The sequence below is a fragment of the Clupea harengus genome, chromosome 16 (assembly GCF_900700415.2).
Source record: "Clupea harengus chromosome 16, Ch_v2.0.2, whole genome shotgun sequence".
Classification (NCBI taxonomy): Eukaryota; Metazoa; Chordata; class Actinopteri; order Clupeiformes; family Clupeidae; genus Clupea; species Clupea harengus.
In genome coordinates, this window is record NC_045167.1 from 17,959,929 (window position 1) to 18,021,434 (window position 61,506).

The window sequence follows — 61,506 nt, forward strand, 5'->3', positions numbered from 1 at the left end:
CATTAATGGGGTGGGGGATACTGTTAGTATTTCCAAGGCTGCAAAATGACTGTAGACTTTGTGGAGAGATTATAACAGTAAATGACTGAAAAGATGAATTGGGAATGAATAATAAAGCCTGAATAAGGGGTAGGCACATGCACTCTGTACAGCTGTTGTATAGTTGAGTGTACACTACAAGATCGTTTGAATGCATTCGCTAAATGGATGCCATGCAACAGTGTGCAAGAGAAAACAAGAAACTCATCTACATCCTTCAGTAAGGAGAGAGACTGCAAACTGTTCCAGTCTCCATTCAGTAACACTTCCAGAGTGAGAGAGAGAGAGAGCGAGAGCGAGAGAGAGAGAGAGAGAGAGAGAGAGAGACATAATAGACTTCCAGAGCTTCATGCTGGTAATGATTGTGTTCTTTCTCTAGCACGCTTTGATAATACAAATGTGTATTTGTCATGTTAGTAATTACTGTTGAGCTGAGCTGAATAAAGGGCATGAGAGAGAGAGAGAGAGAGAGAGAAGAAAGAGACAGAGAGAGAGAGAAGAAAGAGACAGAGAGAGACATGTAAGACTTTCAGTTTTCTGTTGGTAATGAATGATTGTGTTCTGTCTCAAGCAGCCTTTGACAATGCAAATGTGTTGGCCATGTTAGTGATTAATATTGAATTAAACTAAATAGGGAGGAGGGAGAGAGAGGGTGGGAGTTAAAGAGAATGAGAAAGATTGAGAGATGGAGTTAAAGAGAGAGAGAGAGGAAGAGAGAGAGAGAGAGAGAGAGATGGAGTTAGAGAGAGAGAGAAATCCCTATGGAGGTCCTCCACTGGCACCCAGCGGGAGGTGCTAACACGAGGGAACTGTTAATTACCGCCCCGTGCCACCCCACCCCAGCGACTGTACCCGCTAATCAGCATTCAGCCACCGCTGCTCACGGGCGTATCAAGTCAGTCGCAGCTAGCGGTCAAATGACCAGAGGTGTAAAAGATCAGTTCACACAAATACAAGTTTGGCAAGGGTATGTCAGAGTCCTTGTAGGCAAGTCTCGCCATTTGGCAGCCATGTTGGCAACACCTCCTGGCAGCTATTTTTGGGAAAACAAGATCAGACTCGTATCTAAATGAATGGGGTGAGATCCAGAAGCTCACATAAGATGGTCAAACAGACATTAAAAGAACATCATGTGAATTCACATTTAAGTCTGACATGAATGGTGGAAACATTGTTTCCCCAAACACTCAAATAAGGGTAAAAAACACTTTACTTGCTCACTGCATTGCACCAAATTTAGCGGCACAGCTATTACTATGGTAACAGTGGAAATAAACTAAATGTGCAGGGATGGTAAACATCAGTTTTAAACAATGCGATTGGCTCTTTATAATACAGGGCAAGACTTCCAGTTACAAATCTGCCATGTTACAGATTCCGACCTATTTCCCCCATTCATTTTCCCATCAGTGATTTGTCTCCTCCGTCTCTGGGTATCTTCTCTCTCCGGGTTCAAGAACTGTGCTGTTTAGCAAACGCAGATGCTAGGCACAGAATAACAGGAGGAACATTTGCTTCCTGAAGAAAGGCTACATTCTGTATCTCTGTGTATTATGGGATGTCAACAGACTTAAAGCCTGTAGAGCTAACTTTTGATTGACCACAGAACATTGTTTATATGCTCGGTATTTAGGAACTCATCTCATGTTTTCATTACCAAGTTTTTATCAAGTAAATTAAGCAGCTAATCTAAAACAGTGTGTTATTACCAAGTTATTACACAAAGCTTAAGTTATCTGTTGTGTTATGTTCAAATAGATATGATGTATCACTGTTTAGTTTAGTGGCGTACTAGATCTTGGTTGAGAAAAACACTTAAATGACTTTTGAAATGAAAATTGCGCCGCTTAGACTATTTATAATACTGAAAGCACACTATTATGCTCACACATCTAATTTCTCTTTAGAGGAGTGTAAGTAATTGGGCTGTTGTCTTAATTGAATGGCCCTCTTGTCTCGTGTGTTCCCTCGTGAGCCTTTGAGGAGCAGGAGACAAACTGTGCCCTCAGCTGAAGAGAGAACAAGAACAGAAAAGCGATGGGAACCCTAGAAAAAAAAAAAAAAAAATTCAAATCCAGCCGAGGATATGCAAAGCCGTCGCCTCAAATCCTACGCTGGCCATCACGGAGCGAAGCGGCTTTGTGGTCGAGGGCACAATGGCTGCCCTGTTTTGTATTTTTCTTTTTTTTTGCCAGGCTTTCGGGCGACAAGCTTTGACCCATCAAGGGCAAACCTCTTATTAAAATGGCAAGTGTGTGTAGAGCAGAAGGTCCCAAACAACCACATATGTAGTGGAACATTTATAGTGCATCTACAGCACAGGGGTACTCAAGCTTTGGACAGTACTGCATGCAGATCCCACAGACTCTAGGCAGCTAACACCACTCTGTCCAAATGTCTTTGTTTTCCAATTCCAGCTTCAGCCAGTGGTAAAAGATTTAACTGTATGATGATGTACAATATGCAGTCTAAATCTTATGTTTTCAGTCAAATAGCATTTGTACAGTAAGACACTAACTAAGAGATGCAGACAGTTCATATGTGATCTGAATCTGAGGGCTCTAGCTTGGCAGAGAGAAACTCAGTGAGGATGGCCTATTCTGCCCGGACGGGTGGTCTTCGACTCCAGCGATAAATAAAAAATGACGCCCTAGGCGTGGATTTTGGATGGAGGCGTGCCGGCATTCTTCTCTGACAGCACAAATTAGCATGCGCCAATCACAAACCATCACTGCCCAACTCTGATTTATCTATCTGGCAAATCAATTTCATGCTCCCTTTATTAGAGGAGTGGTGAGTTATTCCTAAACTAACATATTTTTGTATTAGCAGGGATTAATGCATTATTTATCGTGTTGTGGATTAATGCAGTTAATCTACATTGTATATCCCTGAAGTTAACTGTCAGGGTTAGGGAAAGGGAGGACCCAAACACACGACACAAGAGGCAGTAGGAACAGCAAAGTGAGATGTACTTTAAAAACAGGTACAGGGGAGCAAAAGCCAGACAGGCACGTTAAACACAGCGAGTCCAATATATGTAAATAAACAATAATGACTTTACTTGTTATGTCTATATTTACTGCACCCCCACAAACGGTCAGTTTTCTTGGCATGGCTCCAATGGGATGCAGAAAGGACATTTACTCGAGAAATAAAGGTTGTTCCAGGTAGTCAAATTCATCATCATCAACGTAGCTCACAATCTACCATATGTTATGCACTCCCCATTCATTTAGGATAATGGTCAATGCTGCTCTTGCATTTTGCAGGTCTTTTACAACCCTGGGCAACAATTCTCGCCAAGAATTCCTGACAAGAATGGGTCAACGGATTTAACTGTTTTGAACAACAGAAGAAGCACTGCGGTTTATTCCTTGTAAAAGTGCTCCTGGCGACCACTGTCCAGAACCCACATCAATCTTGCCATTTTCTTACATTGTAATTTTGTCTCACACATTCAGTTTAAAGGAATTGCCGGGCAATGTTGTTGGTCAGCTTCAACCAAACCTTTCACTGATGAACTTCGGCCTGGTTTCGAATGCGCTGCCATTTCTGCTAGCGTGTTCGCTCTCAAACTAGCACCCTGAGTGAACAACATGCAGACAGATTCAAATTTAGATGAGTTAATCAATAACTAACAGTGTCATTTACATGATTTATTAGTCATGAACCATTTAACTTGACACTCTGTATCACTTGACACTATAACTGTTTCCCAAAAGCATACGTTAGCAACTGACATAGTTTTAACCATGCAGTTGTGACTCAAGTGTTTCCAAAGTTCGAACTATTGAGGTAACTACATTAGTATCTTACATAGTACAAACCATCGTTAAGTAACACAGGTTTTTCCCAATATCATAGTTCGATCCATAGTCGTTAAATTGTGTAGTTCGTACTACAGCTCTCAACCTGTGGTTCCAGATACTTTCTGTCTAAGACGTCACTGATGTCAGTTATTGGTGTCCAAATGAGGCTTTATAAATGTATTCCCATACCTGGTGGACATTTGACATTGTTAACCACCATACAACCCTACTTATAATTGCCTTAAGCAAAACATACATGATTAAAAGGCCCAGCAGCAGAAACAAGCATGCATAATGTGAGATGATGCCCCTCTGCTCAGTCTGTTGATAATATGTAGCCTGTTGTATTCATGGGTTGTAGATAGATAGGTAGATAGATTGATAGATAGATAGATAGATAGATAGATAGATAGATAGATAGATAGACAGATAGATAGATAACAAGATAGATAGATAGATAGATAGATAGATAGATAGATAGATAGATAGATAGATAGATAGATATATGCCTTCACCCTGAGACCTAAATCAGTTTGTTAGATTGTCCTACAGTACAGCCTCTGTAACCTCATCTTATTTTAGGCTACTGTTTAAAATTCTGACTGATACAAAGGAGTTCTTAAACAAATTTGCACAGCTGAACTCTATATTGTCTGCCTGACGCTAACGGCTCATATTGAGAGTACAGACTATGGGATGGATCACAGAGGATTCTCTCTACGGGTTTCAATACGCACGTCAAAAATAGACTGAATACTATAATGGTCGTTCTGACTGGTGATTTTCATCAGTCTGGACCAAATGCGTTCACTTTGATTTTGATGACACAGGAAGGTTCCCAAACCAAGTCGTCATCCCGTACCTGATTACATTCTCTAAAACATCCTTATAAAACAGACAACAACATATTTGTTCAACTCTATACAGACACAATCTACGTACAAATACATTCTCTGGAGGAGTCGAGAATATATCCCTTCAACATGACTATTCAAGGTTAAAGTGTTATTAGTGTGGACACCAAAATACTTACAGGACTGAACTTGTGTAATTGGCAGATTATGTATAAATATTTCAAACTAGATGATTTCTGTCACACCAATCCACAAACTGTCTTCAGATGTTAGTTTAACGATGCATCGTATCATGTTATTACAATGCTAACCTTGTTGAACGCGAAACACACCCCAGGTAAGTAAAAAGCTTTTTACACTAAGTGTGTGCTGTCCATAGCCAATATCTACTCAAAACAATCTGGAAATAAATTACTTTTTGCTTGATCAAATGTTTAAAGTGTTTTGGACCTGTGCCAGCATGTGTTGCCTATTACATTCCTCTAGATCGTTCCAGTCACGCATGGCATACGCCTGTCAATCACGCTGCTGAAATGCTGCAATGTCCCTTTGGCTCGCCATTTTCAGACAGTAGAAAAACTATGTCAAGCCTTTGGAGTGGGGTTTGCTCATACTGGAGAGAGTCCAATTAGGATTTAACAAGAACTCTTTCATGTCTATCAGTGACTGTTTGGCTGGCTGATGCGTGGAAAATTACTGTATACCCACACTCCATAATTGAGTTCCTAGTTAACCATCCCTCTGCATTCCGCGAAGCAGAAGTTGCGCCGTCAAACTCATCGTCGTGGTGATGTTTTATTCCTCTCGGCCTTACTCACGGGAAATAGAGGGGTTACGATCAAGCTCGTAAATGATCAGGAGGCCATGATGCATTCGATGGCTAATGTCCGCTCACGGATGTCTTTTTTTGTTTTGTTCGGGTGGTGGAGCCCACAGCAGCCTTTGATGTGCGTGCATGTGTGTGTGTGCTTGTGTATGTGTTTGTGTGTGTGTGTGTGTCTGTGTGTGTGTTTTTAGCCCAGACGTATGGTGGCCAGATGTTTTACGGTAGTGGCTGACAAATACTGTCAACGCGTGGCGTTCCCGGCCGGTGAGAGACCCCATGCCGGGCAAAACACAGCGATATGGAAAGCAGCGCTCACACACACACACACACACACACTCACACACACTCACACTCATCCTACGCGTTCAATGTCACCGCTGTTATTCCTGAGAAAGGAGAGAGATGTCACGCAAACAAAAGAAACAGTTTCACATTGACAAGCTGTGATTATCTCTCATTGTCCTCATTTGTGTGTGTGTGTGTGTGTGTGTCACTCAATTCCCCCAATCAGCGATTGTGACCACAGCTGCCCGTCTATTTCTGCCTCAGGGTGCAAGACAGAGGGCCTTAATTTCATTGACGAGCAATGAGCAAAGTCCATCGTGCATGAGCTAAAGCTATCATGTGGCATGTGGGAGCATTGCACTGACCCACCCATGTTTGCACTTACGATCTTGATCTTGGTCTTAAATTAGGAAAATGATTTTGCTCAAGCTATTACATTAGCTTTAATTCATGCGCGGCGGACTTTCTCATTGCTCGTTGCTCATTGCTTTGCCTGTTGCCAGTTGCCCGTCAATGAAATTAGGGCGCAGCAGGATAGGAAACAGCAAGGCTGGAGCGTTTGTTTAATGTCTACCCAAGAGACGTGCAGGGATCTTTAGAGGAGAGGGACTGAAGCGCTGAAATATGGCGCTGAGTTTTCTTTGAAGGGTAGCTCTCTTTGGATGGACATCTGAGAGATTCTGCTCAGTGCAGAATCCAGAGCATCCAGACTCATTCTCAGCAGGCATCTGGATGCCAGGACAGGTACTGCGGTTTGGTTTACGACCCTGTCGAGAGAGGCCGGATTTACAGCAGTGGTGGCTGGTTAGAGGTGCTGAATATTTTCACCTTGAAAAACAGAAATCAGGTTATTGACCTGGCTCGTGGTAGTCAGAGCTCATGTATGAAGTCCTCCAACAATGGCATCGTAATTCAGAGCAGGTGCCACTAGCCCAGGGCTTCCTATAGAGAGAGGTCAAAGGTCAGCCCTACTGTGGTGCAGGACCAATGAGAGTAGATCAGGAACATTCTTTCATTCAGTGTGTTCTCTCATTGAGAAAGAGAGGGAGAAAGAGAGCAATCCCATTTGCAGTTTACTCTATCTCCTTTCTCCCTCTCTACCTCTTCCTCTTCCTCTTCCTCTCTCTCTCTCTCTCTCTCTCTCCATCTCTCCACCTCTCATCCCTCAGATATTAAAGACTCTCTCTTTCCTTCTCTGTCTCTTTCTTCATGTTTGCTTTCCATCTCTCTGGTCTGATAGCTGTCTGGCCTCTCTCTGACCTTGCTGCAAACCCTCTCACTTTTCCCCCAGAGAAAGCAAACCCTTTTCCAGGCTGCAACCCCCACCAGTGAAGCCTGATCACTCCACAACATCACCATCACCACACCACCCATGACTGCTACACATGAGAGGGAACATGGAGAAAAACAAGAACCCTTGAAAGAGTGGTGGGGATTGCTTTTTCACACCAGATAAATACTGTACAGTGTCACATCAAATTATGATCTGGTTTGCTTGTTCACACCAGATAAATATTGTACAGTGTCGTATCAAAAGAGAATTTGATATGGATATTACAAAAAGACAAAGAGACAATAATACTGACAATCACAAAAAGCTAATCCAAAAACTAACAATTCACTGTCAAAATGGGGGCATTGAAAAACAACTCTTTTCACTGATATTCTCACCTATGTTTAAAGAGCTAATCTGTGTGCGTAAATATTGATCAGCGGTTATAAATCTTTTTGGGTGCAATTGGAAAGGTCATGTGGCATCACTTCAAACAGACCCTGCAGACAGAAAGACGAGCTGCTCCCCTCAAAAGCAAACACATGACCAGCCAACATGAGAACTGCAAGCAGCTGCAGCAGAAATGTAATTTGCACATACACATACACCCACACACACACACACACACACACACACACACACACACACACACACACACACACACACACACACACACACACACACACACACAATTACACACACAGAGTTTGCCTGCCAGGATATGGATCCTTTATTTGTGCAGACTTGACCAAGACGGAGAGCAAATGGAAGATTAAAGTCTTTAGTTTCCAATTAGCAGGGGAGGAAGAGGGTCCCTAGGAGCCATGGCCATATTTTTTCCTCTTTAATGTAATTCTGCCGCCTTGATGCCCCTACTTTGTGACAGCTGGCAACTTATAAGGCACTGTCACATGTCCCCTTAATGTCCTCTTTGTTTGGAGCCTTTCATGCATTTCCACATATCCCTCAGGCTGTTAGGGCTCTGGCTTAGTTCATTTCAAAGCTTTAATTGGGTGCATTATCATACTGCACACACCCCAGAAGCGAGCTGCCTCTGACTGCGGCAGGTAAGCATTGGTGTTGTTTCCTGACTATGAATTAATCTCTCCAGCGCCGTGACAAACTGACGGATGACTGAACAGCTAAAGCGTAATATTTTGTAGGTTAGTTCGCCAGGAATTTTAAATCCAGCCAATTGACTGTGCACGAGAAGCATTCTGTTTATTTATTCAGGATTTCACTGGACCACACATGTTCTCAAAGACACTTTAAAGGACCCATCGTATGCCCATTTTACCACAAGTTGATATGGTTCCTTGGGGTCTTAATGAAATGTCTGTAACATATTTTGGTCAAAATACCACAAGGATCATTATTAATGGCATCCTTTTTACCCTGCCAAACACAGCCATTCTGTCAGCGAGCTGTTTTGAGCGCTTATGCTAATGAGCCAGCTAACCCCTCCCCCCGCCCTCCTCCCCCCTCCTCTACGGTTTTGGGCTAATCATTCTAACCTTTTAGTTTTTAGCTACTCATTCTTACCAAGTTTAGTTTTGTAAAATATGGCGACTGGATACGAGATTGTTCAGACCCTGAACAAGAAGAGGCTCCCAAACAAGTTCGAGAATTTAGGGTACAACAGGACGTTTCTGAATGGTAAGTACACTTTGTCACTTCACTTGTTTTTACTTTGGCTAAGGTCATACGGTCTAGTCGGTGACGAGAACATCGCAATGCTAGATAATAGTGTGTGCATGTACGAGTATGTCACAAATACAGTGTGTTTATGTAAGTTACTGTTTGTGAAAAGTGTTTATGTAAATGCAAGTAACGGGAACGCCATTATGCCTGCTACACGAGTAAAGCTCCAGCTGGAAAGTAAAATGTTATCTGACAACAGTAATGGACCAAGCAGGTTGTAGTGGCTAAAGTTCCCTTCTTGTTATCAGGAATTCATTTTCAACATATTCATTCACTTAACCACTCTAGACGGAAAGAACGAGTCTCTACGCGTGTTTAGTGCGTTTAACAACGGTAGAAAACAGTGTTTCGCTCCGTCCTTACTGAATACTGAACAATGAAATAAATGGCAGTTCTTATACATTCCATCAATGTCGAGCAGACTACGTCGTAGCTCACTACCACGCGCACTCCAAAGCAACTCTTATGTCCCATGCATATCTGGTTATTCTAAGCATTGCATGTACACTAAACATATATTAAACTGAAATGCAAAACTATAAAATACAATTATGCAATCATTATAATGAGCAATCACTAAATATGAATCTAAACAAAATAATATCTTAATCTGAGTCTAAATTACAATGTGGAAAATGGCACTAACACAGATGTAGAACATAACGTAACGTGTTTACCTCCGTTTATTAGCGTTCAAACATTGTTTTCTCATTATATCGTTGTATTTGTCAACTTGTGTCTGTAATTGTAACACAACATTCAAATACACTTCACCTGCAATGTTGTCACTTTTTAAAACCCTTTATCTATACAGGCGTAATTGTGCCAAGTGTGAGCAAATGCCTACAGAGCCTGAGAATGGATGCTGCAGGGAGATGCCACAGGTAAAATTATTTGTGAATGACATGGTAATTATGCAGTCATCTTGTTTTATATTCCATGATACTTACACTTTCAATATTCAAGGTAACAAGAAGACTACTGCAGCTTCCAAACCAACCAACGTGCATCATCCGGGACTTTTAGCTGTGTGATTGAATGTGTTCTCACTACAGAATGCATTCAACATCTATAGAGCAGACTATGGGCCTTATGTCTAAGGGGAATATAGCAGTAAGTTGTTTTGTTTTTTATGCATATGAGTCATCAGTGATTTCTGCAATACAAATATAACTGGGGAAGAAAATACAATAAATTCATCTTCCCTCTGTCTTACTTTGCTTACTGCTCATCTTGCATGTGTCAACTGTTGACATGTTACATACCAAAACTGTTTCTATAGACTTGCTTCAAAGAATGCCACAGAGCTTTTTAAACATAGTTATTAAATGTACTGGCTAGTACATGGGTAATAAATACAAAAAAGACCAATTATAATAAAAACATTGATTACAAAATCACAATTTGTGCCATCAGTAGCCATACTGTTAACAAAGGAAGACTCAATAGATGTGTGTCACCATTTATTCTCTAAATACAATGTAAACTTTGCTCAGACGTTACAGGTATTTGGTGTACAGAAGCTTTGTTAGCAGGTCTTGGGGCTTTCTGGGACGGAGAATCTGGGTGGTCCTGCTCTTCTGCTCCAGATGGTGCTTTGGAGGATCTGTCTGACAGGCCACATGATGTAGCCTAGGACACTGTTCAGATGTTCTTCCTTAACCACAAGAGCAGCAATGTTATTCATGTTTTTTCCTGAATGTAATAAAAGGAAAATACTCCATACTGTAAATAAAATGTCATCTCACTGACCATTATCCTTGCACTGCAATGCATGAAACATGAACTAAAAGCCAATACATCTCTAGCATTTGAAGAAATGTTGTATTCCATTACACCTAATATCAGTTTCACAACACAGAAAAGTAGGTACAATAACATTGGCATACTACCAACCCGGCATTTTTCTCATAAATCATTATGAAATAATCATACAGTGAACAGTATTTTTAACTTGTGCTGTACTATACACAAAACCCTCAAATGCCCCACATTGACAAACTGTTTTGGTAACTGCAGGTGAGTCTAAGCTGCTTATCAAGTCGTTTATGAATGATGCCTTTTTGGTGCGAGAATTCTCTAACCTTAACAACGGGAATCATACATTTTAGCGATACATTATTATCCGTTGGTTATCAACTAGTATTATTAGCTATGATACTGCCTTGAGCAATCTAATAGCTATCTAATAGCTAGCGAGCTGTTTACGGCCACAACCCACACAAAGTTCTAAATGCCCGTGATATGTTGTGCTGTTGGACGTGACAACAGACGCCAAAGAAACCTAGATGTACAATTGATACAATCGTGAATAATTGCTGTGTCTTCTCTCTGCAGCTAAACTCTCCTGAGCAAGCTAGAGTGCTAATAGCTAGCGAGCTGTATAGCTCTTTTCTATGGGCTTTAGCTACAACTCGTTAGCCCATATTGACACTCTTGCTTGCTCAGGAGATAAGACACAGCACTTATTCACGATTGTATCAATTAACCACCACTAAAAAAAAACGGTTCATAAATCGCTGTTTGAATTAGTCCCCCTACAACATGCTAACGTCGTTAACCACCACACTGAATGGGCAAGTAACAGAATTATTTTTAAAAATACTTACATTTCCCTCGCCTGAAGTTCATTCAGGGACATTGCCTTCAAATATGAATTCAATCCATTTCGCTTGTGTCTTCTGAGGCTGGAACGTGATGTAGAGATCTGGCCAGCCCACCACAGCGCATCTTGAGTACTTAGTTTGCTTTATGCTGCTAGCTAGCTAACTATTCAAAGAATATCCGAGCTTTGCAATAATGGCTTGCGCTCTGGCAAATATGTAATGAGTGTGGGGGGTGGGCCAAGGCCATGTAGGGAACCTCCCAATGTCTTGTGACAGACCAATAAAACGGGAATCTCATTCGCAGACTCAATCATGACGTTTCTGACCATAACAAAGATCCAGGAACCATAACAAAGATCGCCCATGGTTTTTTTCCAGCGTTTTTGGGTTGGTAGACACGCCAGATACCCAAATGAACGTGTAGAAGCACTAAAAAAGTGGAATTTTCATAATATGGCCCCTTTAAAGCTACGGGGAAATACAAAAAAAACAACTATGAATTCTGAGACGATACCAGATCGCACTACAGTACAGTAGAGTATTATACCATAAGGCTGTGCTTTGAATACTGCACCAGAAATGCCCTGATATACCAACAAGAGATAAGTGGATTCAGAGAGGGACCACAGAATTAGACCGTGAAGGATAGACATCTATATTCACAATGATGCTATGTTTCGAGTGACATCCAAGAAATCCAAGACATCCAGAGTAATAAGTCATAAGTCATCAGGGTCCCAGTAAAGCAGAAAGTTCTGTAAATGGAAGAACGTCTCTTTCTACACCTTTGCATTCTATGACCAGGCCACTTCAAACACTACGTTTCCCATCGGCACTCACTGCTGTTGCTGGAAGGTGTGGCAGCCTTTGCCTCTGTGACCTCTTCGCCTCCACCCTAGTTCTGCCCCTCCTGCATGGTGTCTCTCCTCCCAGCCCCCACAGGCCCTCTCTGCAGTCAGGCCGAGCCGAAACCACATCACACCACCCCCGGCACTCTCTGACAGTACTCCATAAAAAAAAAAGACCCAGTCGTCTTCCCATTCTCTTTGTTTCCATAGAAACACCAGCCTGTGGAAAAGTACAAGAGACTGGGTGGAGGGTGTGTGTGTGTGTGTGTGTGTGTGTGTGTGTGGAGATGGGGGGATGAAAAAAAGGAGTGAAGACAAACAGACACAACAATAGTTTGTGGCAAGCTCACTCATAGGGACACAGCGTCGGAGCAAGCTGCCAAGAAAGAAAGGTGGAAAGGGGGGAAAAAAACAGCAGATTCACTTTACCGGTCGATTTCTGCAGTCTGACAAGCTAAAACGAATACAGTTTAAAGACAGGTCCACCCCTCCACCACCACCACCACCACCACCACCATCATCACCACCACCACAACCTTCTCCATCCGGGCTGGCTCTGTCTGCCTACCCCTGGGTGAACCCAGAACTGATGCTGCTGAACACTGCCATTTCAGTGGTAGCACTGTATGAATGAATAATTATTAAAAGCAACTGTATCTGTGAAATTAACAACATCTCTCATGACGTCTTAAATGCTTTTTAATGATTTCTTAATTGCTCATTCTGAGCGTCAAAGCAAGCCAGAGTGGATAGCCGATTAGTTGCTAATTGCGAGTAGCCCTACAGCATGTTACCTGTGCTCTCTGCTAGTCTAGTTTGAGTGGGAGGTAGAGGAGCCGAGTCGATGGCATCACGTGTCTGATTACTTGAGGAGGGCCCATTATTTCACAGTGGGCAGGCTGACGAGTCGAGCGCAGAGTGAGAGCGGGAAAAAGATGGATGGAGAGATCTCCCTGTGATTAACTGGCTTGGCCTGGCTCCCGGGTTGGTGCTGAGTGGTGCTCACAAATCTGGGCTTGCCTCAGCGGGCACGGTGGCAGGTGCTGAAAAGCATGTGTGAAGTATGTGTGTGTCTCTGTGTGTGTCTCTGTGTGCCTGTGTGTGTGTGTGTGTGTGTGTGTGTGTGCCTGTGTGTGTGTGTGTCTCTGTGTGCGTGTGTGTGTGCGTGTGTGTGTCTCTGTGTGCGTGTGTGTGTGTGTGCGCGTGTGTGCATGAGTGTGTGTGTGTGTGTGGATAGCAGCCAGAACGTACGTGCTCTCCACTCTGTTGGGCCAGAGAGAGGCTCTTAGAGAGACACGACTCTCCTATCCCAGATACAGGGTCACATTGAAAAAGAGCCACAATCTCTCCCTTCTCCCTCTCTCTCTCTCCCTCTCTCTCTCTCTCTCTATCTCTCTACCCCCCTCTCCTTATCTCTCCCTTTATCTCTCTCTCTCTGTCTCTCTCTCTCTCTCTACCCCCCTCTCCTTCTCTCTCTCTCTCTCTGTCTCTCTCTCTCTCTCTACCCACCTCTCCTTCTCTCTCTCTCTCTCTCTCTCTCTACCCACCTCTCCTTCTCTCTCTCTGCCCCCTCTCCTCTCTCTCTCTCTCTGTCTCTACTGCCTTCTCCTTCTCTCTCTCTCTCTCTCTCTCTGCCCCCTCTCCTCTCTCTCTCTCTCTCGCTCTCTCTCTCTCTACCCCCCCCCCTCCTTCTCTCTCCCTGCCATCCTTCCGCTCTCTGTCCCAGGGGCCCCAGCCTTGAATGTCACATGGGGGCCGTCAGCACTCTGAGGTGCCGCAAACATTTTCCCAAAGCAATGTGAATGAGATCATTGTCCTCAGCCCTGTATTGGAAACAAGAGGAGGATAGCTGGAGGGTGTGATTCTATGTGTGTGTGTCCCAGTGTTAAAGTGTGTGTGTGTGTGTGTGCGTACATGCGTGCGTGTGTGTGCGCATGTGTGTTTCTGTGTACAAATCTGTATGTGTGCATATGCATGTGTTTGTGTGTGTCCCTACATGAAAGTGTATACATGTGTGTGCGTCCCTACATGAAAGTGTGTTTGTCTGTCTGTCTGTCTGTTTTGGTGTGTGTGTGTGTGTGTGTGTGTGTGTGTGTGTGTGTGTGTGTGTGAATGCGCTACAAAGAAACACAACCCGGCAAGCTCCAGAGCCCTGCCAAGAGCCCGTGTTAATGACCGGCAGGAAGTGCGGCTATCAGAGGAGGCGGCCGGGAGGTGGCTCCAGCTGGCCCTCACGATAAGGGTTTAAAAGGCACCAGTCTAATCCGGGCCGCGGCCCCCGCATTAACAGAGCCCCGTGACTTAATCTCACAGCATTCAGCGCAAGCACAGCCCCTCAACGAGGGCACAAATCTGCCTATGACTCCTTTTATCTTCAATAAGGGAGCCTAGGCTGCCCCCTCCCCCCTTCCCACACACACACACACACACACACACCCACAAGGCTTCATTAGGCCTAAACACATGCGTAGCATCTTCATATAACCCCATGGAGACATCACATCTAGAGACAGAAAATAACACTGATTGCAGCGGGGTTAGGTTTCACGACGAAATAAAGCTTGGCAGTCAATGCTTCAACACGCCACTGTTAACAATCATGTCATCGGATTATTTCACACGCTGACTAGATGACTGGAGGTGGGGGGGTTGGAGGGGGGGTGTGGGGGGTTGGTAATGAGTATCTGCAATTTCCTGTTTGGAATCATTGAAGAATCCCTGTTGACATCAGATGATGAGGTAAAGGGGGATTGATTGGCTTTTCACAAAAGCTGTGGAGAAAAGCTGAGGGAGCGTGAGGTGTGTCGTGTCTTGTATATCATGCCCAGAGACGTGGTTGTCTCTTGTATATCATATGTCTCCTGCCCTGAGACTCTGCCAAGCCTGGCGCACTGACGCAACACTTTCAAATCAGTCTCAGCTGACATTCAAGTGCTACTTAGAACACCTGAAGGTGGTTGCCATCACTTTAGGCTATAATTTTCTGCACTGGGTACTCACCAGCGTGAATCATTTGTCAGACGAGCACAATCTAAGAGACACAAGCCTAATGTCATTGTAAGAAAACGTTTGAGGGGGTCAGGAGATAACTGGTTTCTTTGTTTCGTGATGTTTTTTTTTAATTGCTGAGTTGTCGCCGACAATAGAGATAAGATTCGAAACATTGCGCTGTTAGTGTTCTGTGGAGGCAACATTGTTTTGTTCTCTATTGAAATTCAACGTGGCCACTGGAAAAACACCAGAAGAAGGAGAGGAAATGGAGGGAATGGCCTCAAGCTGTGTTTTGTTGATGGAGAGTCAGAAATGTAGGATGCCGGGGCCAAGAGGGTATGTCTCTCATTTCCCTGCAGCCACAACATACCTGCATCTGAGACACACAGACACACACAAACATGCACACACACACACTCACACACACACACACTCACACACACACACACACACACACACACACAATGACTGCTCTGTTGCAACAATAACTGACTCATTCCCGGTGTATCAAAGCAACACTGATATGCTAACACACTCCCCCACACACACACACTTCCAGATAATACACACACACAGTTTGAGAAGAAAATCCCCTGTGAAAATAAAGCAGAAGACACATGCACTGCAGATCTTTAGTCCACTGAAAGCCTGGTGTGGACTGAAGGGATCCGGGAGGAGTATCCCTGTCTACCAGCAGACGCGATGAGGGCCCTCAGACAATCAGTCACACAGCACTGTTGACACACTGGGACTCTGGGCCTGGATGCCACCCTTCAGGAGACATCCGAGAAGCGCTTTCGGAGAGGGATGTTCTCGCTGCAGAGCTCCCGTCAGCCTAGGCTACGTGAGTCATCACCCCATCATGCCTCCAGGGGCTTTAGCCGTCGGTCGCCGCACACACCCTAGCATGAGGCCATTTATCTGTTAACAGGCCGTGATGCCTGGAGCACATGTTTATGCAGGTGAAGAGGTGTAGGCTTTGGAGAGGTGAGGAGAGGAGAGGACAGGAAGAGGAGAGGAAGAGGAGGATACTTACCCCCACGCAGTGCAGGAAAAGCGGTGACTAATCCATGGTCATGTCAGAAGAGTGCACCGTAAGAGAGGCTGAAGTCTGCATCTGTGGTGTATGCTGTGGCTGAGGTGCTGTCAGTTGGACTGTTTCCTTTGTGTGACACTCTTTAAAAGTAGACAGAGTTGACATACAGGGCATAAATAGTATATAAGGACATGCTCTGGGTTGGGCAAGCACTTACACCCAATGCAATTCTCAGCATATTTAAGGTTCATATTTTAGGGAGTATGTATGCACCCTGTGAATCATTACGAAGGCCTCAGTGTAGTTTACAGTACAGTTGATACTGTATACATACACACATACATATATATATACATACATACATACAGACAGACAGACAGACAGACAGACAGACAGACAGACAGACAGACAGACCAACTGACAGAGAGACACACAGACAGACAGACAGACACACAGATTACCTGCACGGTGCTCTGAAAACACCTGTGCCTCATCCATTTCCTGGTATGGAAACACCACCTGTCTGAGTTTTATGATGGCTTTATTGCATTGTATTAAATGTATACTATTTTCTACAAAAGTGGCAGTTGCAGATTAGACTATCTTTCTTTCTTTCTCTCTCTCTCTCTCTCTCTCTCTCTCTCTCTCTCTCTCTCTCACAAGAGGGTTTAGACTGACACAGTTTTTCACAGCGTGCACCATTTTTCACGCATGGCACGACAACCCAGTTATTACTTTCAGATGGCATACTTAAAAGAGGTAGCATTTGACCACATGAATACCCAGCACGCTCTTTCGGACGACTGATGTGTGTGGTTTGTCCTCTGACACAAACTCAAAGGACGGCGGATGTAACCAGGCATATCCTGCTGCACATGTCAACACATTATTATCATTTGAAAAGGACCTTCCCAGCTAGGGTACACTTGGTTGGTAAACATATCATTTCTACAAATAATTCAACTACTCCAGGAATACCATGAGCTGATGTTCCGGATTAAACACAATGATGGGCTTTTTGGACTTAAATGGGAACTTTCTACACTACTGACTTTTCAGAAGTATTGTTCAGTTCACCTGATTTCCAATGCTAAACCATTTTTCTAAAGACAATAATTTGCCTTTCAGTTAAGGCAGAACAGCCCCTACCACTTTACTTCAGCTCAGGCAAATAAGGCTCAACCCCAGGGCTTTGAATTTGCCTGTTCTCCAAACCCCCATTCAGAAGTTTAGTTTTTTTACAGTTTAGTTTAGTTTAATTGTCCATAAAACTCTGACATCTCATTTCACAGAAAAGAAAATGGAGCAGGAGACAACTGAAGCAGATGTTCTAAATGGGAAGTCTATGAGGTTCCCTCCGTCACAATGTTCTAAATGGGAAGTCTATGAGGTTCCCTCCCTCCAGATGTTCTAAATAGGAAATCTATGAGGTTCCCCTCCCTCAAGATGTTCTAAATGGGAAGTCTATTAGGTTCCCTCCCTCCAGGTGTACTAAATGGGAAGTCTATTAGGTTCCCTCCCTCCAGGTGTACTAAATGGGAAGTCTATGAGGTTCCCTCCCTCCAGGTGTACTAAATGGGAAGTCTATGAGGTTCCCTCCCTCCAGATGTTCTAAATGGGAAGTCTATGATGTTCCCTCCCTCCAGGTGTACTAAATGGGAAGTCTATGATGTTCCCTCCCTCCAGATGTACTAAATAGGAAGTCTATGAGGTTCCCATCAAAGTGGTTGTTTCCTCCTATAAGATGTTCTGAACACGTCCTGACTTTGACTATCTAACTCCACAACGAAACCCTCCGTTTGTCCTCTGTCTCGGTCAAAGCTCTACAAATAAAGTATCCATATCCTGGCTGGCAAACTGTGTGTTTGTCTCTCTGTGTGTGTATGTGTGTGTGTGTGTGTGTGTGTGTCAGAAAAGAAGAAGAAAGGGGAATGTCCCCTCTTCCACCACACCCTGTTTGTCCCCGTGTCACCTTACTGACTCTGCATTTATCCCGAATGCTGACAGCAACGGAAATTCAGCGACCACAGACGACAACGGAAATTTAGAGACAACAGATCAAACAGCGTGGGTTAATATTTCATTTTTACCCACATAGGGGTGGTGAACTCAAATGGCTACCCCCTCCCCCCCCCCCAAGACATTAACAGATACGTTAGGAGTTTTACATAGAAATGGGTATCTGTATTATCTTACTTATGAATGGAGGAATTTCATTAACTCACTAATGCAGTGATTCACCTACAATTATTTTGCGCGTAAAAGTCATTAAACTCAAGCATGTAAGTTCCTCTAAATGTATTCCTACCTAGCCTGCCATGCAGCAAGCAAGCTTTCCAAGCACAAAAAAAGAAATTCACATTTCCTCTTGTCTGTACCGCCTCTTGCTGTCTCCTCTAATATCTTCAGGCAGTTACTTGAGCTCTCGCTTATGACTTCATACCCAGGCCTGTTTGCTCTGTTTGTGGGGGCAAAGGGAATGTGGACATGGAGACGGCACTTCCTATGTTCATGCATCCAGGGGTGCAGTGGTTGAAAAGGGACAACAGCTGAGCTAATTCAAGCCCGCTGTTGCTGCCGCCACTACTGCTGCTAAGAGAGAGAGAGATAGGGAGAGAAAGAGAGAGATAGGGAGAGAGAGAGAGAGCTAGAGAGAGAAAGAGACCGGGGGTGGGGGTGGGGAGAGCGCTGGGGTGGTCGTGGAACAGGTGCGGAGAGAGCAGATATATGCCCTTCAGAGACGGCTGATTTAAGAGCAGAGCGACGCCTATGTTCCTGTTCCCTCTCGCAGTCAGATATCTTACCACCGCTGCGCTCACAGCAGTTAAACCATAAGGGGGAGGACCTTTATTTTCAAGCCTGCTCCCCACCCTCATGTGCGGCTGAACACTGTGTTGACTTAAAAAAATATTTGACTATGTTTTTCCTTTGTATACTACAGCCATTCGTGTCCTGCAGGGGCTCAGCCAGGCTATATGCTGTGCAGAAGTCACAAAAAAGGTTATGGTGAAGTTTTCATTAAGACTAACTTTTGGAATGATTTATTTTGCTGTCTAATCATTAAGAGCCTATACATAAAAATGTGAGGACCTGTATGTAAATATCCTCAGTCTCTGTCTCTGTCTCTGTCTCTCTCTCTCTCTCTGTCTCTCTCTCTCTGTCTCTCTGTTCAATTCAATATGCTTTATTGACATGCCCATTTAAAGGAAAATGGCGTTGCCAAGGCATAGAACACAGAAACACATCAAAACATTGAAAATACAGAAACAGAATATAAAAGGTGGTAAAATACACACACACACACAGTCTCCTCTTTTTCTTGTAGTGAGTTCCATAATGCCAAGCCATTTCCAGTGAACAGAGTAGCTCTGCACAGAAATCAATGGCTCACTGGACTAATTACGTTCTACGGGTTCAATCTGACATGAAAGCTGACCTGGCACTTGGACCGGGCCTTGTGGATTTTATGTACCAGAACGGGTGGGGGAAACCTGTCTCCATAGCAGACCTGCGTCAGCTCTTTTGCTCAGCTCTTTAGTCGCTACAAGGGGAAATCTAGCTGCTCCTGGTTCTTCATGTTCATCACGTTTCTTTGTTTCGTATTTCGCACTTTCTTCCAACTCATTCTCTTATTTTTTCCACAAGAGCGTGGCATCGCTGCTTGAAATTCACGGAGCGCTGCTCTTTCCCGGATCCTGTTACACGCTATCAAAGCCACACAAAGGGAGTGATAAGAGACTGGAAATAAATAAAAAAGCTCAAGGTTATCTTCCCCTCGACTCCGTTGTGTGTCTCAGGCATTAGTAGAGGGACTGTGGGAGTGAGAGAGTGGGAAATAGAGATAGAGAGAGGGAAGGAGAGAGAGAGAGAGAGAGGCCTGTTATCCTGCACTCACCAGTGTAGGCTTGTTCACTTTCATACACCCACTTAGTCCTTTGAGAGGGAAAGACTGGGAGAGAGAGCGAGAGAGAGAAGAGAAGAGAGAAAGTAGCGAGAGCATGATGAGGATAGATAGATAGTGCGAGAATGAGAGAATCAGGAAGAAAAAGAAGGAGTGAGTGCCGTGCCGTGAATTGACAAGGCATGGGAAAAAAAGAGAGGGACAGTGAGAAAGTGAGGGAAAAAAGTGTGGTGACAGAGAAGGAGTGGGAGGAAGATGGACAGAAGGTGCGAGAAAAAAGAGACGAGGACGGGAGGGAGAGAAACCGAAGAGGGAGAAAAGAAGAGCCAGTAGAAAAGTGGTGTCCAGAGCCAGATGCCGCGCTGAAAATTGAGCTTCTGAGCAGCATGAACCAGCACTGAAAAAAACACAGTCCCACAAAAAAAGTGTACCAGACATGAAATAGCATATGTGCATGTTCAAAGATTGTGTGGACTTCATATCATACTGTCGGTGACCTCTGCACTTAGCTCATTGTGTCTGTCTGACTAAGGGCTTCACACAATGGAGGCACAGTGAGACAATAATTGCAGGAAGTGTGGTTTAAGTGACTCAGGCTGTGCCACTTAGGAGAGCTTCATGTTACGTTGCCGCTTGGGGGGCATAAGGTGCAGATCACAATGGGTCAACGTCCTCTGGCGATCATGTGAATGACATTCCACGCCAGCAGAAGTCAATTCAGCCGGAGATGGATGGTAGATGTGTGCGTGTGTGTGTGTGTGTGTGTGTGTGTGTGTGTGTGTGTGTGTACTGTGTTGTACATGTACTTGTATAGATTTGTGGTTTTTTTTGTATCTGTATATTTATCTGGTAAAGGGTTGTGTGTACTTCTGATGTACCTTCTTGGCTGTTAGCATTTCTGGATCTGTGCGATTCCATAATACATGTCAGACGCATATTTATCTAGAAGCATTTTTCCCATGATGCAGTGGTGGAGGGCTTGAAGGAATCCCATTCATCTGCGCCATGATGAGACCAGATCGGCCAGTGGCTGCGCTCTCCAGTCTGTCAGCATGACTTAATCATCTGTTAGCTGTAGGCGGCAGGCCACACGCCCCGCGCACAAACTGGCATGTGGGGCCACACGACAGAGGGCGACTCACACACACGCACGCACGCACGCACGCACACACACACACACACACTCTCATACAAACACACACACACACACACACACACACACACACACAGGCACACGATTCAGGCTGTATCTAAGTCACATATCTAAGCATCTCTTCCAAAATGAACCCAGACAGGTACACATGCCTACAGACATCCTATGCTGCAGAAGCAGACTTGCTATTCTCCAAACAAGACTGTGTGCTTTTCTACTGTGTGTGTGTGTGTGTGTGTGGTCCACTATATTTCCCTTACCCCACCCCAACCTCCAAAGGACTCAAATATACCCGAACAGCCAGTGTGAGCCACACACTCGGACTGTCCTGTGTGTGCAATAATTGAGTTCGCCTGACTGAGCTTGGGGGTGGTGGGGTTAGGCACAAGCGCCTGGTGGACAGTTTATCTCAATGACAGCCCTAGACAGCGAAATGTCATTCTCAGAACTGGGGCTACTTATAGCTGGAGCCGTGGGGTGTACAGTTCACACAGCAAATGGCTGGAGAGAGAGAGACAGACAGCACTCTTGAGAGTTGCGGTGTAAATGAATAAAGCAATGAGTGCAGCCACTTCATTTTGGTTCACCTTGCCTGACAACTACCAAAGCACGCAGTCAAACACACACACACACACACACACACACAGACAATGCATCACCTAACTGATGGTCTGTGACAACTAAAAAGAGAGAAAAAAAAAACACAAATATAATCACAAAAAGGGAAGACAAAACATATCACAAGAGCCACTGTTCATTGGAAATGGAATGTATATTTTAAGTAGTATGAAAATAATTCTCAGATCAAAGGACAAAACAAACAAACAAACAAACACATTAAGTGAGTCCAAAGGGAGGTCACAAATCATCAGCAGTGAGGCGGATGTCGACTGCAGGTCTTAAAAACACTGGGTTAAAGTGGATGTGCGTATGCGTCACAGACAGTCCAAGATCACCCCAAAGATTCTGGGGGTAAAAGGAACCTTTGTAGGACATCAGTAAAGATGAACTCTAGATGTCTGATTTTCCTTATCCAGCTTCTTAAACAGTTTACTGACAGCAGAACCAATTACTCAAACAACATGTTGTTGATTGCAATAACAGCATATTTCAAAAAGGATAACTGACTGATTGGATTATTTCCTTTCACTTTATCCCTTGTTTTTAAAGATAAGTTCTCTAAACTGCTGTAAAATCACAGAATGTGAATCTTTGGTTTAATTAAAAGATGAGAAAATCAGCTGACACTATAATGAGCCATTGCATGCTATGTCTGATCAATTGTATCGCTTTCGAGGGAAATGGCATGGAATCAGTCACACCTATTCTGGAATTTTCTTGAGTGTTTTTTCAGGACTCTCATAACACATCGCCAGTCACAAAAACAGGTTAAATTTATATGGTCAGATATAAAAATATATACACACATAATAAATAACAAAACCATACTGCAGGCAACATCGTTTGTCAGTCGATGTCCGTTCATGACAAACACTTCACCATCTGTTCTCCATTTTTTTTGTTCTCTCTCTTCTCAGTTTTTCTTCTTCCACTGAACAGTCCTTAAAGAAAAAGTCGAGTCAGAGTCAGAGGTTGAGGTGAGTGGGAGCTGCGAACTGAGGAGGCAGTTTTTCCTTCCTCAGTACGAAGCTTATTGGCTGGTGCCCGGATGCCTCGAACCCAATGGCCGGACCACTCCATTCGCCCCGCGCACCGTCCGAATAACCTGCGGACAAAGAAATTACACCGACTCAGGTCAGGGGTCACAGAGCCAGCCGCGCGCCAACTGGAAACACTTCCGTATGTCAACCAAAATAGCAGGAGCCATCCAAGGGGAAGTATCCAGATTACACACGGATGAATAGAATACCGCAAACGACACGATCAGTAGGCCTATCCTATTTCATAACCTGTCAAGTTTAGCTTTTACAGCGGTTCAATGGGTAAGATTTTGGCAGAATAGGCTACACAGGGTATAGCCTGCAGTATTGTAAATTAAGCTTTATAAGTGTACTTTTATTCGTCCTGAAAAGGTCTCTTGTATTTCTGTTTTCAGAATTGAAACATTTGAATTTGCTCGGTAGGCTACCTTCAAATAGGCAAACTAAAATATGATGCTGTATCATATCATCAGAGGTCTACAAAGCTCTGGATAGTGTGATTAATTCTCAGGTGTAAAAAATCGAAATGGTTTAGGAGCCTACAGTAGGGTAGCTACTGAACCTATTCATTCAGTGCAAAGACTGATACACCAGGCAGTGTTTGCGCATTAGAGCAAAGCAATGAAAGTAATGTGAGACAAAAATCCTGAACCTTATCAAATATCAAAGGTTGCTAAAGGGCTGTAGCAATTTGCACACTGAGGATATCCCATATAAGGGTAGCTTATGTGCACTGAACGTGTGCTCTGACTACAAACAGCCCTCTCTCGCTCACGCAACGGCTTACCACAAATGTCAATGTCGATTACGTGGTTCAGGCAACGTTAGGCGAGTTTCTGATCATCTTCTGTCCTCCTGGTATCTGAGCCACGAGTAGCTGCTGTTTCTGCCGCGTAGACTTGACCGCCAAGATCGCCTGCCGGTTTTTGTACTGCACCATCTGCAAAGTGATTTCTGCGTTCCAGCCCTCGTCCTGTGGACACCTGAAATCTATCTCCTTGCCCTCCGTCATGACCACCGTGAAGTAGACGTATTTCCCTTTTCTCTCCACACAGTCCACCGTCTTTATGTTGGCAAAGTGCAGCTCTTTGACTTTGCCGAAATGGTGGTGGTGCGGATGGTCGTGAGTATGGTGGTAGTGCGGGTGGTCGTGCTGTTTTGGCGGGTGTAGCACGAGTCCGTCCTCTGTCAGCACGCAGCGTTTCTTCTTCCACAGCTGCAGCAAGCCGTCACTCCTCTTCTCCAGGAGTCCCTCTTTCAGCACCTTGCCGCCGTTCTCCAGCATGATCAGCGGACGCCAACTCTTTCTTGTATTCGAAGGGGGTGAAAGACCCAGGCGTTTAGCTTACAGATCAGTGTACGTGAACATCAGCCAGGCAGGACAGTTCCGTATCTCCCGAGCCGGCTCTGCTCTGATCCCAACCAGAGAGCAGCGGTAACTGAGATGTGTAGTTGTTCTCGACGAAGGTTTTCTTCGGCTATGGCTGTGCGGACCGCCCCCCAATGACATCCAGAGGGAACATTCTCATGTTGCAGAAAACCTGACACACATGGCTACTGTAGCGAATGTCAGTCATCACTCCCAAGACAGATGCAAGACAACGCGTAATAGCCCCATAACCTACCACCCCAGAACACATTTCGGACGTTTAAATATTTTTTTATTAAGCCACTAAAAGGACCTCAACTGCAAGAGCCCTTATGCATTTAGTCCAAAAATCACTTGACTGAGGGGAAAATAGTCTCCGGTTTAAAAACATGACATGGACCCTTACTTACTGGTTGTCCAACTAATTGCTTGACAACTAAGGTAGGCTTGTTCCACCTTTCCATTTTTACAGGAGGTAGTATCACATAAAAAAGGGAAAGTTGATATAAATACGACCAGTTTGCTTAAAATATACGGTGTTCCAATCGCTAACTGCACGTTTTCCATGGTATGCCGAATGAGCCTTAGGTCTATTCAATTACCCTAGTAAAATTGAAAGTTATAAATCGTTAGAATAACTTTATGCAGGCATGTCATTGGTTTAAACGGTACTTCGGATGGGTTGCTCTCACTCCACAAATCTGTTCTCGTAATGGATTCTTACTCACAGTCGCTACAATACTGCCATCTGTGGCAAGTAAAAAGAAAAGGCCTTTTTTTCTGTTCAACCATCTACCTACCTTAAAGCAGCATTAAGGAGTTCTGTTCTAAAACTAACAAGCCAACTACTTAAAAGCTATGCAAAAACCTTGCAAACACTACCAACAGCCCAGTTGACACTGATAGAAGCTTGCCAACACACTTACTGGTGTCTTTTGGTAGTATAGCTGACTGTCATGCTATGAAAGCTTTTCTTCCATTTTTGCAGGGTGTTCCAGCCGGATACACAAAACTACATAGCATCCAGCATATGCCCTATCAAAATGAATTCGAGGATGGTACCAAAACTATCTGCCTATAAAACCATACCTCTAAGTGTCAAATTGTTGAATAGTGTTACTTTAAAATTTGGGCTACCAAGGACAGAAGAGAAAATAAAAACGTTTTTCATATAATCAATGCCTTAGGCACATTAGTATATAGTACACTTAGTATTCGGTCTGCATTATGTTACAGAATTCCAGAACTAGCCTCTTCCAAGTCTGCATCCACTTCCGGGACACCATGTAGGCCCAAACCCAATTCAGAAGCCCATAGATAGACCACACTCACACACAAATCACGTTTAACCAATTTATTTCATGAATATACATACACGTACAGTTTTATTGAGTACATTAGTATTTTGTAGCATGGCGTTTTGCTTTGACAACAGCTGCTTTAGGGGATCCAAACACAATCCCAATTTAGACCCCCAACAGGTACTCATTCTTCGACATTATTCATCCCTCGGCTTATCTGTACTGTACCAGGGAGCAATGCAGAGGCTGGACACCTGTGCCTCACACACGCACACACACAACTCTTTTGCTCACACATACAATGCTTAACTGACAGGACCCAAACAACCTGTGTCATTTTTTACATTTTGTTCCCCTTTAACAGTATTGCTCGTCTGGTTGAGGGAAATCCTGCTTGGTAGAGCTACAAGAAAACGTCAATCCCCAAGCAGTCACCAATGACGTGGAGACCATCCTCTCACTCTACACATCCCCCACTCAAACACACACACACACACACTTCCCCTTCACAGTGATGGGCCTTGTTCTCAGTGGCAAGGGACAGACAGGAATCTGTACCCCAACTACTGACTGGGTCTCACTCAGGGCCAAACACACATCATGCTCACACGCAGGTGTGCACACACACACACACACACACACACCCCCCTGGCTGTTATCAACAACCCACGAGAACAAGATTCAAACCGATTCCTCCCGAAAACAAAAAGGGCAAGGATTATCAAATATGAGTGGAGAAGCTTCCATACGCAATGAATGAGATTCCAAAAAGGATTCTAGATTCCGAAAAAGAAGCTGGGCTGCCACTACAGTGCTTTGTTGGTAAACTACTCTAAGCACTCAATTCTCCGATTGGTGAAGGGGGGAGGGGTTTAGGAATACTTTCACTGGACAAAAGTGCTTTTTAGGGGAAGGACACCACTGCCTACATGTTCAATGCTAGAACAAACCATTATAGAAAAGAATGGATATGTAACAGTGGGTCAAAGAGCTTTGATCAGGGAAGGCACAGCGCAGGCACTGGCTCACTAACTCTACTCCAACAACCCTTTCCTTGCTTGTATCAGACAGATGAAACCTAATCAGCTGGAATGTTAGGATGATGCTAATCCACAAGCCATGTGTTTGATCCCCGACCCTCGCCGCTGTTAAAATTCCAGCATAACCCAGGTAAATCAGGTAGAGAAAAAGATTTCATAATTAGGTATCCAAGAACTGTAAAACTGCTCAGGCTGTTCTTAAAACTATATTAGCAGAGATACGTCTGCAAATCCGAATGTTCTGAACTGCTGCTAGATATCGGAATGTTGAGATTGCTTGGCTTAACTTCAACTGGCTGCAAGTTATTTGGGCCCCTCTCTTTTTCCTGATCTACACGGAACGCAAAGGCCTAGTTCCAGAATGTAGGATACACTTCACATCCATTTTCATTGGGTGTTTAAAAACATCAAAAACAGAGGACACACACATACACACACGCACGCACCGTTCATTTCATGCAGCCAGGGCATCCACAGCTTTGGTTATGTATCAGTGGGGCGCGGAATTGGTTAAGAGTTGGAACGCATAAACAAGGGTTTTTGTGCACCTGTTTTTTCCTCACCCCGCCCCCCACCCACCCACCCCATTTCCCAACACAGGCATTTGTTCCACAGCTGTTGTCCAAGAGCGATACGACAAAAGACTTCACAAGAACCCAAACTAGTTTTTTTTTTTTTCCCTCTCTTTTAAGCAGTGAAGTTCATGCTTTTTTTCCTCTCAGGGATTTTCTGCATCCTAACTATTTGTACAGAGGAAAAGAAATATATATAATAAAGAGAACAAAAAAAAAACAAACAAAAAAAAAACTAATAAAATACTATGCATGTAGAGCCACGGCTCACATTATCGAGTTTTTTCGGTCTTCTTCATTGTAACAAAAATTCTGAATCCCCAGTTTTTTTTTTGTTGTTGGTTTAGTGAAATCATTTCTACCAAGAAAAATACAAAACATTATAAGGCGGTAATTAACTATGTTTTGTTTCAGAAGCTGTTACAGTGCAGTTGATCCTCAAGGCCGTCGGATGGGGAAAGGGCACAGGCATCACTGTTGCTTGCACTCCGCGGGTGGATTGGCGTCCTTCTGCAAGAGACACACACACACACACACACACACGATGAGATTTAGAGGCTACAATGATTCAAAACAGAAAACCGACAAGCAGTGATAAAATAAAAACCACACAAATTGGCGGGGGGGGGGGGGGTTAAAACAAAAAAATAAATATCACAACAATCAGTTGCCCAACAGTCTCACAACACTGTTTCGGCAACTTGCCAAAGGTGACCGATTACTGAGAAATAAAGTTCTCTTCAACAGTTGCAAAACTATTGTGTTAATTTCAGCCCGTGGGCCATAATGCATTTGAGAAGGTCTGCCGATTTTGCATCCAGTTTTAAATCAAATAACTCATGTCTCATCAGCGGCCCCAGAAACCAGTCACCTGACAGGAAAGGTCTAAGTGTGAGATGCATGACATGAACACGCAAGCTTTCTTTACCCTTCTTTGCGCATCTTTGACAGTTAATAGGCACTAGATCACTTAATGAATGGAAAATCTGCTGCTCACTTGGGTTCAACGCCAAAGGACGCCAGCCTGAAGCAGCTTTACACAAGCTACGCTAAACAAGAAACCTGCTTCAAAAGTTAACAATAGCAAGTAGTCAGCAGTTACCTAATTTGTGTGGCCTTGTCAAAAGTCCTGTTACTAATAACCTAACCGGGGGGGGGGGGGGCGGGCGGTGTGTTTCCTCTCACCTGCCTTACCCATTCATTTGTCCCCCATCCTAATCTTTGTCTAACAAAGTTTACCTACACATGCCCCATCACAACTGAACTGACTGGCAATTTACTATGGCTTGGATTTCACCAGAATAAAAACAAGGAACTAACATACGTCTGGCTAAGGGTTCAAAAGGTAACAGGCTTGCTTAAGTCCTGACTTGATTACCAATGGAACTCAGAACCGAGCCCTTTCTAACCTAAAGGGAAGACTTGAGAGGGGAGGGAGGGGAGGAGCCAGGCATGGAGGAAACAGGAAGTGAAGCATCGATACTGTGGGGAGGGGGGCTCAAAATGGCACCCTAGCATCATAAGACAAAACGGCACAAATGAGATTTGGGGGACACAAAAATGACAGACTGTCTGTTCACTGAGTGTATTAAAAACACACGCACACAAAAAAACACACGCACACAAAAAAGCATAAACCACCACAATCAGGTTCTTTTCCCCGACCAACCAAGAGTACATATTCATAACTTAAAAATGCAGGTTGGCATAGAAACAAATGTCCAAGAACAGGTAACTAGGGTCAAATAGAGAGGCTTTGGGCAATCTTCAACATACAGAATAAAGGCACTGATGCAAACTAACTTCAATTAAGAGGAGGGAGGGGAAAAAAACTAAAATCTTAAAAATAAAAGAAAACTCAAAACCAAATAAGTCAACCCACTATGTTAGTTTATGTTAGTTGTAAGTGCAAAAGAGGGGGATGGAATGAGTAACAACGAGGGAGGAGAGGAACAGGGAAGGAACGAGGGTGCATGTAGAGGACGGAAAAGGAGACGGAGGGTGAGGGAGGGGATGATGTTGGGGGGTGCATTAAGCCAACAAGTCACAAACTGTACCTACCAGGATAGATAGGGTTATTTCTATAGACATCATTTACACCTAGTAAGGAAACATTTAGAAAGGAGCTGACAAAAGTGCCCAAGTGATTGGATATGGAAAAACATTAATGAATTAAAAAAATGAATATATTATGATTTAAAAAAAAAAAAAAAAAAAGCATTTGGCAGAGTAAAAAGCTCATCAGACAGGCTTAAGTTGGTTGAGAATGCATGCCACACATTTAAAAAGAATCTGCTTCAGTTCTGGTGTGGAACTGAAATTAATTTCTCCAAAGTTCACTAGACTGCATCAAATGATTACTTTTCTTCCTCATATGTACTGGCTGCATGACATGCCGTTTTAGGAGGAGAGCAAAGATGCTAAAAGCAAACACTCATGGTGGCATGCAATCAAAAGCATTCCTTTTAACTAAATTAAAAATAATAATAAAAGAAAACAGGAAACAAAAAGAAAATCCTCCCCACATATATTCCTCCATAATGTAAATACCCTCATTGATTACAAAATTAACATGGTTGAATACGTTTACTATCGACTCCAAATAATGCTCTTCATCTATGATACCATAATAAAAAAAAAAAGCATAGAAACTGTATTTCACACTGAAAAGCCAAATGGTTACAGTACGCACAAGAGTGCACGGACTATTTAGAGTTTGATAATGGACACGAGTCCAGAGGTGTGTTCTGTATGTTGAAATCTGTCCAAGGCCCTGACCTGCTGACCAGCCCAGTCATGCTACAGCACCCACCTTGGGATCATATTCTGGATCGTTCTCTTCATCTGCCTCTTCCTCGCCCTCCTAAGAACATTCAAAATGGATACACAGATAAGACGCAGAAGACCAACCTACAGGCATGCCACTTGCATTTAATCCCATTTCACAAATAATGCCAATTCCTATGATAGTAATAAAATAACGGTAGTTTTTCAGGCTGGCAGCTGTAAACAGTGGTTTCCAACACGTGACCCAAGTGTGAGTAGAAATAAATGACTGGTAAACAAAGCAAGAAACTGCTGACAAGTGGTTTTACCATTACAGTAAGTCAGAAAGAATGAACAAGTTTAAGGTCAAGATTGTGAGCACATCAGGTGTAATGGTGGCACGGATCACGAAACAAAAATCAAAGACATACCTCATCATCAGCTTCCTCCCCTTCCTCATCATACTGCGAAGAAAGAGAAACACAGAAACCAAATTACAAAAGGCACATCCATGGTGGACAAACAAGAGGCCGCAAGCTCGCAGAGGAGTGCTTACATCATCGTCGTCATCCTCGATGGCCTCTCCTGTGAAGTAGAGCACGGCCCGGGGAACGATGCGCTCGCGGATGAAGTGACCAATCTCGAAGTCCGCAGCCAGCACTGCCTCAGAGTCCTCGTCCTGACACAAACAATCAGAGGCCTGTCAGCTTTCAACGTTCACAACATCCAGTGTAGCCACTTAAAGGTACAGCCCACGATTATGCCGAAAAATTGTTAATATTTGGGCTGAACAGCCAATCAAATTACACCCCTCCCTCCTTCCGTGCTCCTGAAGCAAGGTGTTGACCGGAATAGTGTATGGCTTGGCCCGAGCCACTATGTTTCCTGTTTACAGAGCCAGGACTGTACCAACACTGGAGGTTTCTATATAGCGCCCGCACAGAACAGACAGCTATGGGGATACGAAGAGCAATTGTAATGGATTGCGTACTGTACCATGAACATCACAACTAATTAAGAAAAACTGGTAAGGTACGGCAATAACTTTAATAGGTGTTTAGAACACCATTTTTAATACAAAGTTAGGCTTATATCACTATTCTTGCAATCATCTGTTTTTAACGACTACTTGGCTACTCATTTAGCCGTTTTACAATAGAATTAAATAGTAAATAAATTTGATGAAAATCTGGTTTCAGTCAGTCACTTACCATTTCACCACTTTCTGGGACTAGAGGGAGATAAAATGGGAAAGAAAAGGAAGAGGAGAAGGTTAGATCAAATTGCCAAGCCACAAAAAAAAAGTCAGACACGCACACCTCAGTAGGTCTGTTACCTTCTGGGGGAGAGAAGAAGTTGAAGAAGGAGTCGTTGGGGACAGTCTTGGTGACGGTCCGGACTGTTCCGCGTCCCTTGTGCTTCTGCTTCTTCTTGATGGTCTTCAGCGTGACGTTCTTGCCCTTCGTCCAGTCAATCGGACACCTGACAAAAAAAAAAAAAAACCCACAGGACACATGAGGCAGGGTAAAGCAGAGCAGAGCGCAGGGGTAGGTGTGTGTGTAGGGCTCAAGAGGCTAATCATGCTTTACTACACATCTTCCATAGGATCTCTGCTATGCCAAGTAAAAGATGCTAAGCTCTTGATATGGAAACAGCCACTAAAGTTGAATCTCATCATTTCGGTTGAAATTCACATCTCAAAGAATGTCATGTAAGCAGTCGCGGCTAATTGTGTCGCTAATCATACTTAATTTGGTTTAGAACTAAAGATAGCCAAGTCTCCTTCTGCAGAACCGAGACGCTTCCTTTTTTAAAATACCAATCACGCTCACGCTAGTCAACTCTGCATCATTGCAGTGGACAGTCCTCTTAGCATAGGTCAGGATTGGGTGAAACGCTCTTAGATTTAGATGTTGTTGATCATGATTATGCTACCCCCCCACATCATTTTTTGATTTGTAGGTTGTCACTTGTTGCCAAGTCTAGCTACTCCAGCCTGTACCTGGAAAGAACCTTGTTCTATGTCTAATGAGCAATGTGTGTAATGATGTAACCAACAAATCGAGTATTAAATTACTTGGCAACCAATTTTATAGTTGATTAGTTGTTTGGAGCCCTAATTCAATGTGCATCTTTCATATGATCTTGGTAATGACAAGTAAACGACCGTAATTTGTGCATCTAGCTAGCCGTTGATATTTTTCTGTCTGTTTTTAAGTCAGCAAAATGCAACTGGATGAGGATCATATAACATGTGTAATACTGCGATACAGCTGAAGCCTTAGGCTACCAGTTCAGCTTCTCCCCCCGTGGCCACATGAGGAGTAGTGTCTTACCCTGTGCAGCGCATGATCTCTGGGCCGTCAAAGGAGAAGGGGTCAGTCTCATCGGGTTCAGAGCGCATTACGTAGGTTTTTGTCAGCAGTGTGTTGGTGAAAAAGTCGTTGGGCTCGAAGAAGAATTCTAATGTGAAGCTCTGCATGGGAACCACACAAAAGGGAAGAGAAACAGACGGATAGCTTAGCACTGCAGTGTCAACTTGGAAATGTTTTTAAGAAGTGCTTTTTATTCCCATTTTAACTTGTGTTCTTTTAAAGAGCGCTTACCATTGGCTGACCAGCATCTGAAAATTTCACTTTAATGTCCTGTAAGTGCTTAAGAATAGGCTCGTCATGTTCCTGAGGGAGAGGGAAAAAAAAAAAAAAAAAAGGAGTTTAACATTTACTCGATTTCAATGACTGGCAGAACTTCTATTAATATGAATATATATAAATTCGTAGCAAACAGCAGCTTTGATTGCATAGCAAAACAACTCCTGAGAAACCTCAGTTGGAGATGACGACTCCCTACTCCACCAGTAGGTGGCAGCAGTGTAGCATGTGTATCCCTTACAAGAAAACAAGGAAGTCTCTCTGCTGTGAATGACCTACTTAAATCAGTTTGCCATTGTCTGATGCTGCGCTAATGTTCAAGCATGGTTTGCGCATCGAACACCGTGTGTGTGTGTGTGTGTGTGTGTGTGTATGCGAGAGAATGACCTGCACCTGCAGCATGTCGCTAAGCAGGTCCACGTTCTTGAAAACGGTCAACCAGAACTCAGGGATGCCTTTGGGGTCCTCCTTCTCTTCATCCTTCTTCTCCTCCTCCACTTTAGCCTTGTCCTTCATCTCATCCTGACAGACAGAGAGAGAGAGAGAGAGAGAGAGAGAGAGAGAGAGAGAGAGAGAGAGAGAGAGAGAGAGAGAGAGAGAGAGAGAGATTAATTAGCCACTAGTGAGAAATTATTGTTTGTTTTTATTTATTAATGTTAATTGCGATTGTACATTTTGTGTAAACATGCTTTGACAACATTGCGTTGTATGCAGTCATGCCAATAAAGCCATTTGAATTGAAAATTGAATTGAGATCAAATTCAGCCTTGTAACAGAAGACAGAATAGAAATGGGCCAGGCAATTTGTTCCCCCCCCCATAAAGTGGTAGAGTCAGGGAATAGTACACAAAGATGATGCTCAAAACAGAGAAAGGGCTAGAGGTAAATGTATTGTGAGAAGAGAGCATGCAGGTATGGAGTCACCTGTACCTGCTTACTTACGCTCAGCTCTTCCTCGTCATCCGCCTTCCACTCACACTCCTCATCTGTGGGCTCATACGCTGCCTTGATGATCTCACTACGCTGTAGACACAGACACAGACACACAGCGTTTCTCATTAACATGACCATGCAAAAGACCCAAGGTAAATATTCTGCAGAGGACTGCAAAATCAACAGGATATTGTGCGAGACATCATAGGAAACAAGCATCCGGTCCATGTTCTTCATTTACCGTAGAGTGTGTTCAATAATATAACGCAAGAACACACCACCCTGAAACAAATAGCATGCAATACATAAAATATCACCGATTTTTGGTAAACAAATATATCCGCCTGGCAAACCTGTGAAGAGTTGACATGTAGGTACAGAAATCCAAAATGTTTTCGAAATGGTTGTCTAATGTTTTCAAAAGGTTATCTAAAGAGGATTTGCACAATAATAACACAGGGATGTTTACTTGTCACTATCAGTTGTGCTCACTGCAAACATTTATAGCCAAACATACAAGCCAGCAAACTGGTCTGTTGTGCCACGAGCACCCGTGAAGGTCTCGTGTGCCTACTGTTCCTTTCCTTCCATCGTTGGCAGGTGCCTGGCCTGAGTATAAGCTCAGGTTTCTCCAGCAGCAAAAGGAGACACCAAAAAAACTCAACCAAACAAAAAAAAGGCACCGTCCCGGCAGCACCGGAGCCAGAGAGGGGCATTGTTTCCCTACGACAGCAGTTTGGCCACATCCCTTCTGCCTTTCCTCCCACTGTCCTGGCCTTGCCAACTCTCCAAGTGACTCAGTAACTCAGAGGGATCCAGCCTGGCCAGTTCAAATATAAACAGCTCCAGCTATTAACTGAGAGAACAGACTACAACAGGCTCTAGACGTTCCTGTATACGAGTCGGCCAAAAGTTGACTTGAGTTTTCAAAGAATTATCCGGTCCAAATCAGGTGAGGGCCACAAAGACCCAAGGCTTAAAACTCCTAGTCTGGGTGAATATTTCCTCTTTCCCCTGCTAAGGGCAAGGACAGCTCCTTTGGCCATCAAACTTGGAGAAAAGCTCTAGACTAGACAAACAGAACTGAAGAAATCCCCCAAAATAGAAGCATATGCACCATGTTATCAGCTTCTGACTAAAAAAGGAATCTGGAGGCTTTTTTGACATTTTGCACCAGTTTCAACTTAGCCGGCAACAGGGTTTGTATATTGTTTTACAACACCCTGCTCTACATCTCCTTGCTATATGCCATCTAAAAAAACGGTATGAACACATGCCAGCGAAGCGACGGAAGTAAAATTCTAAATCCCATTCATTGCTGTTGGGAGGCAAGCCATTGTGACGTAAACAAGAGACTTGGGCGAAGCAAGCGAAAGAAGTTGGGGAAAGTTTAATCCTATGCAAATGAGGAGCAAATTTCGCCATCAGCGGCCTATCAGATTGTTTGATGTTGAAATTTGCAGGACTATGGCATCGTTCGGTCGTTTAAGTTTGCTAAAAAGAAAGGTTTGGATGGTTTTGTAAGGGGTTGTTGTTCCTGGTATGTTAGATATTAAATCCCGGGCTTACTTTAAAAACAAAATGACAGTTTTTATATAAAAGACAAGTGACTAGATAGCCTACTAGCTGGCTAGCCTGCTTACTAGTCCAGTCGGTTATGCCATTTCCACACGCTACGCCACGCCCACTCAAAGCGATGGAAGCGTTTTGCATCGCTGGCATGTGTTTGTACCCTAAGCCTTATAAAATAAAAAGTACTGCATTTGTTCTTCCTTGAACAATAAGGCCCAGCACTGCACACAAGAGTGCACTATCCCCTGCTGAACACCATGTTAATGTGCTGAACACCAGGTTAATGTGCTGCTCACCTTGTCAAAGAGAGGCTGGTAGAGGGCAGCATACTTTCTCTCCAGCTCGTGCACCTCCTCGTAGAACTTGGCCTCGATGTGGGCGCACTTCACCTGTAAGTTCTTCAGGGCGTTCACACGCCTCTTCACAATCTTCGGTAAGCTGATGGGAACACAGGGAAGAAGTTAACTCACATCGTTAACATGAATACATGTCAAGCAAAGCGCTTCATGTTGGCAGACATCTTGAAAGCAACTACACACACACACACACACACACACACACACACACACACACACACACACACACACACACACACACACACACACACACACACACACACACACACACACACACACACTGAGGGAATGGAGAGTACTATCTATACAGGACTGCATTTTCTCTGGGCATCAAACCTATGACCTTGGTGTTAGCACCTTGCTCTACCAGATCACACGATGTAAAGCAACCAGCTCAAGTTTACATGTTTTTGTTTGGTTGGAAAGTCATTTGAAGAAATGCATGTTCAAATCTGGCAATAGCAAAATGCCCACAAATTTATGTCATCACATTCTGGTCACCAACACTTGGCAGCAAAATAGGCATATGCCTACATGCAGACCCTTTAATGCAAGAATATGTAACAGTAACAAAGTCATTTTAGGTATTGATGCAAGTATCACTGACTATCCCCCTCACAATCTGACAGATCCTTGCCAGCCTTCTGGGTGTCCGGTTTCGATGATGTTGGAATATGTTAAAAGCTGAGTGTGGGCAAAATATAAAAGGACCCAACAAAGCTGTCCGATTTAGTGCCCGAAAGCATACATCTACTCTGAACCATAACTGCAGAGCAGGAAAGGACTACATAACTCTTAAAACGGCCAGCATGATGCCTGCGCTTAAAAGCCTGCAACGAGGACCCGCTGCCAAGAACACTTTTATGGGGATTTACCCCTACACTAACTGTGCAAAGAGAAAAATGATGAAGATCAGATGAGCGAATAGTCTTGAAGACGTCGCAGTTCTCATGCCCATTCTCATATCATGCATTTCTTCTGTGACTGAAGATAGATGAGCTTTTTTTGGGGCGGAACAGATGCCATGGTTAAACGCCTAAGTAACTGCCTAAAAGAGCACGTTCAAAAACAGACGCGCAATGAGGCTCGTGTGAAACCACACCTGGGCAGCAGGAGTGTGGGGAGGAAGGAGACTAGCAACTGTCAAGATCTGTTCTTTTAGAAACACTTCTATTGTTTTACAAGACAAACAAGGCCAGATGATCAATAGTGAACACACAATAGTGATGCACTATCGTTTGTACACTGCACTGAGGAGGCTGTACAGTGGAGGACGTAAAAGACGGTAGATTTACACACTCCCGTTTTAATTAGCCAACCCAAGATTACATGCCTTTCCAGGCGCATTAGTCCTAAGGCTAAATGTGGTCGTATCTACTTCTTTCAGACATGTGGCTATAACGCACGGCACATCTATGCACGAAAAAATGAATCAGAGATCGGGAGAGAAAAAAAAAAATAAAAAAAAAAATCCTGATAAAGTTCACATTTCAGGAGGAATGTAACCCCAATTTCTTTTTTGATATGGATCACTTCCACATAAAAGCAGAAAGATCAAATCTTAAGGCATAATTCTCATTACTGAGATTGTGATCAGTCATCAGAAAGGGAGAGCATGCCATCAACTGATCCACTGACTCAAAAACATGATTCAAACCTTCCATTTCTTTCACTGAAAAGGAATCACGACTTGTGGGAATAAGACTCACAGAAAATGACCGGGAGACACACGGCTGCCTGTGGGTGTAGCTCTGTATGTGTGCGAGTGTGTTTGTTTTGCTCCCTCACCTCTCCATGTAACCAGACGGTGAGCCCACCAGTCCGTCCAGTCGCTCCTGCAGCGCCGCCAGGATCTGTGGGTTCTGCATCATCTGCACAGTGAGCTGACGAGCTGCGGGGGCGCGCGCACACACACACACACACACACACACGTTACATTTCCAGTCACGATTACACTTCAAGCAACACAAGCAGATGATGGACCAGCAAAGGAAGTCTAGCAACTAGGACACAGAGGTCAGCTCTCAGCATCCGCCCAGCAGGCCGGCAGAGAGAGCGGGCACGCCCTGCTGGGCCCTCAAAACAAACCATGCCACCTTTAACAGAAAACTCACACAACTGTTGCAGAATGTAGATGTGTCCATTCTATTCCACTATGGCTATATCCACGCGATTGAGTTTAGTGCTTATATTTTTATTCACTTAGATTCGCAGTGTTCGTGTAGTGGTTATATGACAAACAATCATGACTATAAATGTGAAACGTAAATGTTAATGATACAAATATTCTCGTATTTATTATTATTATTATAATCATTTAAATCTGAGGATTTCTAGAGTTGATGTGAACGCAAATCAGCAATGATCTCACAAACTCAGCCCTTAAGAAAAATATGGGCGATATACGACTGCTATTTAGCGTTCTCAAATTCTGATCTAAGTTCAGAACGAATCCCATATGAGAAAACGTTCATGAATGCCAAATTTGTCCCGAAATCCTCGTAAGTGGAGTTCAGAAGAAATATCTTCCTAACTTGTTCTTAACTGCGTTCAAGAATGAGGCCCATTGTGTTCTAAGGGTTCATAATACTGGTTTTAATTGTGTTCTAAGGAGTTTATAATACTGGTTTTAATAACGCAGATTCAGGGACCGTCCTCTTTGAACCCTTTTCAGTCATGTGAGATTGAAAAAGGAATATCATTCTGACTCCAAGTCTAGCATTTCATCTCGAGATCTCAAGAAGTGGGTGCCCAAATTAGGCTAGAGCAAGCGCTCATACTTGCTCTCGCTCACTCTCAAACACACCTCCAAGTGGATGTGTAATTAAGACAGGGTGTGTTGCAGTGCTATGTAGAAGACTTTGATCAGTTGTCTGCGTTGCTAGCAGATAAATGCACATGGGTTAAAGACTCAGCTATATCTGGCTACAAAAAGCACAGGTGCCACTGGGAAAAATCAGAGCTTCTAAATCCTCAAGCCCATGGATTTGACTAGTTTGTCTTTCAGCATAGGTGAACATACAGATCAAGAGTGTCGTTCGGTGACGCTCTATATTATTACATTTCTATGTGTCCAACGAAACAATACTATGGACGAGAAATAGTCTTGGTTTAAAACATGGGGACCGATGCGTTGCAAGTCGTACGGTACCATACAGTTATCACCAAACCACCACCAACCACGTTTCCCAGCGGTCAACATTTCCTCCTGATTAAAAGGTCATATTCAAATCTGGCACCCACAGGCCAACCGTCAGATCAATGGTTAACTGAGGAGCAGCAGGGCGACGGCCATTTAAAGAACATCGGCAAGAGTGGACAACACAGCTTATTAAAAAGGTAAAAGTTTTAAAAGGAAATGATGCCACGAACTCACGCCAGCCATGCAGGTATTATTTGTTTACTTAGTTACTTTACAGGACTTATTCGTATTTGTTTGTTTATTTATTTTACTTGACTAGATTTTGGCTGGGTGTGGAGAGCAGTTTAATGAAGTTGCTTTAGAACATGCATAAGCATGTGGCCCTCACGTGTGGCCCTCAGTAGTGTGTACCTTTGTTGTCCTCTCCAGTCTCCTCCTCCTCCACTTCTTCTACGTCCTCCATATCTGCAGGGTCCATTTCAGCTGTGTCTTTGCTGCAGAAAGACAGAAAACAAGCACATACATAAGCATATTACACACAAATCAAACGACTACAGAGCAATCTTTTGGTAGTTGTAACCTCAAGATGAAAACCACATTTGACAATCCATACTCCATTTTCTGTTCTGCAGACACCTTAACATCATAAAACACTACAGTTGCACAAAACCCGCACTGAAAGGAAGACTAAATCGTAGCTCTGAAGGGGAGCGGTTCGCGTCAACCTCAAAGGGCAGTAGTCATGCCAAGTTCTAGTGACAGCGCAGGTGGGTTTGTGCCATGGCAAAGCTGCTGGTGGGTGTGTGAACAAACGACTTAGAGACAGTACTCTTGCTCCAGGAACTTGGGGGGGGGGGGGGGGGCAGGCACGAGTGTGTCTGGCAAGTACACCTCTTCACCCAACCCAAGTCATCAATCAGAGCTGGTCAAGAGCTGCACATGGGTAGCGCAGAGCCCAAGATGAACAGCTGGGGGGGTGTGTGTAAGAGGAAGAATGAGATGGCATCCAAATTCAGTACACTCAGGGAAACAAGAGCTGTGATATCCTGTGCTGGATGGGCAAAAGGAAATGTCCACCGAGGCCAGGAACCACCCACACACACACACACACACTGCAGCTCGGTTATGGCTAAGAGCAGGATCAGTTACCCCAGGCCTGTTGACAACTAACACCCTTTCCGTGTTTATCCATGGCACGAAGATGATGATGAGCTTTTGACACCTGCCAAGTTAGCAAGACCTGACAGCTCATAAACGTTTAAGTCATACTGCTCAAATAGAGCCATGGGCACAGGTGGACTAGCCAAGTGGGTGTCAAAATGCACTTAAGTGACTGAGGTTAGGGCGGGGCGGGGGCGGGGGGGGGGGGGGGTGTAGGATAACATCAATATTTCTCCCCTGGGAAATTTACCATCATTTCCCAACTATTAACCACTGTTTATACACTGATTTAGTAAAACTTCCTGCAGCCCTGCTGTTAATACTCCGATGCAGCCTATACATGGGAATGCCTTTTTTTCTCTTTGAGGTTTCTACCTTTTCCTTATTATAATTATCATTTTTAAGTCAAATTGAGGAGACTAATGTTATATGGCTACATAACTGCCCATCATTTCCTGCTAATTAAACTCTGCCATTTCAACCATTTAAGGTTAAATATAAAAAAAAAAGTTCCCTTTACTAGCTAGCATACCAACTAGACAACCAGGAAATATAATTTGCTACATAACCTGAAGCAAAAGTTCAATTTCTTATAACCAGCTCACTAATAAAAGGCAGTCTTATGCATGTCAAATAGACATTAAACAATCCTAAGAGAAACAATGGGACCTCAATGGAGCAAGAGCTTACTCTGATATCAATGTAAGTTAGTGACTGCAGGGGTTGAAGTCCCCCCCCCTTCCCAACCATGTTCATTCAATGGTTGCACCATCATTTATGACAACTTACTAGGTTGCAAGGGGACTGATTAACGCTATGACTTAAAACATTTAGCGTCCATTCCCACTCAACACCCTAACATTAAATAAAAGGTTTTCTACTGCGAGTGTGTATGTGTGGGAAGGGGGGGATGTAGTATTTCCGCTTTAAATGTCAATTCCTCCAATTGTTAAATGGTTACCAACACTCGCACCACAACTACATGGCATTTAGTGTTTCGTGACCCGTTGACGTGACACTAAATAAACTGCATTGAACACATGGGTGCGGCCAATACACTGGTTAGTTTAATAGAATTACATTAAATATAAAAAGGTGTTTTTTTTTGTTTTTTTAATAGGGTGTGGTTAGTCTGAAGAAAAAACTTGGCCTAAATCCTCAACCCAGGCACACAGGTTAGAGACTACAAGCAGAGTAGAATCTGATGCAGTGCACAGCCAAGTCCCAATGCTGGACTCTTAGCAGCTCGAGGCCAGCGAGGCTAACAGGAGAATTGAGAACAGGCCCGTGCTGTGGCAGCACAGGATCCAGTCAACCGTTCAGGATCAGATCACTGGCCTAGAGGGGTGGAGGCTGGACCCTGTTCAGCACTGCTGCCGAGTAATGATCCCAGAAAGTGTGTGTGTGTGTGTGTGTGTGTGTGTGTGTGTGTAAGGTAAGCTGGTGTGTGTAAGTGTGTGTGAGCCTCAGACAGATATTTCTAATCACATGCTGCTTCTGCAGCTCAGACGAGGTGTCAGAAAAGTTAAGTCATCAACAGCTCAGTGTGTGTGTGTGTGTGTGTGTGTGTGTGTGTTGAGGAGGTTTCCAAAACAAGATGCACTTACTTGTCAATGTCTGCCATGTTGTTGCTTGATTGGTTGCTTTATTTCTGGCAGAGAAAGGGATAGAAGAGGGCAGGAAACAAAGAACAAAAATTTTAATTTTGAACAGGATAAAAAGGCATGGGGCTCACAAACACATTAACCGTTCATATTTCTTACGCTTATCTTCAAGCCCAGCCTGCACTTTGCTAATAAGACTGCAGAGCGCCAGAAAAGGCGGTGGGGTGGGTGTGTAATTGTTTGACTGGTTATGTTGCATCATCTCCCAAAAACTGTTGACCTACATATGATCTTTATTTATACAACGCATCACACACGCACACACGCATGCGCGAGTGCACACACACACTTAGTGTGCTGCTGTTCGGGTTACAAATACCCATTAAGAGCCTTCTCAGCCAGGCCTTGCGACTGAACCGCTTAAAATCTCATTTTGCCTGGTTGCTTACAGCAAAACGGCTCCAAACTCTAATCCGACCGGGGGCATCTCTCCACTTTATGGAGGGGGATGGGGGGCAGACACAGAAGTGCAAACAACCAATGTTGGAGCTCGAGCATCAGTCACAGTATCCTTCAGAGCAGTGCTCCCCAAAAAACATTGTTGCACTGCAACCATCCTCCGCTAAATTCAAGTTTTTAGAAATGATCAGACCGCCATTTTATGATGATTACAGTACAGCCCTGGTTAGTTATACAATTACGTGCACCAATCCAACTTTCCTATCAAGATCCCTGAGAGCAAAGATGTGCTTTAAACTCAAGCCAAGCCTCTGCGATCACCACTACTGCCGCAGCTGTAGCGCCTGCCAGGCACACAATATCTGATAACCTCACAGCAGTGTGTGTGTGTGTGGGGGGCTGTCGTTGAGCAGGAGTCAACCAAAAGCTGGAGCATCCCACAGCACCAAGGGTCCCCTCCAGTCACTAAAGGCATCAACCGATCCTTCCCACTCACTCGTCTCACCCACCCCAGCTCATCCCGCAGACACATCTGGCCCCACCGGACAGCTGCCCACCATCACGTCCAATCAGATCAGGCCAATCGAGCGGTGCGCAGCCCTCGCATCTGCTGCCTACCACCTCCTTGCACCAGGCATCAGTCTATTACCGTACAAACACCAACACACATGCCAATTTTCATTTATTTGGCTTCCCAACACTGTTCACCACAGCGATGCGCCCACGAGACAGGCGGTCAGGATTACATGGCTGAGGGAACACTTCAGCCTGAGTGAGTCACTCTGGTCATCCCGGAGCTCCGCGTGGCTGCGGCAGGCTTCACGTGCCAGAGACTGGGGGGAGAGACTCTGACTGGGAGCATGACGATGCAAGTTTGGCATGCGATGAATGGAGGGATGGAGGTGTGGAGGGACCAACAGGAAGACTGTCGCTCACGCCGCTGCACAGAAGCAGCTGGGGGCGCCGGCCACATGCTAGAACATTGACCCCCCTGACTGCTCGGGCGGCCCTCGTGTCCAAAATATCGCTTGTGGCTGTTCCCCTGACCCATCTTGTTCATTCAAAGACCAACTATGACAACAGTACATGCAGGGAGCGTAACCCAGGACTCACAGAAATCAAACTGGGTAACCACTGCGACAAAAATGTGTGGTTAGAGCAAGTGCGCAAAAATTATTCAATTGCAGAAGCTATTCGTTTTCCTTCAAGTTTTAGCAGAAATGTAAATCGGTTATAGAGTAAATGTATATTGGTGAAATGCCACCTGTACTGATGTATGTAAATTAAATAAGTTAATAAAACAATAATCTTTACCACCTGCCCTCCTGTTCTGACAAAGGTCACTGCATGACCTGGTGTTCTGAATGCCAAGGAGAAACAATGCTTTGGCATGTGAGGGTTTGTTTGATGGAGGTCAAACATGGGAATCCATGTGATGGATTCCAGGGCAAGGTAGGGAAGAAAAATGTGTTTTCACTTTGCTCTCTAACTTGCATGTTGAGTTCTTTACATGTCAAACTCAGCAACATCTGGCCAAGGAGGGCAAATAGACAGTTATCTGGAACACAACAAGAACACAGCACAGTGCTGGAAATCCTCCAACAACTCCCACAATAGGCCGTTTTCAACTCCCTACTTGACCAGCTGGTATAGGCCTCAGAGAACACAGCCTCCTGGGCTGGTCATCTCACCTGCACACTTCAACAAAACCAAACCAAACAAAGGACCCAAAAGCTCAGTCTGACGGAGATTATCAAACAATTGGATAAAACACAGAAATCCCCTGGCCTCCCCAGTGACTGTGCTTACACATACACAACCAATGCATAGAAGCTACTGTGGTTTGCAAACTTGTGGGGAGAGAACGGTCAAACCCAAATTTAAACACTGCACACGACTTGCAAGTACCACATTGAAGCAGGTGTTCATGGGAAATCCATGACCGAATTTTTTTTGGACGTCATTTTATCTAAATTATACCACACATTTAAGCCAAACCACCAAATAAGTTAAATGGCACATTTAACGTTACATGTCTACATAAATGAAGACCATGGGGTCCAGGGACAAGCGTGTCCAGTTTCAAAGCAAGGCCCCATTCACACACACATGAGACACTAACAGATGCATGACTAAGATTACCGAGATGCTTCGGTTCATACCAGTGACATTCCACGCCATTATTAGGTTTCAACTGTGGAAATCCCATTGAGAAGTAATTTAGGACTGACTCGCAACTTCGGGCATCCGAGAATAAAAATGAACCGACACACTGGCGGGCGTCAACCAACCATGCAAACATTTACATAAGCAATTGTTACCCCAATCAGAGTGGAGAGCTAGTTATAAAAAGTCGACGTATCTTCCTACTCAGGCTCATCACCACGTGTTGCTCTTATTGACTAGCCAGCTAACCCGACAAGTTGGCTGGCTGGCTAGCTAGCTGGCATTTGCTAGTCGGCTAGCATGACAAAGGCCATGCAGGCACAACTACGACTGACAAGTGTGCGTAGCTAGCTAATGTTGATCGTTAAGAGAGTGCCACTCTAGCTAGCCAAGACCAAGTTACCCACTGTAGGTAGAGGCCAGTCTAATCCTCGTTTCCAACATGACGCGCACTTTGTCTCCTAACTAGCACCCACTTCCAACAAATAATGCGTTCGGGCAACACAGAGAATCTAACGATACCTAATAAACTTTGAGAACACCCAGTTTGAATATCCTCGCTTGGAAGCGATATGCGAGCGTAGCTACTTGAAATTGGCGGAGGTCTACGCATTCGATGGAGAAGCTTGCTTGCTTGCTAGCTAGCTAACGTTAGCCAACCAAGTAGCTAAATGAAATCAGCCCAAGCTACCACTGAAGAAACATCTCTGCCTAGCAACTTGGCAATCGACAACGACACACAAATCCAGACGATCAACGTCTGAAAAAATACTGTCGTAACGAGAAACATAACAAGCTATGATTTTTATCCACTGGGCTGATTTAAAATTCGTGGATAACTGACATTCCAAGTATTTGTGATTACTCCAGTGTTAAGTCTCAATGTGCTCAGATACAAGCTATCGCTAACTAAAAACTTGCGCCCGCCACATCTCCCTCCCTCCCATAGTTCCCCTCCCATTAGACTACTCAAGAAATAAGGTCAAGTTTGCGTTGACGTAAATATCCAAGCCAACCTTCACCACATCAGCTATGAAATCCCATGGACATTTTGTTTAGCGTCGTTGTTTCTTGAAAATGTTCCCAACTGGGACAGTGTATTACAGCCATTTTCATCATCATGTAACACATCATGGAGGTGCTCCCGTCTCAATGGCTGCTGTCTGATTTAACACTATGGCGGGCTAGCTATCCATTCTCTGCGCCAACGATTCTTTCAACAAATCTTCGATGACAGTTGGCAGTATAAAACGAAATGTCAGCGCTCAAAGCTCTTGATAGAAGTCGTCCAAGAAGCTTCCCAAGTGATCTCTTACCTTTAGCTGACGGTTCGACTGTGATATGGTGCGCAGTGAGGCAGGCTGAGAGAGAAAAGGACTCAGATCTGATGGCGGTAAAAGGGATAGAGATCCCGCCGCGTGCGCTCATATACATCTAGCGTCATCACGTAACCCGCCAGTCACCAGGACAACGCTGTACAATGGGAGGAGCCGAAATATTTGGGGGAATGGGTCTACTTCTGGATGGCAACTTCATTGGAAAACTATGTTTTTTTTGTGTGTTCTTATTTTTTATTTTAAGCATTTGAGTGTCATCAATGCGACCAGGATAGGTGGACTGATAGCCTTGGACTGAGACCAATATCATGGTTGACATCATATAAAGACAAGGAAATTGAAATCCTCCACCACCACTGCTACCACTTACTTTCACCTCTGAAAAAGCAGCTCACAATGAAATAACTGGTGTACTTTCTTTGAAAGTGACCCATGAAAAAATAACACTGGCTTATCACCTCACATTTTACTGGGCACACTACAGTTTGTTGCTACTATGCCTGTATGCTTGGATTCGCTATTGTGTCATGTTACCAATTCCATGAATGTTTTCTGAAATGGATGTACTCTGATGAGCCAATTCAATCATGTCTCTCTTTCAGCAGTAGGCTACAGTCCCTGTCTTCATCATCTCCATTTATTTTCAGTGTGTTTCTCTCTTGAGACAAATGTACACCATCCACAAATGAATACCATTGCATTGCCTGATAAGTGTTTATCAGTTCTGCTGTTATTCCTCATTATGTGCTGTATGTCTATGCTGTTCTATTTAATTTAGCCTTAATTCACATGCTCTGCTTTAATGTTTATTTTTAAAGCTGTGAGCCTCCTATAATCTGCAATAAAACAAAACAGTCCATTTATCTGATGTTAAAAATTCCAGCAATATTCAATGTCCATTAAAGTATGGTGAAAAATAAAGGAATATTTTGACTGTGGCTCCAGTGAAAACAGAGATCAGTGCATTTCCGGTGTGAGAGCATGTGGGATGAGGTTCAGTGGTGGCCCACTCAAGATGCCCAAAGTCCCAGAAGGTGGTATACCCATAATCAGTATCAGGGCTAAATCAGGGCTTTACGTCCTCAAATAGGTAAATGTAGTCATGTCAAGAGTCCTCATTAGGCAACAGAAGAAGTTTCAACTGGTGCTTAAATATTTCAAGGGGAGTTTGTGGATGTGGTGGACACATGTGACAAATTATCTCACTTCCTTCCATTTACTCTCAACCATTTCACTCAAACTACTCACTTGTAGTTTGACCAGCAGAGAAGTCATGTTGTTTCCCAAGATCTGGTCCCTGAAAAGGGCACTTACTAATGGAATGATCACATACAATTGATCAAGTAATTTTCTCAGGTGTCGCTTGGCCGAAGGCTTTGTTCACATGACATTCCATTGGGGGTTGGAGCGTTGCAGCATTTTCCAAGAAGCAGCTATGCTGGACAGAGCAAAAGAAATATTTATTTTTTAGAAGAAAATAATTTTGTCTCTGAATGATCTAAAAGTGCAGGGATGTCTACAGACATCGATCAACTACAATCACTGTTGAATGAAGAAGTCTTTATTTTTTTACACTATTTAGTATTTACATTAGAGGTGGTGATCCCATGGTGGGTCTTAATAACACTACTCATTTTGCGAAAAGAAATGAAAGCAGTGCACCTGATAATAATCATTTTATAATAATCTACATACAGCCATTGTATTCCAGGAGCCTTATTTACACTGTATGGTGGTTAGTAGGGTGTATTTTGAGGAGTCACAATTAATTATTGAAATGCTGCAGAGTGAAATAATGGACACTGTGTGTGTGTGTGTGTGTGTGTGTGTGTGTGTGTGTGTGTGTGTGTGTGTGTGTGTGTGTGTGTGTGTGTGTGTGTATGTAAATGTTGAAGGGGGATCTGTTGTTGGCTAGATGGTATCTTCGAAAGTATTAATTTGGCAAGAGTTAACTTTTAACCTGACACATATTCACACCACAGTGTAACCTTCCTTTCAGCAAAAGGTAATTCACACTTGCTATCAAGGTTTTCGATTATAAATAGACTCGCTTTGTTCCCAAACACAGTGACACTGTCCCCGATACACTCCAAAGGAAATGCGCACCAGATAGTTTGCGCAAATCCATTCAGCTCGAAAATTAAAGATGTTCCCTCATGCTGCATTATTTAACAAAGGGACTTGGGAGCAAAGAAAATAAACATTGCACAGAATATTAAACAGCTGCATAGAAGATGCCTCGCCTAAGCATCACAACAACTCTATCAGTACAAGAATAAAGTACGGCAGTCTTGCACAAAACATTAAACAAGGCTAAAGATGAAGATAAAATGTACTGCTTTGTCATGTTGGGGGGATACTACTCTCCTCACTTGTTTTGAGGAGAGATTCCTCAGCAAAGAAAAGAAACCTCCGGCCTGATCTTTGTGACCCCATGGTTGACCTCTGCCCCCCTAGAAAGGGGTTTGTATTGTTCGAAGCCCCTCCACACACAAACACACAATGGTATCCACAAACTAATGGGGAGCGGTGGTCTGGAAATATCTTCTGATGGAGACCATCTTCTTCAACGGGGGAGGAAGGGAATTTGCACTCTAATGTGATTTGCCGAAGCATACCAGTATTGCTTCAAAAATCATTGGGTTCAAAACTACCACCCATGCCTAAGGATAATTGTGTGTATGATGAAGTAACACAGTGGTTGACATCACGATCAATAAGCTCATGAATCAATATTTCAGTTAGTGGTGTGAAAGTTTTTAAAAGTCCCCCTGAGCCCCCCTGCATTCATTTGTGGGAGACATGATGGTCCCCGTCTTAGGTATCAGTGGGGATGGGGGGGGGGTTGGGGCGGGGGAGGGTTTAAAGCTTTGCATCCTGGGGGTTCAAGATAAACCAAGTGGTACTGCTACTGACAACACTAGCCAAGGTTGTCATGTGACGTGTTGAAGCATGTCCTTGCTAATGAGTGAAATGAAATGCAGCTGCAAATTGATGCAGAATTCATACCATGATAAGCACAGGGTGAGCTGAGAGAATTAATGAGTGAAAAAAACAACCCATCTCTTCTATCACAGAGGATAGAAATAATAGACGATTTAATCAGTTTTTGTGTGAGAATGGCCTTCACTCCTTCACTCTCTTATTCCTCTATTCACACCTTCGCAGGAGATTAATAGAGGGCCCGGCACATCCGTCACAAGTCCTCTCCTCATGTAGGAGAGAAGTCGTGTAGAATACATACAAGCCACTCCTGTAAAATGAAGATGCCATTGGGGTGGCCGGCTGACACGTCACAGAGGACATGATACTGAGATACGTATATAAGTACTTCTGCGACACACCGCGAGAATGCTGTGGAAGCTAATCAGATGATAAATGGAATTTGCACAGCAGCACCAAGGCTCTTAATTGAGCCCTTTAATGGGACAGTCATTTGCAAGTGGTACCGTGGGTCAGATCTTTGAGTTCCTGAAGGCGCGTGAGTAAACCCAACAACATGAATATCATCAGGAGTGCTTTGTTTTTCCAGAACACTCCATGCCAGCAGCAGTGGGTGTGATCATCATGCTTCAAACGGGCCCTGGAGTCACACATATAAACAGTAGAGAGAGGAGCCACTGATTTAGCTCAGCTTTAATTACCTGCACCAGCAGAACAGACAAGAACCTCACTTCATGACAACACTGGGCCAATTTTAGATGATTTGAAAGGCAGCTAGTACCATGCTGTAAGGCTGGCATACAGGAATAAGTGAGTAAATAAAGAAATGAACTGATGGTAAAAATAAAATAAAATCCCAATAGTCAGGATGAATACATTGACACCGTGTTGGATAATGTGAACTTGTATTCAACACTGGAATGTACCATGCATTTCAGATGCAGGGGAGTCCATCGTCTGAGCATCACCATTTTAATGCTTTTTTTACTTGAGGAATTTTCCATTTTAAGCCCTTCGTGGGGTAACCTCATAAACAAGCAGTGGGATGCAGGCTTGTTCCTGAGGTTGAAAACATTGCTTTTCAGATGCTGACACAGGGAACAAAAGCAAGTGCTTAAATAAATATTTCAGTCTTTGCTGACAAGCCACACCTTTGTACGGTGATAAAAGAGAAAGACAGAGCGAGAGTAGGAGAGAGGGAGAGAGGGAGAGAGAGAGAGAGAGAGCACCTCACTCAGTCCTCTCTCATTGTTTCTCTTTCGCTGCTATCAGCAGCAGCTTCAGCTTCAGCTTCTCTCTCATAGCTTAGCCATTGACTGTAAGAGGAGATGACATATAGATGCCCACAAGATTTAAATATTAATGCAGAGGACTCACCACGTGGTCCTTAACTCTTTAGTGGGAGACTTTGACTCAGCATTCCTGAGGTTGACACAAACAAACACACACACACAAACACACACACACACACACACACACACACACATACACGTAACACACATTCTACCCAGGGCAGGAGGAGATGGACCTATGACACCATTCTCACGTATGGATGAGAAAGCAGTGTGACACATTACACAGATGATAGTGGACAGCAGACATGCAACAAAATGCACACCCTTTCCAGAACCAGCATCTTCTCCAACCTTGTGAATGTTGTTGTTGTTGTTGTCCTTCAGAGCAAATGGCTCCGAATGAAATCTTGGGATGAGTGTGTAACCCAGTGGTCTCCTGACACTGAGGATTTAGGACAGGCTACGAGTCCCTCACCGCCTCCCAAAGGCCTCTGGGAAATTAAGAAACAGCTTGTCTTGCCCTAAGAATTTTACCACTGGAGGTTGTGTTTGAGTGGACGAGAAACAGTGAAGTGGCTGGGACAAGGGTAGCAAAGGGGTGAATATTAACAGAGGGTCAGGAGGTTGGGAACCATGCAAAGCCAAAGTGCTGGTTGAGCATTATCACATCACCAGCCTCAAGGCCGCAGATCATTAATCTTTCATTTGAATAAACATGCATTATTGAGACATTTCCCTTACATATGGTTCATTTTAAACATTTCCCAATGCCATTCCACATTTCCCAATGCCATTCCACATTCCCCATTCCTGCATTGCCAGTGTACTTGACTACCTCATCCTATCAACAACAAACCGAACACAAGCTATGCTTTTGAACATTATAGGATACACCTTATGGGTTTAAAAGGGATCACCCTGCTTCTGTTTACATGTTCAAGCCTCTCCAAAGCAACTATAAAACGCATTCCCTGCACCTGACTGGACTAAGTGCTGAAAAGATGCCACGTGCATGAGGGGAGGCGTGTGTTCTCACGTGACCACATACAGTATACATGGACGTCATATGTGTAGCACATTAAATAAGTATATGGCACATATGCTCTATATTCATTTTATATAAGTATGTAGCTCCGTGCATGTATTCCCTGGCTGAAGCATTTGCAGTGGCTGTTCCAGTCTTCCTTCAGCGAGGTTTCCACGGCTCGGGGACTCAGCATCTGTGGCGTGGCACCCTGCTCAGGGCTTTGTGTTTGTGTGCCAGCACACTGCGTGGAGACATCTGGGCACCCTATGTTTGCCCACACCGTCACAGTGCAGAGACAGAGAAAGAGAGAAAACAGTAGGAGGAGGAACGGGGGGGGGGGGGGGCAAGGGGGTGGTAGGATGGAGGTTGGGGGAGGCGACGGGAAGGAAAAAAGGACTCAACGGCATTAAGAAGATGGCAGAGGAGGAATACGGCAGAGGAGAGACCCACCCTCGCCTGCGTGTTGAAGGCGCATTATAAATACTTAAATACCTGACTGAGGCACAAAGGGTAAACCAGTGTTATATAAGACATTAGAGACGTGGGGAGGGGTGGCTGGAATTGTAGAGCACAAATATACATCTGTGAGTGTCCATGTTATATGGGTGTTTTGGGGAATGCACAAGTTTGCCCACAGCAATTAACTGTCTGTGTCTGTGTCTGTGTCTGTGTCTGTGTCTGTGTCTGTGTCTGTGTCTGTGTCTGTGTCTGTGTCTGTGTCTGTGTCTGTGTCTGTGTCTGTGTCTGTGTCTGTGTCTGTGTCTGTGTGTCTGTGTGTCTGTGTGTCTGTGTCTGTGTCTGTGTGTCTGTGTGTCTGTGTGTCTGTGTCTGTGTCTGTGTGTCTATCTGTCAATATATATCAAAATATAACCCTTAAGGAGGCTCCTCTCTCACAGGATTCCCCCTCCTTGAGGAAACTGCAGGATAATCTTAGAACATCTGGAGGTTTAGCAGACGGGTATCGCATCAGGATTCCCATGGCAACGCGTCCTCCCTCCTCCCGTCCTTCTGGCTAAGAGAAAGAGGAATACAAAGACAGAATGAGACAGTGGGAGAGCGAGAAAGACTAACAGAGAAACAGCAACAGAAAGATTTGGAATGAAAAGAGAAACAGAGACTGACAGAGATAGAGGGAGAGGGAGAGTGGGAAGAAGGGAATGAGAGAGAGGGAGGGAGAGGTGCAGGTCAAGATTGAGAGAGAGATAAATGGGGATGAAGAGAGAAACTTCAGTATAGTGTGAGGGAGAAAGAGATGCTATCCTCTCCAGAATGAGAATAGGATGTCTTAATGTAGAGGAGGGGAAGAGTTAGCCAAACACTTATCTTCTTCTCTCTTCTCTTCTCCCAACTTCTCTCATCTCTCCGTATCCTCCTAGTTTTGCCTTTTCATTCTCCCTCTCTTCTATTTTTTCATCCACTTATCCCTCCTCTTCACCCTTCCCCAGCTCATCCCTCCTCACTCTTTCCTCTTTCTATCGAGCGGCGGTGCTGGCAGACTCAGCTGGGCTTCATGTTGCTGGCTCAGGGCTCAGGGCACAGGGCACAGGGCGAGGGAGGGAGACAGCTCTTGCATCCACCGTGACTGCAGTCGAGTCCAGCCTGTGCCAAAACCAGACTTCAGAGGATGGTGGCGTACAGACGGTTCAAGATTCAGATTAGCATCGCAAATGTGACCTTTTACAGTTTCATTTCACGGTCTTGATGTTTGGAATTGAGGTGAATAAGAAAGAAGTCTTTTTTGTTTGCTTTCTCTGCATACTTGAGGCTGTCATTTTTAAACATGACTCTCACTCTTCAATCAAACACAGATTAAAATGCAGACGCATCCATGTATGGGCACATGCGGAACCTTTCTCCCTCTCTCCCTCTCTCCCTCTCTCTCTCTCTCTCTCTCTCTCTCTCTCTCATACACACACACACACACACACTCACACACACAAAGAGTACACATGAGAAGACACGGCCTGAGCCAGTAGTTTTGATCCCTTCTGCTCCACTGACTTATTCATGGAGCACTTTCTCATTGTCCCTCCCATCTCCTCTGCCCTTTGATCTCTCCCTCCCTCTTTTACTCCCTCACCACCGTCGCCCTACATCCTCTTCGATCCCACTCCCAGCACTCCCTCTTGCTGAAGCCCTCCTTTCCAGAGCACTCAGTAACCTGTGAGGAGAAGACCCTGGTTAGTCTAAACGCTGGGAGATAACTGGCAGTGTCTGGGAGCTGAGGAGTGCCCCACACAAGTGTTTTGGCAGCAGTGGATGAGTCCAGGACCTGTCATGAATAGGGCCGCCATAGCAACTTGACTCACAATTCACCATCCTGGGTTATTGTTAACACGACATCTTAAGGAGGCATCACAGAGTTAACTAGCTAATACTCAGCTGCCTTGCCTTGTAAACACCACAAGCAACACAGCTGGTACTGATAACTGATGGATATCTGTGGTATAGTTGATGACATCAGGCTGTAAAACCTGTTCTTTCACAGGTTTTCTGAAATGGAGTAGAGCAGTACGTACACAAAACAGCAGTGATCGTGGGTGGCTAGTGGAAATAACATATGTGTTTACCCTTTCCTTCACGTTAGAAAAGGAGTTTGACAATGTAACAAAAACAAACCACCTACATAAACATACCTTAAATCAACACAATGTAGCTTTAAATACAGATTATACAATTGCAGTATGATTCGTTTTGACAGCCGTTTAGAAGCAGTGGGCTGTGGAAATACAGCCTAAGATGGGCAGAGATGCTGAGGCTGTGACCTTGTTGACCCCTCCTTTGGATCGTTACCAAGTAGCCAGCGGATCGAGAGCGCGCTCTGTGTGAGGGATCATTTTTCACCAGGACTGGCACAGACCTCATAGGAGTCTGAGCTGTCAGTAGACACATTTTAACACTGCATTTAACAATTGCACTTTAAAAGATATTAGTGCAAGTGTTACATCTCTATTTATGTGCATTATGTGTGAAGAGAACACATTCTTTAGGAGACACAGAAAACAAAACGGATGATTCATGTCGTAAACCGAAATGTACTGTTGGGCTTTTGGCACAAAAGGCTGAATGCATTTCTCATTTTATGGATAAAATAAACTCCTTTTTATAGACAAAAGTAATTCTGTCCACATGATATATATCCTAGGTCATTGAACCAGAACCCCTTACCTCAGTCTGGATCAGGCAGGACATCCTCTCACCTGGCACATTTCCTAAGTCCCTTAAACAGCTGTTATAAAGCCCCTACTTTAAAAGAATAATCTAGATACTTCCATAGGAACAATTAATGACCCATATCCAATTAACCATTTGTTGGCAAAATTATTTAAAAATCCTCTTAACATCCAATTGCTATTTTGATAACTTGCAATTAGCAAGTCAGGTTTCAGCAATCAGGGTCCCGTGAAACAGCTCTCATTAAGGTTTTAAATGATATACGCCATAATACTGATACAGGCAAAACATCAGCCCTTGTGTTAGTGCAGCCTTTGACAGATCATACTTACAAGACAGGAACTTCTTGGTTGCCATTGGAAGTTATACATCAACACCAACATCCTTGACCTGTGGTGTCCCCCAGGGGTTGATCTTAGGGCCTGTATTATTCAATCTTTATATGCTCCCACTTAGACAAATCAGTAAAGACAATACGATATCTTATTATAGTTATGCCGATGACACCCAAATTTACGTAGCCCTCTCACCTAATTACTTTGGTCCCCTAGAATCTCTTTGTCAATGCATTGACTATATTATGAGCTGGGTGAACAAAAACTTATTCATGCCTTTATCTCCAGCAGCGTCTTTTCACAGGCCTTTCTAAAAAGACTATCAAACAGCTTCAGCTAGTACAAAATGCAGCTACTAGAGTTCTTACAAAAACCAAAAGATTTGACCACTTTACTCCAATACTTAAGGCCTTACACTGACTTCCACAGAAGTGACTTTAAAGCACTGCTGCTTGTTTATAAGTAATTCAATGCATCAAATTACCTCTCAGACATGTCTCAGCAGTACACACCGTCTAAATCTCTCAGATCACAGTAGGAAAATCTGTTGGTAATAACTACTGTCCAAACTAAACATGGTGAAACAGCGTTTAGCTGCTATGCTGCTCAGCTCTGGAATCAACTTCCTGATACCATGAAATGGGCTCCAAATGTAGCCAGTTTCAAAACTAGACTTAAAACCCAACTATTCTCAGATGCTTTTTGTTAACTGATTGAATGCGCTCTACATTTTATTCATTTACTTTTGTATTTATTAATCTTTTCTTCATTTTTAATCTTTTGTTTTTCTATTTTTCTTTTTCAATGCACTTACCTATTTCAATCTCTGATATTGCTGTGTTCTTTTATCACTTTGAATTACCAATGTGTATGAATTGTGCTATAAATGAACTTGCCTTGCTTTACAATCTAACCTTGAGACCTTGCCAGGCTCCATTGTTACAAGCTCATCAACGGTACTCGCTTCATCTTTGAATGGTCAGGAGTGGTTTGGCTCATTGTGTATATATTAATTTATTTAGTGGACAGTATTAAAGATTCCTCCCTGCCAATTTTGAACACAGATATCAGACAGTTTTTGAAGACTGAGGCATTGATGAGTGGCCTTCCCAAATTACTAATGCAAAAGCTCTCTGTGATTTCACCTACGCTAGACTGCATGGGCTGGAAATAGCACTAAGCATCTCACATGAAAGAAAGTACTCTCCAGCATCACACACGCACACACACACACACACACACACACACACACACACACACACACACACACACACACACACACACACACACACACACACACACACACACACACACACACACACACACACACACACACACACACACACACATGCAGTCTCATGGCACACTTGCCATGCACATCTACACTCAGACACACAGACAAGCACACACATTTATAGCTTTTTTCTTACTGCTGCTTATGAAACAAACTTTTAATTCAATTTGGCTGCCAATTAATTATTCATACAGTATGTCAGGGACCCTGTGGATTCCATAAGTTATGCAGCAAGCTGAACGCATTACTCCTACCTTAGTTACAAATGGATAATAGCTAATGAAGCGTGTACTTCATCAACACACTGTTAAATATGTACATCACCACCATGTGCCTATTGACAGCATCATGACTAGTCAGCAAGGACCACTTTGTGTGATTCTAGGGGTTAGGTTACAACCAAGGACTAGTTGTCAAGGACAATATGTTGTGTGGTATGGATTAGTACACGGGAGAAAAGAGTCACACGTTTGTATGCATTTGGACAAGTGCAGCTTCGGTGACTGGTGGGGCCGGTTCAGTGTCTCGTTCTCTTCTTTGTGACTGGCTGGCCAAGTTGCTTTGACAGCCTCCATGCTCTCCTCCTTTGTTTTCGGACCCCCAGCTCTGGCAGCAGACAGACCTGCCACACTAATCCACCCCCTAAAAGAAAACTGCCACATCGGCTGGTTCAGGCGCCTGGTTCAGGCGGCCGGTTGTGGCCTTGTCATTGTGGCCACCGTGGCATTGTCACCCAGTCCGATAGCACCACCAGCACAGCCACTGTGCTCGCCGCCCCCGAGGCCACAGTCACATATCTTTGGTGTCCCTGGCCTCCAAGACAGTCTAATCCCCATTTCCTGAGTTAATGATGATTCAATTAAGAAATAAGGAACTATCAGCAAACTATGCCGGGCTGATATTCAATTAGACCAATTAGACGGCCTCAACCTTGCCTCAGTGGGACTATAATCTTGGCCAGCGCAGCATAAATTAGCGGTAATCGAAAGACAAAAACTAAATCCCACAACAAAATGGAAGGGGGGAGGGGGGTTATTTATGAAGATGATCTTGGAGACAACGTAGAAGTCATCACATATGCTGGAAGCAGCCATTCACAGAAGTGTGTGCTGAGCGCGGTAATGGGAGGGGGTGCTGGAGGAGAGGAGGAAGAGAGCACGTGCAGCGGAGATGAGGTGAGCACACACACACACACACACACACACTAGACATACAGAAACAACTTGAAACATACACATACACACACACTCACGCACGCACACACAAATGCAAATACACACACACACACACATGCAAATACACACACACCCCCACACACACCACACTGCACAATCACCCACAAAAACACACACACATGTGAAACATGCACTAAGCACACACACAAAGAAACTGTCACACACACGCACACACACACACACACACACACCAGTCCCCTCCACACTGAGTCACACTCCTCCATTGAGCATATCTTATTTCCTCTTCCTGAAGAGGGGTTGCTGGCGTGGGCGTGGGGCTGATTCACAAACAACAGACACATTTGCTTCATAAAGGACAGAGGTGAGAATAATGGACAGGAGAGGCAGTAAAGGAACAGATGGTGTTCTCTTCTCTTTTGACATAGTGTGTGTGTGTGTGTGTGTGTGTGTGTGTGTGTGTGTGTGTGTGTGTGTGTGTGTGTGTGTGTGTGTGTGTGCGAGAGGATTTGTTTGGGACTTGAGTGTCACATTTGAGGTGTGAGCCTTAACAGTACCTCTACAAAATGGCTAACAACTAATAGCACCACAGTTGTTGAGACTCAGCGACTTGAAGAATGAATGGCCCTCTACACCAATTGTGATTGTATCTGGGGGTCGTATATGGGATGCGTCTCAAACAGTACAATATCACTGGTGTAGAGGTATTGATTGTTAGGTGAAAATTCACCCTAGTTACCTCAGGACTCCGGAGCTGCATATAAGTATATTTATTAGACAAACAACAATTGCAATCGGGCTCACTCCCAGCACAAGGCTGAAAGTGAAGCAATTTCACTAACATCGCACAGGGTTTATATACTTAATATTTATCTAATGCTGACGCCATAAATATTTAACATCTCAGTCAGGACCTCGACTGAGCTTCTTGTCTTGCAAGGATGTCTGTTCTTCCCATGGTCAAGAGCACATTTCGACCCTGTCACCAATGAGCTCACCCAAACATGTTGTTGCACATATGCAGACAAAGTGGCGCCTAATAATCTAAGTTACACACACGCAGAAACACAGAAAAGCCATGTTCCTGCTTACATAAGTACATGATTTATATAAGGTAATCAATAATACAAGGCACTTGATTATTATATTCTTAAGTCATTAACAGTGTTTGGAAATGATCTCCATCATTGATAAAGTGTGTATCATAACAATTAAGTTTGATTGAGCCTTATGTCTTATGTGAATGTACAGGAAATATCATCACCATATACACCCCCTGAAACACACACACTCACAGACAGACTCACACACACACACACACACACACACACACACACACACACACACACACACACACACACACACACACACACACACACACACACACACAAATGTCCCCCTGAACCCTGTTTATAGAGGTGGAAGGAAGTGGCTCAGTACTCAGTGTGTACAGTAACTGTAGCAGGTACTCACCACATCCCCAGGGATGCAGTGGGGATGTGGTCTGTGCTATTGGGGTCAAGGAGGATGGGAAAGGGCAGATGAATGTTACAAAAAGAAGAGGAAGAACATGGGGGGTGAACCAAAATGAGAAAAATAGATACAGAAAGAGATGAAACGAGTGAAAAAAGAAGAAGAGAGAGGACAGAGAGAAAGAGAGGTCAAGACAGGTCCTTTCCACACACGAACAGCATTCCACACAACATCTCAAAGTCTAAAAATAAAGGGAATGGCAGGTGAGGAAGTCTACATGGCTGAATTTCCCAGAGGTGATCAACAACATGTTCTTCGCTAATCTCTAGGACCTGTCTACAGCTGAACAGAGGAGCGATGATAGAGAGAAAGAGAGAGAGAGATAGAGAGAGAGAGCGATAGAAGAACACTGAACACTGAAAACCACTGAACAGCTGGAGACATGACCCGCTACCTGCAGAGCTAAGTATAACCATGCAACAGGGACACAAATGTTGCTATGCGGTACAAAGACCTGCAACAGAGGCCATGCAGGGGAGACATGCATGCTTCTGCAGAGCGTGGTTGAGGTGTTGAGGCACCAATTCTCAGTCTGTTGTCGGAGACTTGTTAAGGTAAGCACACTGTTCTGCTCCATCTCACTCTACTGGACTTATGGCACTTAATTACTTCTTTTTTTCTGTCGAAGAAACACAACTGAATACTGTTTTTTGGGTTTGATGTTGATGTGTTTTTCACCGTCCAGTTTGATTTACCACAAATTTGCCTGAAGGTGACACGAAAAAAAAATATAGACAGGATTCAGGCTTTTAATAATTCCGGCTGGTGCTGGAAGGGAGACTGTGAAGGCTCTCCTGGCTGCCTGGCATCTAAAATAAACAGACACGTCACCATGGCATCAGACATGATGGCACTTGCCTCATCTCCCCCCACGTCTGGTGTCCGTGCTCCCCCGCCTGTCTTCCTGGAGGTCACCAGAGATCAAGGAGGCGTTTGGTAATCATCATTCTGGGTGTTTGTCTGTCTGCACTTCCCTGGTAACGCCCTGCACTGTGGTAGCCTGTAAGCTATACATTTATTTCCTTTATTTGTTTAGCAGACACTTTTGTCAAAAGTGACTCATTGTGTTGTTCAGATACACATTTTGTATCAGTATACAGTATGTGGTCCTTGGGTATCACAACCATGACAGGAATGACAGGAATGTCAGATACAACAAGTAAACAGTTTGTAAACAAATATTTTATCTACAGCTAAAAGATGTTATCAGTACCCAGATCCTCTTGCGTTATTGCGTTATGAAAGCAAGCTTGTCCCACTCGCCTGACATATTCTTCTTTTCCAGGTTCCCACTGAAATGACAGCACTTACTGAATCTAAATAGGCGCTATGCCACGACTATATTAGGCTCTACGGAATGGGGGTGGCAAAGCAACGGCTTCAAATGACTACAAATAAAGAGAGAGAGAGAGAGAGTCAGAGTGTCCTTACAAGTAGAGCCCAATCTGACACACCACTTTGAACAGACTATACGTATTTTTGGAACAGTGACAGAGCCATTGTCGCCTCTTCTCTGTCCCTGACACATACGGCGAGGTGCGGCAAACACCCACTGGTTCCTGACGTTCGTGCCTGAAGTCCCCCAACGTGGCGGCGGCTTTATTTACTGACACTCTTATGATTCCTGCCCACGGACCGAGGGTGGCTATGGTCAATGCCTGCTATGACAGGAGCTCTCTTTTTTCACCCCCACACACACACACACACTAAAGCACACACACCACATGACACACATTCACAAGTAGAATCCCACACAGGTGCAGACACACACACGTGCCTGTTAGCACACACACACACACACATACAGACACCGAACATACAGACACTCTCGGGTAAAGATGCACACAAGCACACGCTCACACACAGACACACACACATACACACACACAGACATACACACATACACACACACACAAACACACACACACACAGCACCCTCAGCAACCCTCATTGCACACCAGCAGGGAAGATAAGAAGGAGAAGAAGACGAAAGAAAGAAAAAGTGTCATTGCAGAACACAGCATACCCCTGCGACAGTTAGCCCGCCTGCTCGACGTGTCATTTCCTGAGAAGGGAGATGTGTGCATGTGTGTGTGTGTGTGCATGTGTGTGTGGGGAGGGGGAGGAAGTGGAGGTGGTGAGAGTCACCTCAACCAGACCAGCAGATGAGACCCATCACTCACTCCACACACACACACACACACACACACACACACACACACACACACACACACACACACACACACACACACACACACACACACACACACACACACACACACACACACACACACACACACACACACACACACACACACACACACACACAGAGGCGTTGTGATGTTGTTCCGTGCCTAGGAGCATGACAGACTATGAGGGCAGCTGCATCCTCAGCCCATCAGAATTAGATCCCACTTCCTAAGTCTCTAATGCTGTGGTATCTCTAATGCTGTGGTATCTCTAATGCTTATGAACAATGACTCACCCTTGCACTGCACTGTGTCATGAAATTAGCATCTGACAGTCCTTACAAATGAGGAACTGGCTTTGAATTCATGATTATATGACCAACGCACCCAAATTCGTGATATGATTCATTCAGTTACTTTCTTTTTAGTTAGGAATATATGTGAATACAGGGTAATTTAGAGAAGAGAGAATATGCATACCAGCACTACCTGGGGGATGAATATATAAGCTTAAGCCATATACTCTTAGTCTCTTACTAACAAAAAACTGCAGTGTGTATATCTGTATGTGACACTTTGTTGCATTAGTTCTACGTTTGCTTGCAAAGCTGACTTTCCACCACAGCTGCAGGATGGCTGTCACTTTAGCCGAAACTGGTGGAGGTGGATGCCGCCCGCCGCAGCGTGACTGATCTGGGGCCAGTTCATGGGGGAAGAGGAGTGTGTGTGTGTGTGTGTGTGTGTGTGTGTGTGTGTGTGTGTGTGTGTGTGTGTGTGTGTGTGTGTGTGTGTGTGTGAGGCGGAGAGGAGTGGAGAGGAGGCGGCGGCTGGCAACAGAGGGGACTTGGAACAGGGGAGGAGGCTTTTTGGAACTACAGGACGGCCAGCAGTGGGGGCTCCCCCCTCGTGTCATACACCGCACCGCTATAAATAGAATGGTCCAAAAATACCCCCCCCCCCCCCCCCTCTCCAAATGGGAGAACCCACAGAGAATTGCATGAAGTCTACTGAAAATTCACCAAAAAACAAACAAGACACACAAGCATACTGTAGAAGAGTGGAATTGTCAATGGGTGCATGTCTGTGGGGATCGCCTCCTGACCCAACT

The 61,506-nt window shown here is 44.1% G+C and overlaps 2 protein-coding genes and 1 non-coding gene across 6 annotated transcripts; all 3 read right to left on the minus strand.

Moving 5' to 3' along the window:
- Positions 1-22,078: 22,078 nt before the first annotated feature.
- Positions 22,079-24,873, minus strand: phlda1 (pleckstrin homology-like domain, family A, member 1). The gene is made up of 2 exons (XM_012815437.3): positions 23,774-24,873; positions 22,079-23,051 (listed from the first exon to the last, which is right to left on the minus strand). Exon 1 carries the CDS (start codon positions 24,269-24,271, stop codon positions 23,801-23,803), a length of 471 nt encoding a protein of 156 aa, XP_012670891.1. The 5' UTR covers positions 24,272-24,873; the 3' UTR covers positions 22,079-23,051; positions 23,774-23,800.
- Positions 24,874-25,694: 821 nt separating this feature from the next.
- nap1l1 (nucleosome assembly protein 1-like 1) lies at positions 25,695-45,507 on the minus strand. 4 transcript variants are annotated; one of them, XM_031582521.2, is made up of 16 exons: positions 45,395-45,507; positions 41,457-41,500; positions 39,100-39,182; positions 37,335-37,437; positions 35,487-35,628; positions 33,616-33,708; positions 33,079-33,207; positions 32,641-32,712; positions 32,371-32,510; positions 31,371-31,516; positions 31,246-31,265; positions 30,591-30,713; positions 30,466-30,498; positions 30,081-30,131; positions 29,330-29,368; positions 25,695-27,778 (listed from the first exon to the last, which is right to left on the minus strand). In XM_031582521.2, the coding sequence occupies exons 2-15, from the start codon at positions 41,471-41,473 to the stop codon at positions 29,363-29,365; spliced, it is 1,158 nt and encodes a 385-aa protein (XP_031438381.1). In that variant the 5' UTR covers positions 41,474-41,500; positions 45,395-45,507; the 3' UTR covers positions 25,695-27,778; positions 29,330-29,362. The 4 variants fall into 4 exon arrangements, with proteins under 4 accessions (XP_031438381.1, XP_012670920.1, XP_012670918.1 ...); XM_012815466.3 differs by lacking the exon at positions 29,330-29,368 and having other exon boundaries at positions 33,628-33,708; XM_012815464.3 differs by lacking the exon at positions 29,330-29,368.
- LOC116224263 lies at positions 41,311-41,391 on the minus strand. The gene has a single exon (XR_004165534.1). It is a non-coding gene; the product is annotated as a small nucleolar RNA SNORD60 (small nucleolar RNA).
- Positions 45,508-61,506: the final 15,999 nt, after the last annotated feature.

Bases quoted from the DNA above. Each gene is read 5' to 3' on its own strand.
- nap1l1 (XM_012815464.3), bottom strand. The intron at 31,517-32,370 runs GTAAGACACTAC...TTTTTTTGTCAG, and splicing joins GAGATCATGCGCTGCACAGG to GTGTCCGATTGACTGGACGA. The intron at 27,779-30,080 runs GTGGGTGCTGTA...TGTCTCTTGCAG, and splicing joins ATCCAGAATATGATCCCAAG to AAGGACGCCAATCCACCCGC.
- phlda1 (XM_012815437.3), bottom strand. From the start codon at position 24,271: ATGCTGGAGAACGGCGGCAAGGTGCTGAAAGAGGGACTCCTGGAGAAG.